At 42.2% G+C, this 70,533-nt stretch overlaps 2 protein-coding genes across 3 annotated transcripts; both read left to right on the top strand.

Annotated features, from left to right (window-relative positions):
* The first annotated feature begins 17,361 nt into the window (after nt 1–17,361).
* Nucleotides 17,362–42,750, top strand: Ifngr1 (interferon gamma receptor 1). 2 transcript variants are annotated; one of them, XM_023712224.1, is made up of 8 exons: nt 17,362–17,520; nt 27,847–27,961; nt 30,408–30,571; nt 32,444–32,616; nt 36,316–36,496; nt 38,481–38,540; nt 40,045–40,166; nt 41,588–42,750. In XM_023712224.1, exons 1-8 carry the CDS (start codon nt 17,436–17,438, stop codon nt 42,143–42,145), a joined length of 1,458 nt encoding a protein of 485 aa, XP_023567992.1. In that variant the 5' UTR covers nt 17,362–17,435; the 3' UTR covers nt 42,146–42,750. The 2 variants fall into 2 exon arrangements, with proteins under 2 accessions (XP_023567992.1, XP_004628633.1); XM_004628576.2 differs by lacking the exon at nt 38,481–38,540.
* A 10,284-nt stretch (nt 42,751–53,034) lies between these two features.
* On the top strand, nt 53,035–65,268 carry Il22ra2 (interleukin 22 receptor subunit alpha 2). Its single transcript, XM_004628575.2, has 5 exons — nt 53,035–53,095; nt 56,375–56,510; nt 58,913–59,079; nt 63,742–63,911; nt 64,951–65,268. The coding sequence occupies exons 1-5, from the start codon at nt 53,035–53,037 to the stop codon at nt 65,098–65,100; spliced, it is 684 nt and encodes a 227-aa protein (XP_004628632.1). The 3' UTR covers nt 65,101–65,268.
* The last annotated feature ends 5,265 nt before the right edge of the window (nt 65,269–70,533 follow it).

Below are 70,533 nucleotides of genomic sequence, written 5' to 3'. Positions count from 1 at the left end.
AGAGAGAGAGAGAATGGTTTTTGGAGAACCCTCTGATCGGCACAATCATGCTTGATACATCCCATGTTTAGTTGGTGGACTGTGCTGCTTACATCTGACCATATCTAGGAGTGTTTGAGGACCCTCTGAACACTTTGGCAGGTTCTGACTCCATCCATCCACCACATAGCCCTCATGAAGTTTGAGCAGAGAAACCCCACCTTCACACTAAGCGGGGTCATGATGGTCATTCAGGCCTAAGCTGTTTCTTCCCTTTATCCTCAGTCCACAGAAACTAGTTGGAGACAACCTGCTTAAATTTTTGGAAAATATCCTCTCTTCAGCTAGGTGGGAAAGGGGAGTCACGTGACTGGTGCTTCTGCAATCCATCTTGTGACCATGAGGGAAGTCAGCCCTGGGAACAGGAAGGACCAGACGGAGACAAACACGGAAAATTAGGGTTGTGTGAACCAGGCCTCAAGCCAGTGTCGCTTTCAGAATGTGTATTCCTGTGAGCCGGTGGACCCTCACTCCTAGAGGACAGGGCCTGGTCGCATCCGAGGTCTTGGAGGCCCGCTCCCCCTGCTGGTGGGTCCAAGCATGGACTCGATACCTCCATGTGCCCTCTGATTTGCCTCCTAGCACTGCTGTGCTCTCACAGCCACAGTCTTCCAACAATTCTCCACACTGCGCATGCCTAGTCCTTAAAACAATCTCCTCTAGCTCAGGTGCCTCTTGTTATGGTGTGTGTCTAGTTGCTCCACCAACGTCTCAGGCAGTCATGGGTCAGGGACTTCTAGAGTTTGAAATTAACTCATAATCCACTGGGATTATGGGTGTGACTGCTGATGGGATTATACATATGAGTGCTACTCCCAGCCTGGGGCAGAGAGCCTGAATGCAACTGAAGGAAGGCAGACTTCCGCGCTGCTGCCATTGGTGCTGCTGCTCCTTCCTTTTGCTCTCTTGCTCGTGGCCGCCTCCATGAAAGGTTATTCTCTGCCATACGCCACTGTGCCTTGGAGGCAGCTGAGTGTAGACTGAAACCTTCAGTAACTATGAGCTAAATAAACATTTCCTTCCCTCATTTTGAGGCATTTGGCCCAGCAACGAGAGAATAACTGAGCACCTCTTGTTTTTCAGCAGAACTGGAGCACTACCCAACACATCTGCCCCCTGATAGCACATCTCAGATCCTGTGTACTCTCTCTAAGCCTGTGTTCTCTGCTATTCATGGGAAAATAACATCTGACTTCCTGAACAAACATACCAAGCATGAGAGCAGCACCCTTCTCCTCGCTTCATCCAGTTCGTGCCACGGTCCTGTTGTGTACCTAGGAGTGTGTCTATTCCTGGACTAGAGATGCTGCTTAGTCAAACATTGTTTTCCCACCTTCTAAAAACATTCTTATCCGCCTCATAATCCCTGTTTGCAGTTCAATTCTCTTCAGCCACAACCCTTAACATGTTTATTTTTCCAGCTAAGGATACAACACATTCTGTTAGTTCTTACTTATCAAACTTGTGATACTACTGCCTCTGCCTCGAGACTAGATATGTTCTCCATCAGGTGATTAGAATCATAGCTCAGCTTTTCAGGTGGTAAGTTACTGGCATATAGGAGCCAGTGGGTCTCCCTTGGGGAGGGGTGAAGGTGGTGTTTGTAGAAAAGGAAGAATTCAACTCAGATTTGGCAATATTGGCCACCAATAAAATGGCAGCCTATGCCAGCTCCCTCCCAAATGAAGACTTCTTCATGTGTATTTGAAGAGACTTAATCACTTGCCAGTACCTTAGGGATCCTGGGAAATATAGTGCTTGTTCATTTAAATTCTATGTTATGCAAGTGAACCCTAAAGAAACATTACACTATGAGGGGGTATCAAAATGTATTGAAAGCAGGTTGTTAGGCCATGATTCTCTTTACAGCTGCTATTTAAGTGCACAGACACTTGGGGTGGGAAGGGAGGTGGATCAGCAGAAAGTTGAGCTCAGCTTCTCACTCTGCTATCATCACCTACTCATCCTCGTCTAGCCTTTCCATCAGCCCAGGTCACCCTGACAGACTGCTCTCACAGTGACTTCCTCTCACAGGCCAACTGGTCCTCCATCTTAAACCTCATATTGGTTTCTGTGTTCTGAAGTCTAAGGTCCAGGCAAGGTTCAAGGTCACTTCCAAAGGCAGCCAGTCCCACTTTAATCAAAAGACGTAGCTCAGAACCTGTGCAGGGTTCCTATCACATGAGTTCAGAAGAAGCCCTAGTAGCCCACAGCCATCACCATGGGTGTGTATTCTTGGCATTGTAAGGAATTCTACCAGGTGATTTTGTAGAAAACCACAAGTCAGAGTCTCAACTTCAACTTTATGAAACAGTCAGAGTTAAAGGCAAGTGTGACAGCACAGAGCGGGTGAGGACGGAGAGCTGGAGAAAAGAGAGGAGAGAGATGATGCCAAGTGGAGAGCAGCACTCCCAAGGGCTTATCCACCTCATCTGTCTCCCGGTTCCTACATGCCACTGCACACATTCACCCAATTCTTGCGTCTACTCAGGTGAAATGAGTAGGACTATGAGCTCTCGTTTACAGTTGAGAAGCATGGCTCGTGCAGAGGTTCAGTCCCATGCCTAAGACTACGAAGTTATTACCTGATGAGGCTGGGGTTGAACCCAGGCTGTTTGGTCTCCTCACCCTTACTGGCTTCCTCTGGCAAAGAGACTAGTTATGTCCTCCATTGGGAAATGACATCCTTTCCCTTGACCTCTGCTGATGATGTACTGAAAATTTTGCTTCCCCGATCTCTACATTTTGACTATAGTTTATATCCTATGCTTCGGATATAAATTAAAAATTTATTTATTCTTTGTCCTCACCTAAGTCCCAAATAAATTGTTCTTAACCTCTTTTGGCCTAAAAGAAGCATTGGATACTCTGGTTTTGCTTCAGATCATATAAATCTTTTGCCTTTTACTAAAATAAGCATTGGCTTAATTTTCTGTCTGTCTATCTGTCTGTCTGTTTGTGAAACAGGGTCTTGCAATGTTGCCTGTGTGGTCTCTAAGTCGTGAGCTCAAGCAATCTTCCTGCTTCATGCTTCTGAGTACCTGGGACTACAGGCATGCACTAGCACACCGAGATCATTGTGTCTTGACTTTTTAGTAACCAAGCTCTTTCCATAGACTTCTACCAGACTGTGGATATATTTAAATTAAAATGAACAACTAAGGAGTGGGATGGAGGCACAAGGTCCATTGTATAGGTGGGCACAGGAACCACAGCCACACAAGGAGCTCAAAGCCTGATGGAGACATTTGCCTTTCAAAAGTGCATACATTGATTACTCATCTATAGGGAATACAGATAGCTAAAAGTCTCTTTTCTCTAACATTATCTAGTGGTTGCTAGGAGCCCAAAATATGAATAGAAACTGATTTTAAGATTAAGTTCAAAGTCATTACAATGAATTTCTTCACCGCTTCCCACCCTCAGAGAAATACAATATTTTTCCACTGTACCAGACCTGCTACACCTTTCTACTACAAGATAAATAAAGTTATAAGGCTTTTCTCTATGTCTCTGTCTCTGTCTCTGTCTCTCTCTGTCTCTGTCTCTGTCTATCTCTCTGTCTCTCTGTCTCTCTCTCTCTCTGTCTCTCTCTCTCTCTCTCTCTCTCTCTCTCTCTCTCTCAAGTTCTCTTTACTTGGGAGAGGACAGGAGAGAAATCTAGCAAATAATGACCTATGGCTAGTGTTTATCTATGACTAGGCAACAGATTGAGTATTTTTTGTATTATCTCATTCAACCATCACAAGTATTCAGTGTGGCATCTGCTATCCTATCTCCACTTTACAAGACCCAGAGAGGTAGCAGAAGCCAGCTGTCCCACTGAGGGGAGAAACACCTGATCCACAATTGAAAGAAGAGGTGTACTTGATTTATAGCTTCAGCGGTTTCAGTGAATGGGTTTCATTCCAAAGCAGAAACATCAAGAGAGAACATGGTACAAGACTGCTACTCAATCCATGAGGGCCAGAAGCAGAGTATGGGGAGAAAAGCACAAAGTCAGTGGCCCTCATACATCCCAAGGCAGTCCTCCATAATCTACCTATACCTTCCCACAGAAATGTGTCTTATTAATCCCCTAGGCAGCTCCCAAGCCAATCAAATTGAAATAAGCTTAACTGTCCCATTAAGCGATGTGCTCAAGATTACATAACTAATCAACTGCTGAGGGGTACTGAGGCCCGGTGGTCCAGTTTCAGCTTGATCACAGCACACCACTGCCTCCCTCACAAAATGTCTAGCCAGCCAGAGAGAAGGCCTCCTCTGTCTCACTCCTAATCTGCAACTATTTCTGTGACAAACTTACATGTATTCCACATGATAAACTCCCATACATAGATAAAATTGTTCTCAACACAATTTTAAATAGAGATTACTTTTTCATTTTGATTTCACTTCTAGTCCAAAAATTCATATTATAAATTCTTTGTTCACACAGACTTAGTGTACCTTAATTCTCTTTGTAAGGTCTAGGTGTACAGAGTATACATACATACATTCCTTGATCAAAGTCCTGATTGCAGATTTTCTAATCTTCAAAGGATTTCCCACCTATTGTCAAGAAATAGATTAATAAAATAAAGGCACGCAAATTTATTTAATATGCCTCTTAAATGAAATGGTAGCCTTCATAAGAAAATAAAGACCCAAAGAAACAGAACCCTGTGCATTTTTATGGCAAGTTTGGTGGGGAACAGAAACAGGAGAAGTATCTAGGTAAGACAGAAGAAACATAGACCAGTAGAAAGGAGAGGGAAATTGTAGTTCTAAAATTGTAATTTTGAGATAAACAACAGCTTCAAGACATAATCAAAGTACCCCAGTTTACAAAGTGCTCACTACCCCAGGCCTGTTGTTTTGTTCTTGTTTCCTGTCCATACTCCTAAAATCTAAATACCTAAAAGTCTTACATATACAATATGTCCTTAAAATGGGCCTGTGTTTTTCTTCTGATACTTTACACCTGTAAATTCTAAAGATTCTCACCTTCAACTGGAACATCCCCATTAATTGGGAGTATCTCTAAGTCTCAACACACACAAACCCTAACCTAGTCAATAAGCTGTTTCTGGGCTAACCTATGACGGAGTCACCTCCAAACACTATATAAATGTTAAACAGCTCAAAGGACAAACATCCTGGATCTTCTGTCTTGAGGCTGCCACATAACATCAAGACCTCGTAAATACTCCCAACCTCAGACCACCTCCCCCATTCTCAACATGGCACTCTGCAGCTTTCTCCTCAAGGCAAAGTTCCTGAACTTTGCAATTCTGAAACTGCAAAGGGTGGAGACCTGCCACCTCCTCTGATACCCTCAGGCCATCCTGTCCATTTCCTTGTTCCTTCTGGATGATGGAGATCCTCTCAGCTCGGTCTTTGCAGTCCACAGCTTTATTGGAGCTTCCTTTCTGGCCAAACTCATATTTTAAATCACCCTCCTGGGCTCTTTGCTCCTGATTCTCAACATAAATCTGACTAAAAGCCCTCAACAATAGCCATGCCACAGCCTCAACATTCAACTGCTTTTAAGTTTCTTTTGCCAGATTAATCAGTCTACCATACTTAAACTCAGTCTCAGGCAAAGTCTCTAGAAATGGGCAAAATGCAGACAAGCTTTCTGCCAAGCCACATCACATGTCATCTGGAGTCCAACAATCAATGCAATTCTTCTTCCTAGCAAAAACCTCCCAAGCCTGGTCAATACAGGCAGAATTTCTATCAGCCTTCTGGGCTTCTGACCTCTGACTATAATCTCCATTACAGAACGGCCAAAGCCATTCCAGCACTTCACTGTCAGGCGACATCTCAGATCCCTCCTTATCTCTTCCCAGAAGCCATTCTCAAAAGCTTGTAATCCACATTGTCTTATAATCACAGCAATAACCCTACTCCTCTCATACCAAATTCTGTCTCAGTTAATCTTCTCTCATTGCTGAGACAAATACCCAACAGCCAAAGTGAAGGAAGGAAAGGTTTATTTAGTTCACAGTTAGTGGAGGTTTCAGTCTATACTCAGCTGGCTCCAAGGCAGAGTGGCATATGACAGAGCACAACCATTCATAGTGGCAGCAAAGAGCAAAGGAAGGGGCAGCAGCTCAGGCAGCCAGCTAGCCTCTCTCCCCTCCTCACATTGTAATGCAGATTGCCTGACCCAGGGCTGGCACAGCATCCACACCCACAATAATCAATCACAAACTCCAGAGTTGTGCCTATACACAAAAAATAACACTGAAAAACAATAGATTTCAGATCTCAGAGGATGTGAATATCTCTTTGTCAGATATAAATGCATAGATTTATTGAGGGGAATGTTCTTGCCTATAGCCAACACCAGCACATGTAGGATGAATTTGGTAGCTTAGTGCATGTCCTTTGGATAAGAACTGTGACAAAAGGGAGCAGGCACAATTTGTAAACAAATAATATTTGAAAGGCACCCTAAAGATCTTTTGTCCAAGGCAAAATATTTTATTCTCTACTTCCTATAAAGACGTCCAAAGACATCATTTGAAATTCATCATTTTGCTATTAGTTATTACTTATTAGATGACATTATTTAATAATTGTTTTTTCTACTTCAAAACTAATATACTCAAGTCAGCAACTTCTGACGTTGCCAGTCCTGTGGATAACCCACTACTATTATGGACTACTGGACTATATTGGATTACTTTGATGAATTCATGCACCTACAATATTTGGATGGCAATGGAATACCCATCTCTGACAAAAGTAAACAAAAAGGAGGATATAAATGAAGGACCATTTTGTAGTGAAAAAAATATATATATATGTATATACAAAATAGTTAGGATAGGGACAACCCACTCAAGGACCCCCCTTCTGTCTCTCCTTTGGACAGAAGCTTTATTTCCCCCAATAAATATATTCTGCTCATATAAAAAAATAGTTAGGATACATATACAGCTACTTTCTCTTAGTTCAATGAGAAGAAAGATTTGTATTAATAGTGTTTAGACAAGATCTCATGTCTGCATCTTCTACTCTGAATAACTACTATGAAGACAGCAATATGCAATGTATTAATTATTGTGACTGTCCTACTAATCTGTTTTGAAACTGTCTCAATGCTATTTCTTTCTCAATAAAATTAATTTAAAAAACCCTGATATAATGCCAAAAAATATATTTTGGAGTGTTGAGCCCAAAATGATTATCAAATACTGATCTCAAGTTAGTTTATCTATATTACCATAGCCATCTAAGAGCATCTGACTACAGATTATAGAATGATTTTACCTAAATGTTGATAAAAGATCAGAGTGAAGAGAGGTGTTAAGTTGAAACCTTATGAATCAAGACAGTTCTAGATATTCTCAAAGTACGCAGGCCCTGGGTGTCTCCCAGCAGTATGCAGGCCTGGAGCACTGGAATGCTGAGTTCCCTTTGCAGTACACAGACTGGAGGGGAAGAGACACTGAAAGAGGAAATGATGGGTACCAAGGACATACTGCATGCTTCTTTAGGTTGCTTAGTTCCTCTTAGTGACAGCTTTAGGAGCCCAGTGTGATGTTGAGAAATATCTTCTCAAAGAACAAGGCAGCAACACTATTTTGAGACTGACCCCGCCAGACTAGAGACTATATGTATTGGGCTCTTTTAGTTGCAAGAGATAAAGACATTCTGCCTTTAGTGACAAGGGGCATTGTACAGATGTGTAGGAGAGTCAGCAGAGGAAAGACTCAACAATGAGCTGGTCCCGGGGGAGCAGAGCTCAGGGGACTCAGCCCTCTTACTCAGCCCTGGCTGCTGCTGCAGCTATTAGACCTCCACATGTTTTCATTCTTCACTCGACAAGGAGTACTTTTGCTTACTGTCCTAATCCTACACACTCTGCACTTAACGTTGGTGGTTTCTTTTCTCATTTCCTCTTTTTCCTCAACCATTCTCTTCTCCATTATGCTATACATTCCAACTTGCTGAAAGAGAACTTGTTGAGTGAGAAAAAATTTCAGCACAATTAACAGAAAATCACATTGACGGTGGTCTAAATCAGTAGGGTTTTTTTTTTTTTTCTCCCATAACAAGAATCCATAACAAGAGCTATGGTTAGCCCAGCTGCTCAATATAAGCACTGATGATGCAGGCTTTCAATCTCATTTTGTCACTTCTAACTACTTACTTGTATTCTCAACTTCATCTTTGGTTGCAAGATGGTCATTGCAGAGCTAGATATCATTTTCTCTACATTCAAAGCAGGAAGACGGGCAAAGGGTCAAGGCAAACAAGGTCCCTTCTTACACCTCTCTTATGAGATAAAAGGTCTCGCCAGCATGCCCTCCAAACCTCCCCACTGCCAAATGGGGTGAGGGAGACATAGAGACAGAGACAAAAAGACAGAAATCTATGTATGTCTTGTTGACCAGAACTATGTCAGAAGACTATACCTTGCTGCCACATGGTTGGTAAGCAGAACTGAACATTCCTATAGTAGAAAGGCAGAGAGGCAAAAAGTTGGAAAAGTTGTTAGCAATAATCTAGTGAACTACATCTGCCATTGTGCCAGGCACTGTTTGTTGTACTCTGTTGGCAGCACTTGAAGACAAATCATCAGCAGTTCCCCAATCTTTTTGGCACAAGGGATTATTTTTCATGGTGGACAATTTATTTTTCCATAAATCTGGGAGTTGAGCGAGCATGATTTCAGAATGATGCAGAATAAGTATAATCCCTGAGCTTGTTTTCCTGTAAGTTTAGTTCTGTCTGGGAATGATGGAAGGCAGGGGCACTGGAAGTAGTTGCTTATGCCCAGGATACTCTGCAGTTTTGTTGTTTGTTGTCACTGTTGCAAAATAGGATGATGAAAATGGCAGCCAGCTTTTAAATGGCTTGTGACAATCTCAGGATATTCTACTTTGACTTTAATCCAGAATTATTAAAGCTGCCTCAAACATATTGTTAAGGCCATCATTTGTAATTTCATCATTTGTAATTTCAGTTGATTGTCCGCTGGCAGGGATAAAGGTAATTCAATGGCTTATTCCCTGGTGGGTCATGGGCCCATTCGGTCCCAGTTCAGGAATCTTTTTTGGCTGGAAAGTAATGCTTGAACTCTTTTGAAATCTGAAGTAGGTGAACATGCACCATATAAGTGACAGAAAAACCCTGATTAAGTCTCTTTCAAAGATCTCTGCTAATATTTGAAATATATCAAAAGTCCCAGTGTTCACTCGTCACCACCAGAGTTCCCATTTGGCTTTCAGTGCATCCACTTTATCTACTGAAATGAACACAGTAGTCATTCTGCCCTGGAGCAACAGATTGAATTCACTGAGCAGGTACAAGATCTCACACAAATAAGAAAATTTTGTGGCCCGCGATGCATCACTGCAGCGTACTACTGATGTCAACTGTTTTCCTAAAATAAATCTCTGGAGCATCTCTTGCAGCTCAAAACCTCTGCTAGCGATCTGCCTGTAGGAAGTGACCTCACTTCTGCGTATAACAGAAATGGCGTGTTCTCCAGTCCATCAGATATGAGTAAAGGGTGTATACTCTAATGTAGTCGGCAATTTTAATCACATCCTGCAAAACATTCTTAAACTGAGGTGGTATCTTTTGGCTAGCCAACATTCCTGGATTGGTGACACACTACGCAAACTTAGATTCAAAAGTGATCTCTTTGGAGCTGGTGAGATGGCTCAGTGGTCTAAAGCACCTACTTAGAACAAGCTTAGCAAAGCACAGGGACTGCGGTTCAATCCCCCAGCACCACATGCCAGCCAGCCCCGCCCCCTGTTGGGCTGAGCTGGCCACACACACCCACCCACACACACACACACACACACACACAAATAAATAAAATTTTTAAAAAAGTAACCTGTTTGATCTAGTAGTAAAATCAGAAAGCGGTCCCAACATGGCAGCCACTTCATCCATGTGTTCTCACACACACACACACTGACCAGCTCAGTTTTACTAATCTGCAATCATCCAAAGATTTAAACAGCTCTGCAGCTATGGTGCTGACAGCAGAAATGCACATTACATAACCTTATACACATTCTCTAGAAAGATGGACCACACAAAAACAAGCATTGTTCTGTCAACATTGGTAGACTCATTAACCTAGACTTATAGCGTGGTGACTCTTTAACCCTCTTTAACAAATGTGCCTGAATAGTCTCTGGAATTTCCACAATTCATACTATTATGATGCTAGCTGGAACAGGAACACATAGGGCCTTTTGAATTGCAGCCTCGCCTAAAAGTTCATGACATATGTGCTTAGCAGTGGGTGGGATCTACTCTTCACCAATAGTAAAGGGCTTCTTAGCTTTGGCACTGTGGTTGGCCACCATGAATGATACTGTCAGTGTAGACATATTTGATAAAATGATCACCTTCCATAATTGCTTCTGTTCTTTGTATTCATAATTTTTTTTCCTCTTGAAAAACTCCAAAAGCTTCTTTTACAATGCAGGGTCCCTGGTTGCCATGTAACAAAGCAGTTTTGAAAGTTCCCTGGCTTCCTTGGATAGTTGATGACACAAAGAAGGCAAGGGGAATAGAGTCACCTGTTGTTATGAACCTGTGATTGAAGTAGAGCTCTTGGTGTTTTTCTTTCCAATGCAACTTTGTTGTTGTTGCTGTTAGCACTCTTACGATCTTCTACTGTCTCATCACTGAATGATTTGCCTTTTTCAAAGGGTCCTTTCCAGTGATGTTTGTTTGGCTTTCACTCATTTTGGCTGGAGAAGCTCTGTGAGCTTTACTAAAACTGAGACTAGGGCAAAGAGCAGAAAAGAGACACAGCTAAAAGTGGTAAATCAAATAATGAGTAGATCAAACACAGACTAGTATTAGTGTTGAACCTGAAGTACATCAACTCATTTGCCACTGTAAAGTCTGCCACCAGATGCAGATTGTCACTTGCCACTTACTGATGAGGTTTTGATATGAGTTTGCAAGCCATGGATTTATTATGGTTTCTGCAGTCAAACCTGTCCGCTAATCCTGATCAGTATTTGTAGCCACTCCACTGCACAGAGAGCAAAGCCTCCACTCTGCCTCAGATCATCAGGCATTAGATTTTCAAAAGGATCAGGCAACCTAGAACCTCAAACGTGCAATTTACAGTAGGGGTCACACTCCTATGAGAATCTAATGCCACCACTCATGTGGTAGGAGGTGGCACTCAGGTGGTAGCTCCCCTGATGGAGAATACCTGCAAACACAGAGGACACTTGCTTGCTGGCCTGCCCACCACTCAGCCCTTGCTGTGCAACCTTGTTCCTAACAGGACACAGTAGTCTGGGGCCACAAGGCTGAGGACACATTTACTAGAGGATTCCTGTCTGTGAATGATGGCCATTGAGTAAGGGTTGGTCTGATATGACCAGATGATGGCATGAAAACTAAGAAAAATGCACAGGACAAGAACAGTTAATGCTTTATGTAGTACAAGAATGGTATCCAAACATCTCTAAATTTGCATCAGTAATCCAGTAATAAGTTAACTCACACAAATGTGACTATATCTGCTTTAATCTCAGATTTCTTTATAAGCTTTTTCTCTTTCTGTATTTATGCAATAAATGTTATAGAACGAAAGGCACTTGTCTGGGTTCAGGGAATATGACAGTTTGAAGAAAATAAGAAGTTTATCTTTTAGGGCCAGCCAGATAGCTCAGCAGACTAAAACGCCTGCTTTGGCAGAGCGCAGCGGCCGGGGTTAGATCCCCAGTGTGCCATGCTGGTCCCACCCCTGGGGCACGCTGAGACAGCAACTGAGACTGGGTGTGGTGGTGCGCGCCTGTAATCCCCGAGTTTGAGAGGCTGAAAGCAGGAGAATCGCTATGAGTCCAATCTAGTAGTGAGACCCTGAACACCCTGTAGACTCTTCTCTCCCCCCTACAAAAAAAGTTTATCTTTTAATAAAAGAGAAGTAAATGAAAAAAATTATGTGACTATATATTATTTACACACAAATAAACATACGAAGTTCTTAAATTAAGTACAATCATGTAACCTACAAAATATAATTTATAATTATATATTTAATTAATTATTTTATATTCCTGATGTGTTTGATGACGATTACCATAATTTCATAATTATTTGTGGAGAATATAAATTAGATATACATATTTGGGCATATGTATGTGTGTATATATATACAAATATGTTATTTCCAGATGGCAATGCTGTAACAAAAACAAAGTTAAGTATGCGACAGTACAGAGGACAAGGGTAAATGCAGGAAGCAAGAATACTGGGCTATAATTTATAAAATAATCAGAAGAATCCAGAATTGTATGCTTCAGACAAAAATTTTTGTATTATCTCCTTTAAACAGAAACAGGAGAGGCTGTGCCCTGGACAAAGAGGAAGGAAATACGCAGCACCAGAGCGCAAACACACAGTGTATATTCCCTACCCAGCATCTGATCTCATCGGACCGCACTGTATTTTTATTTATTTTATTTGTCCTGTTAGCTTCCTCTAAGTCACTTTGAACTTGGCCTTCCAAATGTAGCTCTGCTGCTGAGCAGGACTGCAGTGGGCAGTTGGTTTGGGAACAATCTACTCCTCATCCTATATTTGATTCCATGGCTTTAAAAACTTGCTACAGGTTATAACAGGACCAACATATACTAGCATATTCTTTGGTCAGCCAACATTGCAAATTTACCAAGGAAGGTAGCACATGACTCATTTTCTTCTGTTTTGGCTTCACAAGATTTGTAAATTGGGTTTTGAGATATTTATTATTTTATCGATCTTCATCCTACCACTGTGACTCTTATTTTCTTACTTTTATCAGGCCATGACATAACTATAGCTCCCTTTAGGAATGATTCATTTAAAACTTTCACTAAGTCAAGTCAATGTTTATATTCTTTGCGTCTTGTTGCTCTCTTTGCCGACCATCACCACCACAATTTCTGCACTTAGAGATGAAGTACCTATGTGATACCTGTTATGGTTATATCTAGATGTTCCTCCAAAGTCCCAATTACTCATAAGTGGGGTATTCAAAAGATGATTCTATTATAGGAGTGGTGTAGTCCAATTGCTGTTAGGCAGGATCTGGTTGGCAGAGGTAGGTCTCTGGTAGCATGGCCTGGAATAGTTTATCTAAGCCCCCAGTCCTTCCCTTCATAATCTCTACTTTCCCAAAGCCACAGCATGAGCAGCAATTGATCTGCTATGCCATCCTGCTAGGAGGTCATCAGACTATGGAGTGAAACTCGTACAAACCATGAGCCAAAACAAACGTTTCCTCCTTATAGGTGTTAGGTATTATATTCCAATGGTGGGAAAACTGACTATGAGACATTTTGATACTAGAGAAGTGGGTTTGTTGCTGCCCTGCCACCTGCCCCCCTATATTTCAGAAGCTTTTGAATGGTTCAAAGAGGAGTTTTGAAAGGTTTGAAGATGTCAGCTAAAGGAGCCTTAGAATGCTATAAACTGAGCTTATGGAGATTCTCGTTGGAGCTTAGACTTAAAGGCTGATAGAAATGCAGCTGGTAAAGAACAAACTCAAGATGTTTGCTAGGAAGAAGGACTCTATTGACACTTGAAATCCAGACCATGCGTGTTATCTTCTGGTAGAAAGTTTGTCTACATTTTGCTCATGTCCTGAGGCTTTGTACAAAACTAAGACTGAGCCTAGCAGACTAATCTGGGAAAGAAATATCAAGGCAGCCTAATGTTGGGGCTGAGATGGGGATACTGGGAGCTTTTAACCAGGTTTATACTGAAACTCAGAAGCAAATGTTCATGTTTAAAGTTGTCAGTTTTGGCAGAAAGAAAGTACCTACAAAGATAGAGCAGAAGAGAACTTGGTTGCTGAAACAATTATCATTAAAAAGAAGCCCCATACAGAACAATAAGAAAAGTGTCTTAAGGGCACGAGAGGACCAGCCAGGCCCTACCCTTCACAAAGTCAAAGTTGCAAAACCGCTTTGAAAAAGAGAACCCTGGGACACTCTGTTGAAGGAGGACTGCCTAGGAAATTGATTTCCCCAGATTCAATTCACCATGCTCAGCCATCCAGGCACTCAGTGCCTGATGTAGCCATAATTACAGGGACATAGCTACTAGTCAAGCTGTTGGAAGACCTTAGAGGCATCCATGTGAAGCCTGTTTCATAGCCAACCAGAATGCAAGAGTTGTAGGGTCATGGAAGCTTCTGCCCAGATTTCAGAAAATTCCCTGGGAGGCCAGGCAATGTGCCTCAAGGAGGGCAGTGTGTGATATTGTACATGTGAAGCCAAAAGTGCTGAAGACATCCCAGAAAGTGGAAGAAGCCAGGAACACAGAAAATCTGCTCAGGAAATTTGCAGGCAGTGAGGATCAGAGCCAGCCCAAGAAAGAAGCCATGTGGGTGACAGCCACCAGCAACACCACCAGGCTGAAGCCATATAAGCTATTTGAAGCTCACATCTCACCCAAGTTTGCCCCACATGCTAGATGCAGAGCTTCAGGATTTAATGTCAGCCTTACTGGGCTTCAGTCTTGCTTTGGTACCATTGTTTTCTACCCCTCTCTTTTGGAATGGAAATATTTACCCTGTGCCACTGTATGTCAGCAGTGTTTAATCCTTTTTTACTTTTATAGGAGCTGACAGCTAAGAATATTCCTTAAATCTTAGAGAAGAGTTTAGACTTGGACTTTGCTGCAATTCTGGAACTGGAAAGACACTGGCAACTCTTAGAGACAGACTTTAAAATTTTGTTTTGCATTAAGGGGGTCTTTGGAGGGCTAAGGGCAGAATGTTATAGTTTATATCTAGCAGTCCTCCCCAAGGTATTAGGCACTCGTAAGTGGAGTTTTTGAAAGGTGACTGGATTATGGGGCTATATCACCCACTTGCTGTTAGGGTATGGCTGCAAGGAGTGGGTCACTGGGGGCTCAGTCTAGCAGTTTATCTCCTTCCCCAGGTTCTCTCCTCATGTTTTCTGCTTCCTTCAGCCATGCAGCCCTACTGGGAGCCAACAGACTATGCACTGTAAACTCTGCAAACTGTGAGCCAAAATAAACCTCACTTCCCTTGAGATGCATGGGTCAGGTACTACGCTCTAGTGATGAGAAAAGTGACTAAGACAATGCCTTCCTCCTTCAGTGGACTGTAAACTCCTTGAGGTCAAGGCCCACATCTGTCTCACTTCACTCATATCTGTACCTCAATACTGAGCCATAACACACACACACACACACACACACACACACACACACTTTTAGTGATTTGGTAAACACCTCTAGGACTCAAGAGACTAGCACAGTGACATGACTGTGATATTTGCTCAAATCCACCTTCAAGAATAGAAAACTTAGGGCTAGGGAGATGGCTCAGTGGAATAAGCGCTTCCCTGGCAAGCGCAAGGGCCTGAGTTCAATCCCCGGTTCCGCAAAAAAAAAAAAAAAGAATAGAAAACTTAGTTCCATCCCCTCCTTGCCACTTGGAGTGCTGCTAGTAGACACCCTCAGCTGTCAGCTCTCCTTGGGGAATGCCTCCTGCTAAAAAAAGTGTCAAATCATGCCCTCTTCCAGGGCTAGTTTGCATTCAGTGCCTAATCAGTGCTGGGTTTAAGGTCTAGACCCTCATATCAACTTAGCACATTCGCTTCACGGACATCCCAGCTTCAAAGTTCTGTAGTTCTCCTGAAGACTGTTGGGATGATGCTGTGGATTAACCTCTTCTTCTCTCCTTCTTTCATGTCCTTTTCCCAAGAGTATTTATCCCAACAGTACCCTTAACAAATGCCTTGCACCTTAATCCTTATCTCAAAGTCCTGGGTAATGAAGTCCATGATGGATACTACACAAATGTTTACAAACTGAGTATTATGATCCATAGTAATCCATACACTCCTCCCCGAAAGTGATGCTATATAACCTTCTGTCTGAAAAGATTAGAAGTTGCTTTTCAGGTAGCAGACATCACAAGCACATCAAAGGAATTATTACCCCCTAATGTGGTCTAGATTCAGCTACATTCTTCTTGTTCAAAGTACAGTCCTGTAGTCAAGGGCACTGCCATTTCCTGGGTACTTTTTCAACAATGCAAAACCATATTTCCCAACCTGAATCAGACCTGCTCAGTCTTGATCTACATTTCCTCCGAAACCCTGATGTTTGCATGTGCATTACCAGTTCGAGAAGGACTGAGATCATCTAGCTGAGAGTTCCTCTCTAGTTTAAGCAAGTTCTTCGTGTGTTTTTGCTAAAATTCTGCTTAAACCTAGTGCAATTGTGCATTCCTTCATTCCACAAATACTACTTGAGTTTTAAGCAAACATTTCATCCTTGTAGAGCTGCATATTAAGGGAGAGATAGTAAAATAAAAACGTGTATGTTAGTGTGTGCGAAGATAAAAGGTGGGATCAAAAAAAAATAGAGCAGAGTTAAAAAGAGAACAGGGAATTTAAAATATTTTCAAAAGACTGTGTTAAACATGGAAGTAGACGAGGTAGCTAGACACGAGCACGTTTGAGCACAGGCTTGGTAACTGCAGTAGACCCAAGGAGACCAATGCGGCTGGAGGGAAGGGGACACGCCAAACATCAGAAAAGCAAGAGGGCCAGTGAGAGCTGCTTAATGACTTGCTATTTGACCTTTCGCTCCTAAACAGGTAATGCAGGTTATTTTCTCCTCGAGAATAAAGATATCTTTGGCCAAGTCCAACAGAGGTGGGTGAAGGGAGCGTGCACAAACCATTTCACTAGCGCACTCTTAGGCTCCTCAAACAAAAATGCTGAGATTGGAGAAGGCCTTTAAGGATTCCTTCTGTTCCAGACTCACTCTGAAAGACGCCTCGCTGAGACGCCTACTAGAGTGAAAGAAAAATACTCTCCAGGGCGTGAACCAGGGCAGAGTTTTGCAGCCCCAGGACAACACAAACGGGAAGAGGAATTGCGGAAGGTGATGCCAGGAAGGTGCTACCAGGCGGTTCATACTCGAGTTTCTCACGTAGGCAAGCAAATCTTAACCACAGACTACGCACCCTCCCTTTCCGAGCTCTGCTGAAAGCCACTCCTTTCAAAATAAGCTCTACCCTCCTCGCCCAATCTCTGTCCGGCCGTCCACGCCCCGGCCGCGCCCCGCCTACTCGGGTGCTCTGCCTCTCACGCCCAGCCATAAGCACTTAGGGGTTTTCGCCCCACCCCCACCCCCGGCCCGCCTCCCCGCGTCCGGCCCACTCTGGGTCTCCCGGTCCACCCAGGCCTTCAAAGCGGAGGGTTAGTCCTGCTTCCTCTCCGACCCCGCCTCCCGGCCCCGCCTCCTCCCGGCCCCGCCTCCTCCCGGCCCCGCCTCCTGCCTGCACAGTAATCTAGGGCGGAAGTGACATAAGACCTAGCGGGAGGCAGCTCCTGCGGCTCCTGCAGCGGGTCTGAGCTGGGCTCGAGGTTCCGAGTGGCAGCATGGCTGTCCCGGTCCTCCTGCTCCTTCTTGTGCGTTCCGGGATCCTGGCTGAGATGAGCACCACGGAACCAGAGCCGTCCTCCGGTACTGTCGCTGGCGGCTGAGTCGCGGCCGTGCGGGGGCGGGCGGGCGCGGGAGGGGAAGCGCGGGCCGCCACAGCTGGGAAGCCCCGCCTGGGCGGCCGCCCTGGCTTCTCCGGGTCCGGGCTCCGCCGGGGCTGCGGCGACGCGGCGTCGCTGCCAGCGCAGTTAAGCACACCGCTGAGTTACTTCAGACTGCAGTCTGCTCTTACTGATTGCTTTTCAATAAATGAGTTTCCAGGTCATCATTGGGCATCATTTAAGCCAGGCTGCTCCTGGCTTAAAAATACCTCAGTGTCAGGGTGCGTTCGCAGTCCTTAGGACAAGGGAGCAGTTTTTTGTCGGCTGTCGAGAGGTATTAAGAAGGTATTAAAATGTTGGTCTTTTGTCTAACTCTGCAAGCGGTGGGATGCGCACGCTCAGTAGCCAGGATATGCTCAGGACTCTTCGCATAGTTAAGTGTTCGGAGCGTTTTATTGCCTCCTGTGTCTGACATTTCCCAGGAAGCGAAGACTGGAGCTAGCTTTAATGAAGTTCAGAGTAATCGTGATTAGGAGGTGCAGTGAAATCGTTATGCCTGTTGAGTTCTTGTTAGATCTTCTCTATTCATATCCGTCCCTCCTCCGGCTTGATCTTCAAAAGTCAAGCCAACAATGTACTCATTCCCTTGGGGCAGACGTGTTCCCAAATTCTGCAGAGACAAAAATCGTAGTTATTCAGTTTCTGCTTTCCAGGATTATGATAAGATCCGTGATAAAAGTTACTAAGAGCTGCCCACCGTCGTAAGTGCCAAACAGCTTGTTTTTGTAACATCCCTGCAAGGAAGCTCTATTGCTATTTCTGTTTATGGGCGAGAGATTGATGAGGCAAAGAGGTCACTTAGCTTGTAGAAAGGTCACTACTACTCTGGGGAGCTGGGTGCTTTGGCTCCAGAGTCCAAATTCTTAATCATTCTGCTAACTGCCATTATGTAGGGCAAGGGCAAACTATTGCAGTTTGCTGTGTAATGGGCTGCTCCGCCCCAAAGTAAGATTTGGGTGCGGGCTCCATCCTGTGACATCAAGAAAGACTTCAGGAGATTACCCTAGCCTCAGAACTGGAGATGCACAGGCAGAGATGGGAAGTGGTGTGTTGAATTCGAGGACTACAGTGTTTTGTCCAGACTGTGATTGAGCGTACAAGGGGAAATAGAATAGGTGGAGAGGTAAGAACCAAGTAATGAAATGCCATGCCATTCGGAATGCAAGGGATTAGAAGCAAAGCTTTGGATAACTTTAGCAAAAAGGAAATTATTAGCTCAGAATATCCGAGCAACAGTTAAACAGAAATTAGTCAGGAAGCTAGAACCAAAAGCTCAGACTGTTCAAATATGTCTTTTCTTAATTCTTTTTGGACGTTGGCAGCTTCCCCACTAGAGCAGAAATCATGGATGCTGATAACATTTGAGTGTTAAAACCATGCACCTTCTCCAGGCACGGAGGCACCCTACCCTGTACTCTCAACTCCTTGGGAAGTTGAGGCAGTAGGCTCATGAGTTCAAGGCCGGCCTTTGCAATTTAGCCATGTCTCAAAACTTAAAAATAAAGGGTTTATTGCCATTCAAATATTATAGGTGCATGAATTCAGCTAAATAATCCAATATAATCCAGTAGACCATAATAGTAGTGGGTTATCTGCAAAACTGGCAATGTCAGAAGTTCTTGACTCGAGCCTTTTACAGCTCAGCATATTAATATGGCTTTATGGTTTATACTTTTCTGCTGGATGGTTAAGACCAAGATGAAACAAGACCTATATAACAAGAAATGTAACTTTTGTATCTGACAAGGTCAGTCAGATCCCCTCAGGATTCACCCTGAAACCCTGTAGAGCAGTTTAATGTTTGAATGGCATTGGAACACTCATCTCTGACAAAACTAAACAAAAAATAGAGATATAAATGACGGTTCATTTTGTAGTAAATATATATATATATATATGTATATGTATATACAAAAAAGTATAGATATACAGCTACTTTCTCTTAGTTCAATGAGAAGAAAGATTTATACTAATAGTGTTTAGACAAGATATCATGTCTACATCTTGTATTCTGAATAACTACAAAGGCAGCAATATGAAATGTATTAATTATTGTAAATGCCATACTAACCTGTTTTGAAACTCTCTCATTGTTATTTTTTTCTCAATAAAATTAATTTAAAAAATAAAAATAAAGGGTTTAGAATGTGGCTCATTGGCAGACGGAGGGCTTGCCTAGCACACTTAAGGTTCTGCGTTCACTCCTGGGTACTACACCCTCTACCCAATCTTGCAGCTTCTTCTAGCCTAATGAAATCTCTGGGGAAGGCTCTGATTTGCCCTGCTTGGTTGGCTGCCAGCACCTATGGGAAAGCCATGGTCAAAGGGAATGGGGTGGGGGCATTCCCAGGAGAAGTAGTGTGGGGTTCCTGAAAGCCAACAAAACTATATCTAGGATAATATCTAGAGCTCAGACTGTTAAAATGTGTCTTTTCTTAATTCTTCTTGGACTGTGACAGCTTTCCCACCTTAGCAGGAATCAGGGATGCTGGTAACCTTTGAGTGTTAAAATCATGCTAAAATATATCAAGCTAAATATATATAGCAAGCTGTATCCCTGGCTGAGGTCACTGGGCAGCCACTAGTTCATATTACAAAGGGAAATGATTTTATGCAGGGCGAACTATGCAACTTAGAAAGGCCAGTCTTATAAAAGAGTTTGAGCAAAGAGATCCCTTAGCAGTCTGCTTCTTGAATCTGAGGAATGGGAGATGAGAATTGGTAATGCATTGGAAGGGAGTGGACCACATGAAGGAATATTTGGGAGGCCGTGTGTAGGACCCCGAAGGTGGAGAAGAGAATGGTTCAGTGTCCTGGCTGGACCAGAGCACCAAACCAAGTGCCAGCCCTTTCCTTGTACATTGAAGTTCCTCTTGGGATCCCTTGGGGCTACGCAATCGCACATCCTCCCAAGCCTGCCCTGGGAGTGGGGCTTCCTGCCTGCACCCTTTGCAGCCTTTTTGTACTCTGGCACTTTGTCAGCCCAGAGGTCAATGAGACCCACCCTCTTATGTCAAAGTTAATTGAAAAGGCAAGGTCCTTCGTGTAGGAGGAAACCCACAGTGATACCTGTGTCTGGCTCTTGGTTAGCTTCCCGTTCTCACCAGTACCTCGCTGTGTTTACTCTTCTGGCCAGCTTGGCAGCAGAGTGGGAAGATCATCTTGGCCAAAGGCATCTGGCAGGAACAGACGAGCAGGGAAGAGAATGTAGTGAAGTGACACAGTCACTCTGGAAAATCCCAAGTGTTGGTGGGTGTATTGTGGTACAGTCGTGGGCTTTCATATTTCTCAGTGAAAACAAAAACAGTGTGCCCCTAATAACCAGTGCCATTTCATCCCTATGGGCTTTCACATATGAAAGTAGTGTGTTTGTTTTTAAGTGAATTGAAGTCACCTACTGGCTGTCTCCTTCCAGCGTGCTGTTCTGGTCTAGTAGCATCTAAAGACATGCCCTGAGGATGAGCCCTTCACCTAATATTTTATCAGTCCTATTGCTACTCATTCTCTGACTTTAGGAAAATGGGTGGTGTTTAAAATTGTCGCTATTTTGTTCAGATTCTATTTACTTATTTCAGAAATTCAAAATACCACATTTTAGATAGCACTGTATAAGACAAAAGAGCAAACTGTAACAGTACACTCTGGAAAGAGTAGGTTCTTGTCATTTTCTTATGAAGGAGTGTCTTTATGTTAGGTTATTCCAGTGCATAATAATCAGAATCCTGAATATCTGTTTCATTCTTTTCTCCTGTCTGTCACTAATGATTTATTGGAGTCTGTTGTTCAGCTTTTGCACTGGCTGCCCTCTAATTGTGGTAGAGTCGTAAAAGGAGCCAACACTGCTTGAAGCAGATGCTTGTGAAGTCATCAGAAAACAATCTCACTTGGGAAGGGCAGGCAGGGAAGGGAGGAAGGGGAAGTAAAAATATCAAGATGTGTTATGTGCGTGATACTGCCCACCGTGAATGTACTCATTCAATATCGCAAGCATGTACTAATGAAAGAAGAAAATAACCATTATCCCTCACTGAAGGATGTTTCCTTACAATGAACAAAACTTATTGTCAGGTGCTTTCATGATGTCTCTAGGCCCTTGTTTTCGTACTGGGAAATCATGTATAATAATCTTATGCCCATCATAAGATCATTTGAGGGATTATCTGAGAATAAATAAAAAGGTTGAGCACTGTGTATTTTATGTAGTAGATGTTTAATATATATGATTACTACTCCGTATTGCATGTCATTTTTAATGGATACACTTTAAATATTAAATTGTTTTTGCTTATATATAAGAAATTGTATTGGCTTTTAAAAATCAAGTTATTCAAATCACTATGAGAAATTTAAGATATATTCAGCAGCTAAGTCATTCTTCCACCTTTTTTTCTTTATAAGCTGAAAAGGCCTGCTTTATTTATTTATTTATTTTCCAGACTCCTCTCAACTTAGAATAAATGAGTCCAAAATGGCTAATACTCAGAAGTTACTGTTCTCAAGGACTAGATTGGTCTAGCCCAGTCAGAATTCCTGCTAGCCCAGGCCCAGTTAGATGGAACTGGATCAACAGGAACAAGAATAAGCCACACCCTGGCCCTTAAGCCATGCCTATGCTGAGGCAGAAGGATCTCTTGAGCGTAAGAGTTCAGAACCGGCCTGAGCAACATAGTAAGACACTATCTGTTTTTTTAAAAAAAAGAATAAAGTCCTAGCTTTTAGGCCAGAAAGGTAGGTGAACAAGTATTATTAGCTAAGGTCTAGCTGGTGGTAGTTTGGGTGAGAAATATTTGGGAAGAGGAGAGGACTAATTCATAGTAAAATACAGTCTGCATGTGTAGTGCTTTTTTTAAAGAGAGAGAAAGAAAAACTTGTTGACATCAATTGCATTAGTTCTGGGCTCCAGATTTTAAGAGAATGCATGAAAAACCAGAATAGGGCCTTAAAAGAACCCTTTAGGGACACTAGGGATCTTGATCTAGCTGAGGAACAAGTATATACAAGTAAAATACCATAGATAAGAAGATTTTAGGCCTGGTTGAACCCTTAGTTCTTAAATCTTTCTCTGAAGGTACATGATAGTAATCAAAGGAAGCAGAAAATGGACCTCTCCGCCGTTAGTTTCACATAGTGATTAATACATTTCTTTGAAAGCTATTGAAAAACGTTGAAATATTTCAGTTCCCAAAGTACATGTACACTTTCTTGAAACACCATGTACAGGAACTCTCAGCTCTCAAAATGTCCTTGTGTAGCCGAAGTCTAGAAGACAAGCATAGAGAAAAATAGCCATTTCGTGAAGCCATTGAGGAGATGGATTGTACACGTAAACTTATTCTGAATCAGTTCATTTTTTGTATCCAGTCTGAATTTCTGCAGACATTGCCCCATGTGCAGTAAAGATGAAACTTTTGTGAAAGTACCTGTGGCTCTGGATCCTCAACTTTGGAAGGGTGTTAGACTTTGTCCTTAGAGTTGCTTATACAGAAAAGAGTTCACATGCTTTTCTCTGGAGCATTTGGTTTTGAGCTGGGTATCCGATGACTTCTGAGTTCCCAAAACAATTGAACTCCTGGTCCCTTCATCTTGCTCTGTGTGTCTCAGTGTGTTCTTTCCTTAGAGAGTTAGTGAACAGATTGTCAGGGTGGCTGCAGAATCTGTAGCTAGTCCAGTGTCGCTGCCCATGTCTTTAGTACAGTCTTTGTGCACAGGCTAGTAGACTCCTTGGGCTGTCCTTCTTTCAAAAACAGCATTTGCTTTTAGCAGTTAGGGTTGGAGCATGGGTGACAGCTCTTCCTTTTTCTTGTCACCCGTCTGCACAGGGAATTTCTTGTGTCCTCAGATTGTCATCTGTAGGATCTGGATTTTGCCTCCACCACCACCCTGTATTTACCAGTGATTGTCGCATAGTTCTTCTGCCTGCTGTTTTGCCTCTTGGTGACATTCATATTGCCCTATTAGTGACACAACCATCGCTGCCTATTTTTAGCTGTCTTAATCTGCCGTCTGTGTTGCTCTTTTGGTGTCATGACTCTTCTGCCTGATCATCTGAGAAAACAGTTGGCTCTAGGAGGGTTCTCCTTTTCTTCTGCATTGTGTTAGAGTGTAGTGAAAAGCGAGCATTTCTCTCTCGTGCTCAGGGTTTGGTCTGGTTTTGTGTTGCGTTGTTTTCTTTTGCTTCGCCTTCCACTCTTGCCTCCTGACTCCCTCCTGTGTTTAGTTTTGTTTAACCCACAGTTTAAGTCCTTCTGCAGAAGTTTTGGGAATTAGATCTTTATAAAGCTAAAGTTTATTCTAGGCAATGTTTAGACAAAATACACATAGTAATTCTAAGCCCATGTATGAAGCCAGTGGAGAAATCTGAGCATTGTAAAGAGATGGAAAACAGTCTGTAAGATTATTTTAAATCATTCTAATACAATCGCTCTTTAAGCTCTGTAGATAACACTATTTTACTAGCTTTCTGCATCTCTTTTACTTGTACAATATAAATGTGTTATGGCTAGAAGCTTGTTGTAAGCCTTAATTATTTTTTCTGAATAGATAGTAGTTGACACTGCAGGTTATAACAATCCAGAACTATGGGAAAGTGGGACATGTCTGTTTATTATGTGATTTTTGTCAAAGACAACAAAGGCAGATACATAATAACTACATGAGTTCTCTTCAGGTAGCATTGAAATTAAAGGTTGTGTTTGGTATAAATATTCAAAAATTTCTCCTTTAGGAGCCAGCCAGATAGCTCAGTGGACTAAAGTCCACAGAGACTGGGGTTCCATCCCCAGCATGCTGTGCCGGCCCTGCCTCCCCGGGGCAAGCTGAGACAGTGACTGAGACTGGGCGTGGTGGCATGCACCTGCAATCCCAGTGCTTGGGAGGCTGAAAACAGGAGGATCACTATGAGTCCAATCTGTACAGTGAGACCCTGTGCTAAATACATTTAATTTTTTTTTTCTTTTAGCAATAACTTTGTCTGCTAGAATCCATTGGGACTTCTTTCTGTTAGTCACCTGATTGACTTGATTGCTTTGAAAGCTGTGATTTAAGTTCTTGTCCTAGTCTAACCATGGTAGATGTCTACTTAAATTATCAGACACATAGTCTAATTCATACTAGTATCCCATGAGTCTACTGTTACTTGTTATTCTCTAATGTGTGATTTAGTAATTTCTTCCTAAGTACAAAATTTCTATCCTATTTAGATTGATTTCTGTGTGGCTTTTTCTGAAAACAAAAATTTCAGATGGAGTGCATATAATTATAAAATCATTTATATTGAGACTAATTAAAAAGAAGGACTTAAAAGGAAGTAAAAGACTTACCGGAAACTGGAGGAAGAAGAAGAGGGAGGAGGAGGGAGAAGGGAAGAGAGGGGAGAAGAAGAAAAATCTTATGTAGCAGTAGAAGCCTAGCAGGAAATGTTCCCGGTGATGTAGCTCGCGAGATTTCCTGTCCAAGTATGGAAACCTGATTTTGTGTTTCTTGTCTTAAGTGTGACATTACACAGTTTCATCCTGGGAGGACTATTAAAAGGAAACCAGGACATGATGGTTTGAAAATTGTTATCCTTTCCAGAGGCAAAAAATGCTAAAATTAACAAATGAGTTCTGAAGGAAGCTTGGATTCATTATACATTTTCTAACACTAAATACCTCTCTTACATGGTTGCAAAATTAAGATTATTGGTATGATTGTTATTTGATAGTAAAGTTGAATTGATCCTGAAGGAGAAAGCTGAGGAATGGCTTTTATTTCTGTGGAAACCATGGGTTTTCACTTGAAACTAGATTGTTTCAGAAAACTGAGGTACAAATCCACCATAGAAAGAAAAACACTCTTAGCAAGCATCAGGATTCCCACTGCGCGGCCACAGCACTCTACCAGGACTAAAAGAGAAGAGCCAGAGCCAAATCTGGCCAGACCAGCACTTCGGAGCTAGAGGAAGTTGCCTAGAGAACCAAAGATGATATAGCACCAATATCCATCAGTAGTATACAAAATTTGTAATTTTGTTATAAACTACTGAACATTTAGTAGCTGGGAGTATTTGAACCTTTCACTCTCCCTTTCACCTCAGATTTATAATCTCAAGTTTTGCTCACATTTTAACACTACTTTGGTAAATGTAGAAGTTAGATATTTTGGCAGGAACTAAATCTTTCCTATCAAGGGGGTAGCATAAAATGTATTGGTTCAGGATAAAGCATTTTTTTCCAAGTAGGTTTTTTTTTCCTCCTAAATAAAGAAATCAGCTATGGTAGCATATAGCTTTATTGCAAACTACTTGAGAAGCCAAAGCAGAAGGATCACAAATTCATGAATAGGGCCAGCCTGATAGCTCAGTGGACTAAAGTGCCTGTTTAGGCAGAGCACAGTGGTCAGGGTTCGATCCCCTGCGCATGGTGGTGGGCACCTGTAATCCTAGAGTTCGTGAGGCTGAAAACAGGAGAATCACTAAGAATCCGATCAACATAGTAAGACCCTGTAGACCCTGTCTTAAATACAGAAAAAAATAAAGTTAATTAATTAATTAATTAATTCCCGGGTAACCTGGGCAACTAGGACCTTGTCACAAACTGAAATATTTTAAATGGGGCAGGGAGAGCTTAGTATTTGCACATGTGGGGGCCCTGGGTTCAATGAACAGTACAGAGAATAAATAATAAACCCTTAAATTACAAACAAAGTTTCTCACTTTGGGGACTGCTGGTCTTCGGGGCTGGATTGTTTTCTGTGGAGAAAACCCTGCACATGGTGGGCTGCTCACTAGCATATCTGCTTGCCTTGGACCCCCTAGATGCCAGCGGTAACCACCACCTTCTATTATCTCTGGGTCGTGAGAACCAAAAATGTTTGTAAACATTGCCTACTGTCTCCTGGGGGATAAAATCATGACCTGCTGAGAACTAAAGGGAAGAAAATGATCAGAAAAAGAAAAAGCCAACACAAAAATTTAATTATCCATAATTGCTTATTATTCACTTAAATAACTTGATCTTTGTTATGCTTTGAAAAGACAGTATAGGACATGTATTAAATAATTAATTGAAAATTAAAATAATGTACCAGTTTGGACTTCTGGGGGAATTTTTATTGCATGCAAGACTGGAGTCTTGAAATTTTCTTTTTAGAAAAAGATATAGTAGGCATTTCCTTTAACAGTGAGCAAATATTTTGTGTATATTAGTTACTGTCTTGCTTGATAGATAAGAAATCTAAAGTAACTATTTAACAATATAATCAGGAAATGACCCAGATTTCTTCAAGTCTGCCCCTATGAGGTTTTTTATTTTGTTTGCGTTTTTTTTTTTTTTTTTTTTTTCCTGTTTTCAGTACAGGGAATCAAACTCATAACCTTGCACTTGCCAGGCAGGCACTTGTGCCACTGAGCTATCTTCCTGGCCCCCTTGTCTTATGTTTTAAGTGGTCCAAGTGTCATTACCTTCCAGGGTGTTGCGAAAAAATAAAACTTGGCCTTGGACACTCTCAGAATTTTGGAAAACAATGATGTTATGTTTAGAAACCATGGCACCTGGCCGTATTTGCCATTCATTTATTTATTTTGGTTTTATTAATGGATCATAGTTAGTGGAGTTTCCTAGGCAGGACGGATTAACTCAGATTGAGTCATGTCATTAACAGTGTCTGTACCTTCATGCCCATCCTCCTGTTTGCTCATGTGACTCTTAACCAACTGATGTTTTCTAAAATGCTTTCTATAAATGAAGACAGAAAGAATTAAGAAAATTAGAACTCATTATTACAATAAGCATTGCATTTATTTTTCAAAAACTCCCAAAACATTATGGGAATTCATTGCCTCCTGTTATATTTGTGTTTCTTTTGTACATAAGGTGTACAGCATTTAAATCAAAACCCTTTTGTACCCTCTGAAATTATTTCACTATCTATATAGAGATTTTAACTTTTCAAATGTATTTGACTAACATGACATCTTAATATAAGATTTTATATTTATCAATAAAACTTTGAAAAGAAAAAAAAAAGAATAAATTATCTAGTGGGGTGTGGTGGCACACCTCTGTAAGCCCAGCAATGGGGAGGCTGAGGCAGGAGGAGTTCAAGACCAGCTGGGGCCACAAAGTAAGCTGAAGATCAGCCTGAATTGCATAGTGAGAACTTGTCTCAAAGACAAAACAAATAAATAATTTGTGTTAAAAAAAAAAAAGATTTTATAATGTAAATTTTAGTTCCTTACTGTTGTCCATTTTACTTTTTGAATCTCTTACAGTGCCATTGCCAACCAATGTTCGAATTCAGTCCTATAACATGAACCCAGTCCTGTACTGGGACTACCAGAACATGCCCCAGAATGTTGTTTTTGCTGTGGAGGTATTGCGCTACGGGTAGGTGTTGTTCTCAGTCCTCAAACATTCCATAACTCTGTTTTCCTTCCTTCCCATATGGCAAAACTTCCTGAACTGCTGGTAGTCATTCAGAGATGCTTCAAATACAAATTAATTCTTTGTAAAATACCTGCTACTTTTCCTATCAGTATCAAAGTAAAGAGCATCATTAACTTGTAAGATTTTTTTTCCCCCTTTTGGGACTAGGTCTTGCTCTGTAGCCCAGGCTATCATCAAACTCACTGGATAGCCCAGGAAAGTTCAGCATTGTTTTGATGATCTTACACCAGGTAGCTGACCTTAGGAGACACTACAATACAGTTCGAAGCTATTACCTAGCCAGGTGTGAAGGTGGGCATGGGAAATCCCAGCTCTCTGGGGGCTTGACACAGGGGATCTAAAGTTAGAACCCTCCTTAGGCAACTAAGGTACTCAATGAGGCTTTGTCTCAGAATTAAAAAATCATAAAGTGACAGGAGATGTAGCTCACTGTGAAGGTCCTGGGCTCACCTCCCATTAAGAAAAAATGAACAAGGGAAAAAGGTACTACGTAGTGGTCTGTGGCTGTTGCTCACAGAACATTTGCCTACCATGCACAGGCCCTAGGTTTTTTGTGGGGTTTTGTTGTTGTTGTTGTTGTTTTGTTTGTTTGTTTGTTTGTTTGTTTTGCCTGCTCAGCCCATCCTGAGGGCAGGGCTTACACAGCATGTGGTTCCAGGGATTGAACCACTGTCCCCTGCGCCTAAGCTTGCCTAAGCTGGTGCTTTAGACCGCTGAGCTATTTTACCAGCCCCAAAGTTCAGAAGAATTTTTTTTTGGGGGGGTGCTGGCTCAGACTGCCAATATTACAAAATCTGAAAAAAAATCAAAAATGTGAAACACTTCCAGTCCTGAGCATTTCAGGAAGCTTTTTTTTTTTTTTTTTTTTCTGGTACCTGCGTTTGAATTCAGGACCCTGTGCCTGCCAGGCAAACACTTATTCTACTGAGCTATCTCCCCAGACCTCAGGGTGCCTTAAAGGTGAGTCTGGTAGGGCATGGGGAGCTGGGGATCGAACCACACAGTCCCCTGTGCCTGACTGGGTTTGCCCCAGCAGGGGCTTAAACAACTGAGCTAACCCACAAGCCCTAGGTTTGATCCCCAGCAACTCTAAAAATTAAAAAGATATTACCCACAAGCAAAGAAAACAATTTTTATGAACGTAAATGTAATGAGCTCTTAAGATATACTATTAAATGAAAAACACAAGTTCAATTATATAATGTGTTAGGGAATAAGAAAGAATATGAAGAAATAGTAACAAGGGATTGCCCAGATTGCGAAAACAGAAACAAGATACAAAAGCCTGAAGCCAGCGAAATTGACTACCTGCCGGGGTAGACAGTGGGGAGAGCTGAACTGTCTTCACTTAGTCCCAGATACCAAGGGCATGTCAGAAACGTCCAGGAGCCACCTAGAAAAGGTTTTTCCTGGCCAAAGGTGTGACCACAAAGCAGAACACAATACAGTGAAATAAGAAAGAAACTCCATTTCTGTATTATTATTAATTAATAATGAAGTGAAGAAAATGAAAAGCTTTTCTAAGGACAGATGGCCTTGAACATTTTAAGGTGTGACAAATCAATCTAGTAAAGATAGCCTCCCTTTATAGTATTTTTTTACTAGAAAGACAAATTTCAAACTATTTTGAAAGATAAATTCAAAGAGAAATTGACAACTATTCTCAAGAGTCTGTTATGTGTTTGATTCTATAATTAAATCACATTTACATTAAAGGAATCTAGAGTTGTTTAAAAGATTTTAAGACTTAGATGTGGAGTGTGGTTTGTACAAGTCTTAAGAGCTTGCACTGAGCCTGTTTCTCATGAAGAGACATGTAGTATAGTTTTAGTATCCCTCATCTGAAATGCTTGGGAGGGCCAGGGAGATAGCTCAGTAGGATAAGCGCTTGTATGGCAAGTGCAGGGTCTTGAGTTCAATCCCTGGTACTGCAAAAAACCAAAACAAACAAAAAACAAAGCTTCCTGAAATGCTTTGGACCAGAAGTGTTTCTTATTAATGATTTTTTTCAGATTTTGTGATGTTGGCATGTGCATAATTAAGTATCTTGGGGATGGACCCCAACTCTAAACATAAAATTCATTTGCATTTCATATACATCTTATTTCATACACTATAATTTTATGCAACTAAGTTTCATGATGTAGGATTTTTCTGTTTTGGCATTCAAAGTCAGTGTTCAAAAACTTTGGGATTTTGGAACGTCTTGATTTCTGGTATTTTTGTTTTAAGGATGCTGGACCAAGTAGGGTTGTCTCTCCATCCTACTGTCGTTTAGCTCTTCATACAGGGTTTGTGCTGTAAATGAAAAAAAACACAGAGATGGTGCAAGATTGCGATAACAGTAAGTGTTACCTTTGTGTTTCTTTATTCTCTTTCATTTTAGGAAAACATGGACTATTGCCTGTAACAATACACATGATCATCATTGCGGCATTTCTGATGTTGAGGAACCAAATCTTCCTATCTGGGCCAAAGTGAAAGCTATAGTTGGACAGAGAGAATCTGCCTATGTAACAACCAAATCATGGTTTATCGTATGTGAACATGGTATGTATGGTGAATACGTGTCACTGTGAACATGTTCTCTGTTTGTTTTTGCTCTCATCAGCAGTTGTTAGAAATGATCATAATGCCTAGGCCACATTGGGAGGAATTCAGAGAGAGCTAGTGTCATTCCTTTTTGTCAAGCCCCCTAGAGACAGCCATCCTTGTGCCACTTTTACACTGACTTTCCACGCCCAGCAGTACTTGGCGTCACCCTTCCCCTCCCCGTGCCATCGGTAATTCCTTTCAGAGTACATTCACTCCAGGCTTTAGCTTCTGGGTGTCATTTTGCTGTCTACCTTCAATCCATGGTGTCTGTGGGGCTGTGAATACCAACTTAATACATTAAACACATTAAACATGTTTAGAACTCTTACCTTTCCACCCCTGTGACTTTCAGCTCTTCATTCTTCCCATGTCCCATTCCGGTAACATACTTCAAACTCCAGAATGTCCACGCCAGTTTGTATTTGCTGGCTCCTATGTCCTCCCTTGGTAATCATACCTCACTTCTGTGTAAAACAAACCTTGAAGGGGTTAGAGATACAGTCCAGCAGTGTGGTGCTTGCCCAGCAAGCACAAGGTCCGGAGTTTGATTCCTGGTACCAGAAAAACCCTTTAGTCACTTGACTGTGCTGTAGTCCAACAGTCCTTCAGTACCTATTCTTTCGCCTTCTCCTTTCTTTGCTCAGCCTCAGTGCTAGGTTACTTGAACTACAGCCTTTCCAGTGTGCCCTCGTGTTTGGACTCTCTTGCTTTTCAGATTGTGCTGTCTGTGTTCTTTCATAGGCCTTTTTCATACTTAGGCTTTGATCGAGCTAGCTTTCCCATAGTAGACGCAGTACCCAACCCACACAGCTCCAGGGAGCAGAGGTAAGATTTGGCTCAGTGTGTGGTCACCCAGCTCCAGGGAAGAAATGTGGTGGACAGGCCTGAGAAGCATAGCGGCTCAGTTCATGGTGGCTCGGAAGCAGAGGTGCCAACGAGAAAGGAGTAGAAGACCAAACTTCCACCCCAAGGCCGTGCCTCTGTAACCTTCTAGGACAACAGAAGTGTGGTCCACCAGTTCCTGGGTAGAATGCAAAGCCAATCAAGTTCACATTCCACCCTAGCCACCACACCCTTAAATGTTTTATTCCATACTTTAGTAGTCAGGTACATACTATCTGTGTTGTCAGATTTTCCCCTACTGATTTTTCAAGGGCCAGCAGTATGCTAGAAGGTATGCCAGGCCCTGAAGTGCATTGAACCTATCTTCTTGGCGCACAGTAGGTGCACTGTAGAGATGAGGCACACTGAAAGGTTTACCAGGAAAGCGTCAAACATCCGCCCTGAATAGCCGCTGACTCGTTGGCGGTCTCGGTCTGATTTTCACAGTAAAAACTGAATTATTAGCAAACATTTATAGAGCCTGCATACCAGGAACCCATGACTGTTGAAGACACAGAGCTTTACTGAGGAAAGATAACTAAATGCCTCTCACAATTTTTACAAATCTGCCTTTTTCTTCATCTATAAAAGCAAAGGTAAAAAGTACCTAATAGAGCTTATTTGACTTTTTAAAATCCAATCCATAACCAAGCATATTTCCCTTGAATGAGAAATGAAGTTAAACTGCTAAAGAGGAGTTTGGAAAAGAGTACTTCTTACGTGAGATTTGTGGAGTATTTATAAAGGGTATTTGGAATGTCCTCTAGATTTTTGTGGAATGATTTAAGTGTGGCGCTCCTTAGTCAAGGTATCCTCCTTTAGTTAAACTGTGGTCCTGCTTTAGTAAAAAACAAAGAGTGGTGTGGTTGGTTGATTGATTTTGATAATTTGATGGAATGGGCCGTGAGGTTCCGAGGTCAGTACTAACTGCGCTGCTCTCCCCAGGGACGGTTGGGCCACCTGAAGTGACTGCTGCCCCCGAAGAGGACCATATCATTATTGAAGTGACTCACCCTTTAATTCAGCCAAATGAAAACGAGTCAGAAACTGCAGATGATTTTGAAAACCCTTGTTATGACTTTGACTACAAAGTATACGTAAGAGTGAATGGAAGTGAGGTAGGTGCGGCAACCCACTCAGGTCGCCTTCTGTCCCTCTCTTGGACAGAAGCTTTCTTTCCCTCAGTAAATATATCCTGCTCTTAACCTCCATTGGTCCTAAAATTCACTCTCTGGTTTTAGAGAACAAGAACTCCCAGGTGTCTTTCACTCTGGGAGTTTCCTTCCACTGTACCATTCAGAGGTCGAGGGAGGGAAGCACAGCAAGCCACCAGCCCAGGCCAGGCAGGACAGTATGTCATTTTACTTTATTTATTTTGTGACACTGGGTAGGGACTGAAGCCAAGACCGTTCTCACTAAGCAACACGTCCCTCCCCCATTTTTCATTCTTTGTTTTATTTTTATTTGCCAAATCTTGGTATTTTCCAGGGTAGTGAAAAAAGGAAAAAGATCACAAGGCGTGGGAGGGAGTCGGGGGCCAGGACCTCGGGCTGCCCATCTAGAGGCAGAGAGGTGCACAGAGGAAGTCTGAGAAAAAGGCGCAGGCTTGGTCTGTGGAATCTCTTCCCTAACAAATGAGGAAACGAGGAAGCAGTCAGTCACAGGACGTTTCAGGACACGCGTGCAAAGGCAGCGTCCTGAGGAACCAAGGACAGGAGTGAGGCTTGAGAAGTGAGCGTCCTACAGGACAGGCTAGTGACGCAGCTCCGGAGGGCCTTATAGCTCAGGCTGGGAGGGCTTGCTTTTTTTTTGGGGGGGGGGTGCTGACTCCCACAGGCCTGGCCAGCACTGCTCAGCAGTGGGGGAGGATGAAAGAAACAAATGTTCCCTTCACCAAGAGGGGATGGCTGACTGCTGAGTTGGAGGACACCTGGGCTGTGGCCAGAAGGGAGGCAGCAGCCTCCTGCCTCGTGGAAAGACCAGACACGGGACCTGGCTGGTCACCTGGCACAAGCAACCCTGAGCTCCCTTCCATTTTTCTCTCAGTTTCCTTTAAACTGTAAGCTGCAAGCTGGGGAGATAGCTCAACAGTCTGAGTGCCTGCCTGGCAAGCACAAGGACCTGGGTTTGATCCCCAGTACCACATGCCATGCTGGCCCTGCCAGGTGGGCCACTGAAACCAGGTGTGGTGGTGCACACCTGTAATTCCAGCTGAAGGGAGGCTCAGACAGGAGGATCACTATGAGTCTGAGCTGCGTAGTGAGACCCTGTACCAAATAAATAATTAATTAAAAAAAATTAGCTGGGCATGGTAGCACACACCTGTAACCCCAGAACTCATGAGGCTGAGGATCCTTGTACGTTGCGCAGCAGCCGGGGCTACAAAGTGAGCTCAAGGCCAGCCTGAGCTGCATAGCGAGACCCTAGCTCAAAAATAAAATAAGTTTAAATTTAATTAGATTTTTTTAAAAAGCAAGTGAGGTAGGTGTTTCTGTTTCATATTTTTTATATATTTAGCATGAGCAGAGTTGATTTTTAGTTTCCTTTTTATTAGTATGTGTTTCTAATGCATAATGACTACATTCATCTTGGAGAAATTGATACATATAACTACCACATGGATTTTTCTGTAGCTAGTACAAGTTGTTTCTTGATGGTGTATGATGAAAGTGGCGTGCTTATGCTATTCAGGCAAAACCCCTTAGTCATAACCTTTAGGAAGAAAATGCAGATGAGTGCTGATAAAAGGAACTGGTATATAATCAATTACACCAGCTACATGAGTACTTTTTAAGGTTTCTCTTTCTTTGCCTTACCAAGATGGCCCTGTGTCTCCACTGGTAAGATAGGATAATATAATTTTTTTCTCTCCTTAGAGATGATGTAAAATAATATGCATTTATAATTTGAAGCATCAGTTTTGAAAAAAAAAAAAAAAAACTATAGAACTGTGGCGATGCAGTTATGGTATCCAGGCACTGGCGTGGGGTCCGTGCCCTGATTGGAGCTGTTCTCCGCTCTCCACAATGATGGCATTTCTTTACTTGATAAATATAGTAGCTATCTGTGAGGCATGCGGTGGTACAGCTAAGAGCAGCATGGCCATGTGGGTTAGCTGGTGGGCAGGGCACAGTGGGCAGGGCACAGTGGGCAGCAGGCAGTGACAGCTTCCTGGGCAGGTAGCGACTGCTGTGAGGTCAGGTTGGGGTGTGAGCCCCAAGGGTGGACGTGAGTGAGCATTTCAGAAGAAGACCCAGCAGAGCTCCAGCGGGCACATGAGGGAAGAAGCCGGCGGGCCAGTGGGGTTGGCAGGTGCAGAGGACGCTGGAAGGACTTGACCTTGGTGCTTTTGTTGCACCTTGGGGACATTAAAGCAGAAAAATGATGTGATTTAGATTTAAAAATATCTTCTTGGCTGTTGGCAGGGATGTCTTTATGAAATACAGATGCACTTGTGTTATTCCACTGCTTAGAACTCCTCAAATCCCCACTGGCTATAAAGCAACGAATTTCTTCCCGTGACATGGCCCCTGGACCCTGACGCCTCAGCCTTGTGGGTCCTTCCCACTCTCCTCGGCCTTCTTTCATTCGTGCTTCAGAGAATCGCTAGCTCCTTGATCCCTGAAACTGCCCTGTTCTTTCACAGAATGCCGTTCTCAAGCCTCCCACTTGGCAAATTTCTGCCCATTCTTTAGGAGCTGAGGTGTCATCTCCAGTTTAATTGTTTCCCGACACAGTAGACTATTTCCTTCTCTTTTATCTTGGTTCTGTATAGGATTCCTCAGGCAGTGCTCTTCAGTCCTTGTAACATTTCTTTCTTACCTCTCTTCTACTCTGAATCATTAGAGTAGAAGGTACCGTTGAACCCAGGTACCGCCGTCCTGCCTGTATTTGTCAGCATCATGTTACCACAGGGAAATCCCCAAGTCCACTGCCATATAAAGAAAAAAATTTCATCTCTGTGACCCCCTTTTGCTAGACTTAAACCCTGGACCTCACACATGCTAGACAAACCCTGAGTTATACCTCTGAGTTACACCCCTAGCCCAAGTGATTACATCTCAGACTAGACCAGAGAGAGGGGGAGAGATTATGGATACATAATCCCTCCCAAGGACACGCCCCCCAGAAACCTAAGGACCTCCCATTAGGCGCCACCTCTTAAAGGCTCACAGCACCTCACCATACCACCACCACCCTGGGGACCAGACCTATTTTATGAATTTTGGAGGACATATACTAAAACCACAGCACTACTTGTGTATTTTCAGGTCCTGACATAGTTGACCCACACACTGGCTGATAGAATGAATGATAGATTTTATATCATTCCTTTCTAGGTCCTACTTTTCAGAGATCCTGCTGCCTTTACACAATACTTTTATTATGTTTCCCATAAAACTTCACTAGCTAGGGCCCAGAGAGATAGCTCAGTAGAATAAGCACTTGCCTGGCAAACGCAAGGGCTTGAGATCAATCCCCGGTTCTAACAAACAAACAGACAAACCAAAAAAAAAAAAAAAAAAAAAAAACTTCACTAGCTAAATTTCAAACACTTTAGCAATAGGAGAAATTAACATTTAACAACTAACAATGAACATCCCGGCGGTCCAAGTCTTTGATGGATGCACGTCATCATGCTGTACTTAACAAATTGACCTGTTCGATATCGGAAGTTTCAGATATGTTTCATATTCATCATATATACACTATATGGTGTGTGTGTGTGTGTGTGTGTGTGTGTTCTTTGATTGACCAAGATAAGTATGAGGAATGTCTTTTATAGATTAAAGAAACAATGCCTTTTTTTCATGTAGGCCATAAAATACAACCTCATGGGAGATGAGTGCTCCGACGTTGCCTGCAGGTTAAGAGTTCCAGTTCCCTTGCTGAATTCTGAGTACTGTATTTCAGCTGAAGGAATCTCTGAACGGTGGGATCTTAAAACTGAAAAGTCAAAAGAAAGTTGTATTACCATTTACAGTCGCAGCTTAAGCGGTAAGTTCTTGCCATTCTTTCGTAAATACAGAGAAGGGTAACTAAAAGAGGTCATCTCTCTTAAAAACATTCAGCAGCTCCTTTCCTCACAGGCAGTTTCTCAACCAGTAATACATACCGAGTAACCAATTGGAGCCATTGATGACCCATGAAAATCTGTAACAAATATGTAAAATTATAGGTACAAATATCTGCATTCAAAAGTTTATCATACATTATTTGTAAGATACAAAAATCCAGAAGATAATAAAATTATCTATCGTCCTGTCGTCCCCCTAAAATGTACCATTATTCACAGTTCATTGTTTTCTTTTTGTCCTATTTTCTCTTTCGTTTTTTGGTGCTACTGTAGTGCATAGTGTATAGAATTTTGTGAATTAGAGAGCTTTCTTTTTCTTCACATACTCAATAGCATTTGTTTTGTGTTGTTGTTGTTTTGACAGCAGCCATTCTAACTAGGGTGAGATGGTGTCTCCTTGTAGGTTTTTTGTTTGTGTTTTAACACAGTATCTCACGGTGTGGTTCAAGCTTGTTCTGAACTCTTGGCCCTCCTGCCTCAGCCTCCCAAGTGCCAGCGTTTCAGTTATAACACCGCCTGAACCCACCTTTCACCTCTTATTCTACTTTTGATTTGTGTCTGCCTAATTGCTGATATATTGAGTGTTTCTTCAGCTATTTCTTGGCTACTTGGGTACCTTCTTTGGAGAAGTGTGTGTTCAGATTATTTCCCACTTTTTAACTGTCTTTAGTTTGTTTTTTGGATCTTTTATACATTAATGCAAGTAAATAGTTGATAGTTATTTTCTATTCTGTGGATTGTTTCTTCATTCGGTTTTCATTCTGTGTGTGTGTGTGTGTGTGTGTGTGTGTGTGTGTGTGTGTGTACATTCCATTTCTTTCATTAAAGTTTTATAATTTTCATGGTAGAGGTCTTTCATTTCCATGGTTCAGTTTATCCCTAAGTATTTTTATAGCTATCGTGAGGGGGATCTTTTTCATAAGTTCTCTTTTAGCCAATTTAATACTAGTAACAGTGAAAGTTATTGATTGGTTTACAGATTCTAATAGTTTTCTGGTTAGTCTTTAGAGCTGTCTACGTATAGAATTCTGTCTTTTAGAAATAGGGGTAATTCATCTTCCCGCTACTTATTTGTCTTTTATTTCTTCTCTTGCCTAGTTGTACAGGTTAACACATACAGTACTTGTAGAGTAAGAGCTGCAAGAATGGGCGCGTTTACTTGATCTCAGGAAGTACTGTCTGCGAGCCTCCCCCCTTGTGTATTGGCCGTGGGCTAGCCATGTGTGGCCTTTATTATGATGCATCCTAATCTTTCCGCACCTGATTTGTTTTGGACTTTTATCGAGAGGAGAAGTTGAATTTTATCATAAGCTTCTTCTGCATCTACTGAGATGGTTATTGACTTTTACCCTTGTCGCTGTTGAAGGCGCTCCATGGTGCTTACTGGTTTGTAGATGCTGAGCCATCTTTGCATCCTTAGAATGAAGCCGGTTACTTGTGGTCAGTGCTCTTAGTTGGTGCATTGCTGAATTCAATTTTCTAGTAATTTTTGAGAATGCTCATCAGACGTATTGGCCTCTAACTTTCCTTCTTTGTTGTGTCCTAAGCTGGCCTCACAAAATAAGTTTTTTGAAGGGCTTGCTTCCTGTTGGTTTTTTTTTTTTTTTTTTTTTTTTCAGTTCTTTGGAAATTGGCGTTCATTCTTTAAAAATTTCGCAAGCATTCCACAGTGAAGTGAGCCTGAAATTTTTTGTTTCAAGACTGATAGTGATTCAATTTCATTATTTGTTTTTGATCTATTTTGTTTTGTTTTGTTTTGTATTCCCTTAGATCCTCATGATTCAATTTTGGTAGGCCTGATACATCCAAAAATTTATCTATTTCTTCCAACTTTTGTAGTTTGCTAGTACAGTTTTTCATAATAATCCCTGTTGTTTCCCTTGCTTCCTCTGATTTTATTTATAGATCCTTTTTCTGGAAAACTGGAAATCAAGGCTGAAGTGTCAGACCTAGCTTTTAATGACAGTAAGTTCCAGGCTATTATATAAAAGTTTTAAGTAGGAGATTTAGAGTAACATAGTAGATTTATGCCAATTAACATTATGCTGTTTGAAAAATAAAATACAACTCTGCATGCACAATGTGAAATACTGTTATGTGCATGCTCTGGATCTATTTTCTCAGGAACACTGAATTATAGCCAGGTGGTACACACCTGGGGTCCTATCGTGGAAGGCTGAAGTAGAAGGATTGGTAGTTCAAGCTCCACTGGGGCAGTTTATCAACTTAGTGAGGCCCTAGATTAACATGAAAAAAAAAAAAAATTTTAAAGGGCTGCGGGTGTATTTCACTGTGAAGGCTCTGGTTTCAGTCTTCACAACAGAGCCCCTCAAAACCCCCAACACAAACAAAAAGGCCTGAAGGCTGTCACGGCCACACGGTGGCAGTACTGTGCTTGCGATCGGTGAACTCGCTGTGGGCATCCGCCCCCTCGCTCTGGACTTCTATCAATAAGCTCTAGAGTTTGCTTTGTGGTTCATTTGTCGTGTGTGTGTGTGTGTGTGTGTGTGTGTGTGTGTGTGTGTGTGTGTACCTTCTTTATTTTATTTTTTAAAGAGAATAGAAATTAGAATTAAAACAAAAAATTACAAGGGATACAGATTTTCACTTAACAAAGTAATAAGAATTTCGTAGTATTTGTTGAAGTAAATTAACTTGTCTTTTACTGTGTAATGGTTTCTTTTCTTTTCTTTTCTTTTCTTTTCTTTTTTTTACATCCTATATCGATCGAGCATAGTGTAAGCATTAAGCACTAACTTCGGCTGTTCTCTGTCCAAGGATTGACTTTGGAATAAGAATGAGAGAAAATGCCACGCACACGCGTGAAGTAGTTACTGTTTCTTTACAAGAGAAGACTGGGGAAGAAATGCTAGAGATTGTTACGAAAATTAAAGGCACAGAGTAAAATGCACAGTGGTAATAATGCGTGTGCTCTGACCCAAATCTTCTCCATCTTTTATGTTCTTTATATCTGGTTTACCATCATGAGGACTTTATTCCTGTGTGTGGGCATTTGTGTATTTTAGAAGTATTTACACTCTTGAAATAAGCCTAACAGAAGATTCTGAGGAAGAGAGCTAAATTTCTTTAAGAGTTACATGACCAAAGTTTATTTCTCAAGAAAGATATTTTGTAATTCTTCTTTCCCCTTCTTAACTGAAAGAAAAGCATAACCCTAAACACAGATTGTGTTGGAGGCTGCAGGGAAGTTGCAGTAAAAGAGCTATGTGGACTCTGCAGTACTAGGGCAGGACAGTCCCAGAAAGTTCTAGAATTACAGAATTGGGAACAATCGTTTTGCGTTCTAGGATAGATACCTATTTTCTGTTCAGATTGACTGTTCTTTAAAGCTCTTGTCATATTTGCTAACTAATGTATAGATCTATTAAATGATAATGTTAAAACTTTTTGCTATGTAATAGTAGAATTGCATCTTAATTCTAACTTACGATTTTTCTCTTTGGTTTAGATTCTGTTTGGATTGCAGTTGGTGCTACCACCCTACTCTTTCTAATAGTTATCCTCGTACTTGTGTATTATTTTAAGAAGAACCCCTGTAAGAAAAACAACATAACGTTACCTAAATCTTTGGTAATTTGTTTATATATTTTCTTCAGTTATTAGTGCTAAAATGTGAACGGTAACTTTTTCTGACAGTTTCTTCCATTTGTTCTTTAAATGGGGCGATGTTGAGCCGCACTCCGCGGAATGCCATGCCATGCTAGCGTCGTCGTGTTACTAATTTTCCTTTAGGAGCACTGACCACCCAGTCCCTCACACGTTCAGAACCACAAGGGTCTTTAGGGTGCACCAGCAGTTTTTATACTCAGTCCAAATCCTGCAAGGAGTTTCGAGTCTGATGGAAAGCAAAGACGAGTATGTAATGGGCAGGTAGTCACCGTGATTGGTTCAAAAGTAGAAGTTTGTACCCAGCCAGTGAGGACTCTGCCTAGCACATAGGCTGGAGGGAGATGGCGCTGTCCCACAGCCCGTGATGTCTGAGCATTCTTGAGAGACAGTAGTTTATCCAGCTGCTAAGAGGTAGAATGTACTAGGCCAAGAAACTAGAAAGCCTGGTTTTTGAAGATCTGCAAAAATGGAAATGCTTTATTATGGCAGGAGTATGACAGGAAAGATGGCCAAAAGTGAAATAGAAACTTAACATTTAATATCTAGCATTTCAAAATCTTTAAAATGATGAAAAATATTTAAAGTTAATAGAATGGTAACTCTTTGAATTGAATATAACAAGAATAGTACCTGTGACATTCAAAGGGTATGTTGACATTTGCTCTAAAACTACAATTTTTGAAGCAGATAAGAACTAGCACCAGTCAGTGGCCTGTTCATATGTGAACTATAACAGGCATCTTCCCTCCTCTCCAAGCCCCCATCCAGTGCACCCTCTTGTGCTTGCTACGGGACAGCTAAACCTGCCTGAGCAGTAGTACAGCTGGAACCGAGAGAGCCTGGCCGGAGCAAGTGTGCTTGGGAGTGCGGCGAGGTGTGCTGTAACCGTGCCCTGGCCTTCGATACCGCCGTGCTACTCTTTCATTCTAAGAAACTCCTTTCATAGATCAAAAGATATGTGAAATAGTCAACACATTTTGTAGCTAGTAAAAATTGGGACTCCAGCTTGTATTAAAGAGTGATAAGGACCAGGGAGATAGCTCAGTAGAATAAGTGCTTACCTGGCAAGGGCAAGGCCCTGAGTTCAATCCCCGGTTCCACCAAAAATAAAGAAAGAAAGAAAGAAAGAAAGAAAGAAAGAGAGAGAGAGAGAGAGAGAAAGGAAGGTAGGTAGGTAGGTAGGTAGGTTATCTGACCCCACAAGTTTGTTGTCAATCTCATGAGAGTATTGTTATGAAAAAGAAAAGCAGAACCAACTACTCATTAAGTTACCTTGCCCCACGTGTGTCCTCGGTCTTCTGTCACTGTTTGGCCTTTGCTTGTTTGAGAAGAAATATTGAAGCTTCGTAGTTCACTGCCGTCACCATTTTCTCTTTTTTCAGCTCTCGGTGGTAAGAAGTGCCACTTCAGACACAAAACCTGAGTCGAAATACCTGTCCTTGAACTCCTCGTACCAGCCAATTACCGAAAACGCGGTGGTGGTCAGCGCAGAGGAGGTATCCCCCGTGACAGGGTCAGGCCCGTGCTACCCCGGAGACGAGGCGCAGAGGGAGGACCCTCCCACCATGCCCACCACGCACATGGCTGACCCTCTCCCCAGTGGCTCGGACCTGGCTTCCAGCAGCCTGCCAGCTGTGTCGGGGAGTTCTTTGCACTCAGGTAGTAGCCAGTCGGAACCCTGCGCTGTATTCTTAAACTCCTACCACTCCCGGAATGGTTCTAATAGCAGCCTCGTGGGTATACCTGAGTCAGAAACCCCCGCAAGTGATAAAAATGAAGCAAAGACAGAAGGACAAGAGCCCAAGGTGCTGAGAAGCGCCCCCACCTCTTTCGGCTACGATAAGCCACACGTGCTTGTGGAGCTGCTTGTCGGGGACGAGGGTGCCAAAGAGTCTTTGGTTGGTTATAGACTTACAACAGATTCCAAGGAATTCCCCTAAGGTGACAGGTGACAGTGACTTCCCTGCTTTGATTTTATGAAGAGATCGAGAACTCTAAAATGGAGTCTTGGTTGCCATCAACCAACTGGAGTCGCTTGGTATAGGCGTGGAAAGAAGCTGTTGATCCTGTCACGTTCAGCCTGAGAACTACAGATTCTTTTCTTGAGAACAAACCTTGAGCCACTGTGGCTTCCATGCCTAGCCACCAGGTAGGTGGGTGAGTGGTTGCCGTGAGCTCCTTCCGGTTAGCACTGCTTCTGCCCTTCTCATTCTGGCGAGAGGTGCAAGGGGACTTCGGCCTTTCTACTCCTCAATATGCTGTCTTTCAGTGGTTTTATTTTGTAACATGGTCTAGCTGTTTTGCCCAGCAAGAGGACCTTGAGCTCCGATTCTTCTTGCCTGGGGCTCCTCGGTGGCTGGGATTACTGCACCTGTGGTTTATGATGCTTTTGGTATCTTGTTTGAAAGAAACTCCAAAAAGTATTCAAAATCGAATTTAAAACCGAAGTGTATACTAATAGCACTAATGGAATGTATAAATGGAAGCGTGTAGGTTTTTTTATGTACTCTTTGGTTATTTTGCAATAAAATACTTTCAAACCTTACTTGATACTCATTTATGCCAGCACTGAAGTACTCTTTCAGAAGTAACTGGAACACTTTTTTCATTTGTTGCTATGCATTAATGGCTACAGAATTATTTTCTAATTCTGGCTAAATTTTTAAACAATCCTAAAAATGTCTTCCAAATGGTCCTTTATCTTGATCTTTCAGTAGTTATCACCCAGTGTACAATCCCTATTCCAAGCAGGGCTGGGCTGGAGGTGTCTGGGAGGGGCTTGGCTGCCCTGCGCACCAGGGTGTGTTGGGGAAGAGAAGCCCCAGCAGTGGCAGGCCGGGTACAGATGCAGTTGTATCACGGGAGCGGGAGCGCTTGGATGGCAAAGGGAGAGAAATCCTAAGACTCACGTGAGTTAGTGGGTCAGCACACAGTGAGGTGCAATTCACCTGAGGAAATTAGTGAAATTAGCGAATGAACCATGGGAAAACATTTCTCAGTTAAAGTGCAGATTAAAATGAGACTATTTTATTCTGTAGGGGCAGGGTGGTAGTTTTCACCCTGCTGGTATGCTCTCTGATTTGGGGATGCTTCTCTTGTGAATGGCTTTTCAAACCATATCAGTATGTACCACACTCTATGAACATATCCTTTAATAAACTTCATTTGTTCTAATGGAAAAATTGTTTTATAAGTTCTTTTTTTTTTTAATGTATTTAGTACAGGGTCTATAGGGTTGCACTACATAGATCAGACTTGAGTGATTCTCCTGATTTCAGCCTCCAAAGTCCTGGGATGACAGATGCATGCCACCATGCCCAGTCTCAATCGCCATCTCAGAGCACAGCATGCCGGGGATTGAACCCCAGTCCCTACATCTGCCTAAACAGGCACTTTAATCCACTGAGCTATCTAGCCAGCCCATACAAACAAATTCTTATGCATAGTTGTACGTGTCTAAAATCCCAGCCACTTGAGAGGTTGAAGCAGGAAGCTCTCAGATTTGAGTCCCATTGAGAACTATAACAAGACCTTGATTTGATATAAAATGGACTGAGGATATATTTTCTTTTCCTTATTTTTTTGGTACTGGGGATTGAACTCAGGACCTTGCGCTTGTCAGGCAAGCACTTCTGCTGCTGAGCTATCTCCCCAGCCCCTTATTTCTATTTTGTTTTGTTTTGATGGCTGAGGATGTATTTTAATATAAAGCCCTTGGGTTCAATCCCAGTACTACTGCCCCCAGGAAAAAAAAAAAAAAAAAACCTAAGTGAAAAATACATTTCAATGGAGAAGAGCAAAAACATGAAAAGAATTGAAATAGCATAAGAGAAGTTAATTACTAACTGCAAAAAAAAAAAAAAAAAAGGTATCAGTATGTACTCCCTCCAAATGTGGAGCAAGGACCTGTTTTAATCCACAGACTGGTTCTGACCCAGAGGCAGAGTCAGCTGTGAGCTGCTGCCACATTGGAGTCTAAGGCCCAGACTGGCCCTGGGTTTGGCTGCTGGAGGGACCAGGGACAGGGACAGGGAGGGGCCCTCTACATTGTGAAGGCAAATCCTTATTTCAGAGGGTTCAACTATAACCTACAGAAAGCCTGGAATCGGGTGGACTTGAACCCTCTGATTGGTGTGGGCACTTACAGGGGATGAAAAATGTCTAGGGATGGGGTGCAGTAATAGGTAAGGACCCCTTGGCCAGGAGGTGAAACGCAGAGATGTGATTTAAGGGGTTTGACTCAGGTTTCACCTTCCTTCAAAGCCTATGTTCTTACTATGGTCTGATGTCTCTAATTTTCTGTATTAAAAAGAAAAACAAGGACCATTGTCATTAATCATGCATATATGTCACACCTTGTTTAACTTTGGCCACATGGAAGCCACATCCAAAAATAACCATAGGAGCATCTGGAAATAGAATCTCATAAGTGATGATGATTTCATAGTGCTGCACTAAAAAAAGATTTTAGTCACTATTTTAAAAGGCAAAAGGTATTTTCTGTACTAAAAAGAGGTTCGTGAAAATTTTTAATTTTTGTTTGGAAACTGAATCTTGTTGAACATCTGATACTTTATCTTTTGCTTTTTTGGTTTTAGGTCTGCTGTCTTGTTTTCCATTATCTTTGTCCTTGAATTGTCAGTTAACCAGCAAATCTTATACTAAATGCTGATCTGTCTGTCTTCTATTCCCAGAAATCAAAGCAATAAGATGGGATTTCCAAGTTACGCATAGTTGTATAAATCAGCCTTTTTGCTTCTCTAGAAATTATGAAAAAAACCAATGAGGATTAAAACTAATAGTTCTTTCACTTGGAAATTTGTTTTTTAATTCTCTACTTAAAACCCTTGAGTCAGAAAAAGAAATCCAAACTATAGAACTGACAGGCAAAAATTAGTGAAAATACATTTCAGAGCCAATGGAGAAGGCTGTGGAATATATTTCAGACTAAATTCCAGGTGTAAATACTTACGTTGGACAAAAACAAGTGAAGTAAACATCTGATGGAAGTTTCCCTTAAACAAATTGGAAGGACTCTTAAAAGTTAAAAGGGGGCCGGCCAAATAGCTTAGTGGATTAAAGCACCTGCTAGGTAGACCCAGGGCTGGTGGTTTGATTCCCAGCATGCCATGCGAGCCCTGCCCCCAGGGTACAATGAGATAGCAATTGAGACTGGATGTGGTGGTGTGCGCCTGTAATCCCAGTACTCGGGAGGCTGAAAACAGGAGGATCACTACAAGTTTGATCCATGTAGTAAGACACTGTAGACCCTGTACTAAGTACATTAAAAAAGAAAAAGTTAAAAGGTAAGAATGATACATATATTTTAAAAATTAGAAAAATAAATAAATAATAAAAATTAGAACCCATTATAAGACCTAGTTCCTTGAAAACATTTTTAAAGATAACTTCTAAAATAATGAAACAGTATTATTACTCAAAATAGGAATCTAAAAGGAAAATCACAGAAATGAGAAATAGAACAAATAAGGACTAATTTCTAAATTCTGTGCACATTAGGGGAGAACCCGCTTGGGCCCCCCTTCTTTCCCTCTCTTGGACAGGAGCTTTCTTTCCTTCAATAAATATATTCTGCTCATAGAGAAATAAAAAAATAAAAAATTCTATGCACAAGTCCCAGGTGGTTGCAGTGGTCGAAGTGACAACTGATCAGACACTGGTTCTTCTCTGAAGGTCTCCCCAGAGCTACAAGATGCGTGGCCTCTGGACTGATGACATCTAGTAGGGTCAGGGAAAGACCTTGGTCAGGAACAATCCAACTTGTAGTCTTCTTCATTCGAAAAAAATAGGAGCAAAGATCACAAAAGTTTAGCTTGGTGAAGCTCTAGGCCTTGCAAATGGAGCTTTTAAATATAAGCTGATTATTCCTTTTCTGAAGTGCTTGGGAGAAGGAGTGTTTCAGATGTTAAAACATTTTCGTATGCATAATGAGATATCTTTGAGTTAGGATTCGAGTCTAAACATGAAATCCACTACGTTTCCTCTATACCTTATGTACATGGCCTGGAGGTGTACTTTTATCAAAGCATGTTTAGTGCGCCTGTGCGAACCATTACATGACGTCGGGTGTGGAAATTTCTACTTGTGGCATCATGTCAGTGCTAAAGAAGAATCAGATTTTGAAACATTTCATGTTTCACATTTGTGGATCAGAGATACAAACAACAACAGAGATCAGAGAACAACTAATAGTGTTCATGGTCCACAAATTTAGCACGCTAAATGAGTAGCTATTATGCATATTGCCCATGTTTGAATAACAAACTTCCTTCTTTCTGAATTCCAGTCCACAAACTATTTTGCACTTTTTTTTTCAGTACCAGGGAGCGAACTCATGACCTTGTATTTGCCAGGCAGGTGCTTATGGCACTGAACTATCTCCCCGGCACGCAAACTATTTTGAATTGCAAACCAATTATTTCCCAAATGTAGAACTGCTGAAAGATCACAGGAACTTCTTCCTAAGAGTAAAGAGGGCCTCACCAACAGGAAAGGCAAATTGTGCCCCAGTTGTTGGGACTACAGTCCCATCCATACAGGAATATGGTTTTCTGTAGGTCTGGAGTTCAAGATGAAATGTTTGAAGATGCCCAGTAGCTTTCCAAGTCACAGAAAGAGAGAGAGGGCTGGGGGGAGGAATAAGAAACACAATCAGGCTGTTCTCACTGGAGGGACACCATGAAAGTCACCCTGAACACCAGTTTTAAAACACTTTTCTGAAGGAGGATGAGGAATGTATAACCTTTGTTCAGACTGAAGAAAATGAGGCTGACTTGGCCATGTTGCTCACCCCTGTCTCCCTGTGCAAGGCACAGTATCCAGCAGATTCTCCATAAACATCTGCATGATTAAACTGGGCATGGTGGCACACACCTATAATCCAGCTCTTGGGAGGCTGTAAGCAGGTGGATCACTATGAGTCTGATCTAGTAGTAAGACCCTGAACACCCTGTAGACCCTTCCCAAAAAAAAAAAAAAAAAAAATCTACTTGACTGAATAATTAAATTTCTAGTCAGTGAATGAGTAGAGAGACACATCTTCTTTGACATCATTCTGTTCCTTTATGGGCTGAATATCCCAACTGCAGAAGAGCACAGTACAGTGCTTTTCCAATACTCCTCACGCCTGAGGTACACTGTGCCTGATTTCACCCTTCACTTGGGAACTGTTTTCTCTAGAGCCTTGGTCAGCTTCTCTTATTCCATGATATTAGGATAATAATACAAACCTTCCAGGATTGCTAAGAAGATTAACTAAACAAATACATGGAATAAACTCAATACACTGTTTCATAATTTATCACATCTTCATATGATCCCAAAATGGCACTAAAATTATGAAAGAGATTTTTATGAAGATTGCAACTTACAGATAAAAGATTTGCCCTTTGTTATGAAAAATAATATACAAAAGTTGAGAATACTGTGGGCCTCTTTGTACATCATTCCGAGTGTTAATAATTACTGAGTTGTAGCCATCCACCCTGTTGGGAGCCACAGAAGCTGGAAGTTGTAGGTGGGAATAGACATCAATGGCTAAAGCAAACAAGCTGCCTTAGTTCTGAAATAAACATCCTGCCTGGTTAAGGTCGGCTATTAGTTGCTAGGCAACCTTGTGTCATGTGTTACTAACTTTGCAAAGGTGGTTTCATCTTGCCAACCAGGAAGACCAGCCACCACCTAGCTCAGCTTTTGTCTTGTCTATCTTTTCCTCATTCCTGCCGCCGTTTCTCCCAATCATACCAAGACCCACAGATCCCTACATCACTGTCTTCTCCAACCCCCAGGTATTTTGAATCTAAGGGCAGACACAATGGGATTCCATGTGTAACATTCCAGTGTGTATCTCTAAAAGAATAAAAGTAATAACCCAAGAGCACAGAAAGGACTGCATGCCTGACCTAGATGGGTCTTTGGTCTGCTGGAAGCAACAAGGATGAAGCGTAGAGAGCATCCATCCCCTGCCCCAGGCAGGGACTGGGCTTCACCCCATCCAAACCTAACCCAGTGTAGGCCTCCACTGTCACTGTCGAGTGAGCTCCCTTCCTGAGGGGTGAGGGTTGGGGCTAGCATTTAATACTGGAAGTGAGGCTCAATATGGATCCCCCACTAGTTATCCTTTTCTTTGACACCAAGTGATGTTTCATTTGAAAAACTTCTATACATATAGTTCTGTTTCGAAATTACGGGGAAAACAGAATGTAATCTTGTTATCTACCTTGAGGCATCATTGGCAATGCTGGCTCTTACACGTTAGGCTATGACATACCTGAAGAGCTCCTTGGATGGTGACGGGACTTGCTTGTTCTCTAAAATTTAACACAGCAAGGAACACCCCACCTCTGGCAGCACTCAATTCTTAAAGGTTCTCCACTCTTCCTCCTTTTTCCTAATTTCTTCTTATTCTACAAAGTCAGTAACTCAGGAGGAACTCCAACTTCATTTTCTGTTGTTCCACATATAACACCTTGAATTAAATTAGTTCCCTTTTCTTTGTAACTGGAAGTTGGAACATTATGACTGTTTTAAAATTAGATCCATTGCTGTGAGTGATACTGAACATCAACATTGCAAGCCCAAGTTATAACACACACCTGCACTTAAAAAGCAAGATCAGGGCTGGGAAGATAGCTCAGTGGAATAAGTGCTTGCCTGGCAAACACAAGGTCCTGAGTTCGATCCCTGGTAGTACCAAAAAAAAAAAAAAAAAAAAAAGCAAGATCAGTGTTCAGTCTAAAACTCAGTAGGGAGCACTGAGGAGCAAAGGGTGATGCTAAGAAGGCTGGGAGATGGGGTGCACCAAGGTGGTGAAAAGAAGAAAGAAGTGTGCTGCACGTCTCTTCTTGTAAGCCTGTGGTGCATTGACTACTGGTGGTCAACTTGTAACACCCAGCTGAACTGAACCAGCATGGATCTGGGTCTGGAGAGCCCCGCTGAGGATTGCTGCTGGCAGCATAAGGACAGAACTGGAGAAGAGAGAGTGAAGGAAGCTGTTAGCTCTCTTGAGGAGCTTGTCGTGCTCACTTTTCTGATGAACCCAGCTTTTGTCATTGTCAAAGGAGCTCAGGATCTTACTATTACTGAGGATGACTAGGGTTCACTCTGGGGGAGCTCTGGTCCTCACTGTGCGCACTGCTTTGTGGCTCTGGAGGGTAAGATGGTGCACAGCTCAGTCTTCTAGAGAAGCTTGACTGTTGGCTTTCCTGAGAGGAACTCAGCTGCCCTTGTTGTCCTAGGAGCTCACGACCTCACTGTTGAGGAGGACGCCTGTGGTACTTGTGGAGGGAGCTCTGGTCCTTACTTTGAGCCTCACTTCCTGGCTCCAGTGCAGATCCCTCAGCCTGCTGGCACAGATCCTTCATCCCACTGGCACAGAATTTCTAGTTTCTACCATTGACCTTTGGGCCTTCCCAGGACAGAGCCATAAAGTGGGCCGACATGAGACATTGCTGTGGGCTCTAGGCCTCCAGTTAGTCTTGTGGGAAACATTGTTATGAGCTCAAGGTCTTCAGCTGGATTCCTGTAGGACATTGCCATGGGATCCAGGCCCTCAGCTACATTCTTTGGTCTTTAGTGTGCGGACAGATTTTCTGCATTCTTCATGTATGATTCTTGGGTTATTCATTATAAAATAATCTTCTAAAATATGCATCCTGAATTGTATTTTTTTTGTTCATAAACCCCAAACTACAACACATCCAAAGGTACCTTGTTAGGAGCTGGGAATGTAGCTCAGTGGAAGAGCACTTGCCTAAATTACCTTGTGAGCAATAATTGCCTCCCTTGGAGAAGATAATAGACTCAGGTGGATGCAGTGTAAAGGTGCTGGAACCCCAGTATTATCTTCACAAACATTTCTATACACCTTTCATTTCAGAAAGCATGCAGCTGTCTTGGAATAACTCTGGAATTCACGATATGATCTCGGTGGTCTCACCTATAGTCTCTGAAGGAAGTCCCAACAGGTTCTGTTCCAAGACCAGAGATAAGATCAGGGTTAAGCCTTCCCTGTCCAGCCCTAGCTCCTCAGAAGGATTCAGGTAGCCAGCATTGCTATCCACAGATGCAGAGTCCTGCAGTCGGGCGATAGCACCCTGGGGGAGCAGCTTCCCTTCTGCTCCTTTCTGCCTGCAGAAGGCTCTCCTGCCCCGTCTGTGAGGACTGCCTGCCCTCCAGCACCAGCACTCACCCCACTGATGGTCCCTCGCACAACTGCAGTCCCTGTTGACCGTTATGGTGGAAGATGGGGGAGTGAAGTAGCTTTGTAACCATCTTCTGCAACTCTTTCTCCCATTTAAGAAGGGGAAGAAAGAGATGAGTGAAACTCACAACCCTGTCTTTGATTATTATTGTCTCCATCCCTGCCTTCTTCTAGGAGGAAGGTTCAGGAAAATGCAACACTTACTTTAATGTGAAGCAGCAAATATTTACTAAATGTGAATGAATGCACGAATGCATGAATGAATGAATGAATGAATGATGCTGCTCAACAGCCTTCACTCTTCCTCACTAATGGGACAACTCTACTAAGAACTTGACAAGGATGATTGCATAAGAGGAAAACCCCAGAACTCATTTCCTCTTCTGGCTTCAAGATTCTTTCTCATTAACAACAACAAAAAAATCAGTTTATGACTTTATTGTACTCCACTTTATAATTTTAGTGCCTCTAAAACCATGTGAAAAAAAATTTGTAAAATGCTAGGATGAATCATGGGCCAGGAAGAGATGACCTAGTTTGATCTGATTTAAAGGAGATATGAAAAGATGGAACGCAGCTCAAAATGCTTGTCTTCCTCATTCACACGGTGATGCACCATCCTCGTTAGGCTTAGTTATCTCTTGCCAGATTGCTCCTCACTGAGGGGAGAAAGGAAAAGGGAGAGGCATTAGTTGAATTCAGCATGAGCCCCCACGGAGAGGGGAAAACCAGAGACTGAGGCAGGCTGTGCTGTGGAGGGTAGAGGAGACCAGAGAGCCTGAGGCACTCCAAGGAGGTCCAATGGGGAGCCACCCAAAAGGGGGACCAGAAAGAATGTGAGAAACTCCACCTTTTTGAACAACGGCCAGTGTCCCTGTATGCGTAACTGCCGAGCACATTACTCAAAATCAGCCTAGTATGGTCCCTGGCAGCCTCTTTTTCCTTAAGGCAAGGTGAGTTGTTTTGCTGTTATGCAGGCTTCCTAGAGGAGATAGAGGACTTCAACTCCGTGGAGGAAGATTTTTAGCCATCATCACAGAAAAGCGTTTCAGGATGGACCAGTGAAAGACACAGACGGTTTATTAGGAAGAATAGGAAAGCGCACTCAGAAAAAGTGCAGGCTCTTGGGAAATGAGGTGCACTGTGTCTTTGTGTTAGGAGTGTTTGTGTGGCCTTGGGGTACCCTGGAGACAGGTGAGCTGGGATATTTATTTCTTTGAGTTGTTTGTCATTTACCTAGTGTCTGTTTGTTTAACATCAGGTTACTCAGTAGTGGACTGAACAAAAACTGGCTTTAGGAGAATCCAGGAAAAAAGGTGGAAAAGCCATTGCAACTTTAAAATTGCATTCTCCTTGCCTCTTGTCTACATATTTCTCCCATCCTGTGTTGGTTTCAGCCACTCACCTTTGTGCTGTTTCCATCGCATCTGCCTTCCCCTGCCTTCTGGGTCTGCCAGCTGACCTCTGAGGACACAAGCTTTATGCACACACTGACTTATGGCAACTGTTTTTTTTTAAGTGATTACACTTTTATATGAATGATAAAATAATACAGCAAAATTAATTTGTAGTTGTTTGTCAAGGAAACATTTGCTATTAGTCAAGCAAGAAGGGGTAATCAGCTTGAGTATTTTCTTTCTTTCTTTCATTTTTTTTTCTTGTACTGGGAATTGAACTCAGGACCTTCTGCTTGCCAGGCAAGTGCTTGTGCCACTGAGCTATATTCCCAGTCTGTATTTCTTTATTTTTGACTATGTGCCTACTTTGACTTATGAACCATATGCTTATAAGGTGAAAACCCCTTCATAACCTCATTATACAGTATGAGAACACTCTTGGGCATCTTTTGAGTGAATCTTTCTATGGTGAAGATTTAAAATTCTTAGAGTCAATGAAAACATTAATTTTCATTAGCATTAATGAAAACAAAACGGCTGCTATTCATATACCCTGCAAAACTTTGGCTCTTTTAAACTGTTTTTATTTTAAGAATTCTACATAGGTGCCAACCTATACAAAGAACAGACTGTAACTGTCAAGCACTAGAAGAAAAAAATAACTTACTCAACTTCCTAAGTTTCAATACCAAAAAAGATTAAACTTGGCTTAAAGTCCCAAAACAGCTAAGACATCAAACCAGGAAGTTGTGATTGATATTCAAATGTTGATACACCATTAAAAGCTATTATAGTTGTGCTAAAAGAAGATTTCAAGCCCAATTCCCCTGTAATTCATGAAAATGAGTATATCAATACTATTATACTTTTATATGCACCAATACCTCTCTTTAATAGGTAAAGCCCTACATTACAGATACTTCTAGTTATTTTACAATTAAATTAAAATACACCTGTAATTCTTCTATACTACTTTGGTCTCAATCATTTTAAAAACATCAGTGAATTTTGAAAATATACAGCTTAAGGATCCCCTAAATAGGAAGAACATTTTGCAGTGAACTAAACGCACAGCCAGGCATCCATCATTGAAAAAGCATTCAGCACCTAAACGATAAAGACCAGTGCTGACCTTGCATCTTTCCCAGTTCCCTCTTCTCAGAAGAGCTTGAAAGGAGCTCCTGTTGCCTGGCCAGTTGCACTTGTGACCATGGTACTTGAGCATTGCTTTCTGGGCTTCCTCCTCGGCCTCCTTCCGACTGGCGGAGTAGGTAAGTGCCTTGTTTCTTTTTAACAACCACAGCTTTGTCTTGGAGTCTGATCAAGAGACTGCTAGAAATGACATTGATGCTTTGATGGGCTGGGTAAAATTCTAGCTTTTTGAGGTCATTAAATGCTAAGGCCAGACACAGAGTCAGTTCCCATCTATAGCCTGAATAACTCCACATGTATTTAGTGAACACCTGCTAGAGAGGAGACAGACTTTGGGGTGCAAGAATAAGTGTGCGCTGTCTCTCTCACTTTAGAATTTCTTCTGCTTTGCAGAGATTCTGCCATAGAAATTATAAGCATGGGCCCCTACACCCCTACTCAGTCTAGATCTCAACTCAGTCACTTACTAACTTGGAAAATTTGTGCAGTTTCTTGAACAACCTGTGTCTCAATTTCCTCATCTGTAGAATGGAGATTGTGGGTCACTGAAGATTCAGTGGATGACAGTTTATGCCCAGGGCCTAGAACAGTGTCTTGTGTACAACAGGGATGTGCCCAAGCTGTGGGAATTTGCTCTTGGTGTCTGCAGAGAGCTCTTCAGGGGCACAGAGTGTCTTGTCATGACACTGCTCTGAGCACAGCCGATGGGATCTCAAGTTGACAGGCTTAACTAAATTCCCACAACCACAGAGCATGCCAGTGACTGATGCACAAAAGTCTTTCCAGCCCCTAACTTCTAGAAATCTGTGAAAAGAGGTTATGTGCCTGATCCTCTGTAGTAATGACACATTTAACAAAACATGCCAGGATCTTGCTTGGCCTGTCACCTTGGGCAACACAAGCAATTTCTTTGGGGCTAACTAACACACAATTTCTCAGCTTCCCCAACCCAAAAATACAGCAATGAAGCGGTCTACCTTACCTGTTGGTGGTGGAAGCTAAATACTTTGACAAGAATGATCGAAGTGCCTGTCATATGTTGAATATTCATATTTGTTCACTGTTCAGCAAATGCCAGCCAGAAGAGGGAAGAGAGGTGGAGGGGGAGGAGGAGAAAGGATAATCTCAGCTTCTGATAGCTCTGCCTCTTCCATTAGCTCCGCTCTCTGAGACTTTGCTCTTGATTTTCTACATTTGATAAGAGGCAGTTTTGGTGTCAGTCAGTCTCAGCTTTAAAAAAATCTGCTTCACTATTTGCTGCTGGGCAAGTTCCTTCACTGCTCCAAGGCTTAGGATTTAGTCTGTAGGAGGAAGCTGTGAGCACACCTTTCCCACACATGAGCTCAACAAATCCAGTCAGTGAATAAAAATGTCCCTCAGAGAGTACATTGGTGAGAGTAGCAATGAAATTGTTACAAAAATGAGACAAGAAATCCAAAGGCAGACAGATAAAGAGCCTACAGGCGTCTATCTTCAGGTTAGCCAATCAGCTAACCTGAAGGTCCTCAGGAAATTGCCTGTCATCTCCTGAGGAGCTTGGAAATTTTTATGTCCTAAATATAATTACTTGGGTAGCGATGGGCGGGGGTTGGAAAAGTCAACTGTGGCAGTAGATTCTTTCTAACTACACCCCACCATTTGGCTCACCACAGGAGGCCCCCAAATGCAAACAAACAAACAAACAAAACAGCAGTGATAACACAGTTTGGCAGGTAAGGACAGCTACCTGAGGAAACTGCCCCATTATTATAAAAAAACCTTTCTTTTTCTGTATTTTAGGGAAAGGTCTACAGAGTGTTCAGGGTCTCACTACTAGATCAGACTTGTAGTGATGCTCCTGTTTACAGCCTCCCAGATGCTGGGATTACACGTACTTGCCACCATGAGCAGTCTCAATTGCCCTCTCAGCGAGCCCCAGGGGCGGGGCCGGCACAGTAGGTCCCAGGATCTTACCCCGCCCCCCATTCCTGTCCCCTGTGCCCACTTGCAGGTGCTTTAATCCACTAGCTGTTTGGCCAGCCCTAATTATGAAAGTTACTGAGATAGTGAGCACAGAAGTATTCCCTTTCTCTCAGTTGCATTGTATTTGAGCAAAGATGTAAAGAGGTAAGGGAAATGGGCCCTGTGCAAATCCAGAGTGAAAAATCTAGGGGAAGATTAGCTCAGGGAAATGGTGAGGGTGATGCAGAGCACCTAAGCCTGGGTCACTGGTGCCACAGGAGAGCAAGAAAGGAGACAGCTCTGGAGGAGAAAGGAGCGAGGCACCAGAAGAGGAAGGGGAGAAAACGGAGATGCTTCTTGTTTCCTTCTCCTTCCAATAAAATATTGTTACAAGTTTCTTGGTGCCCTAACAGTCAACACAGGTGGGGGCCCCTGTGTCACATGATTTGAGGAAGAAGTCACAACCATTCCAGTGGAAAGCCTTCCCCCTGCTGCCAGGACCACTGTCCAGAGCTCTGGGCCCCAGAGAGGTCTTGGACAGTTGCTGCATCCCTTTGGGCCGATTCATCTGAGCAATCCTGCTAGGGTACTGGGCCAGGAGGCAAGGAGTGGGCTCGGTCAGTACGGAGGGGACTGAGAAGCCAGAATGCCCTGAAGCCAGAACTAGAGATCAACAAGAGCCAGATAATGAAGGAACAGAGTCTTGGGGCCAAATCGATCCCAGGCAAGTTTTTCCTCAGACTGGTGGCCTCATAGCCTCCTAGATAGGAGGACAGGGGATCTTGGTGTGGCTCTTTCATCTGGGTCATTGTATCCCGTCCCTATCTGGGAAAGAACTAAGGGCAATATTCTTCCAATCAGATTTATTTCCTTAGGGCATGGGTTGAGAGGACATCACATGTGTTTTTGTCATCTGGAACTCTTCACTCTAAAACTTCACCCTGGGCTGGAGATGTAACTCCAAGGTACAGCAAGACTTGCCTAGCACACGCAAGGGCCTTGGTTCCACTCCCAGTACCACAAAATCAATCAGTCAATCAGAATGAAACTGATGTCCTTGAAAATCATCATCACATGGAAGAGTCAAAAATGTTTGCTTCCTGGGCTTCCCTTCCACTTCCTACACTTAGAGCAAGTGCTTCCAGAAATCTTTTTTTTTTTTTTTTTGCGGGGGATGGGGGGCAGAACTGGGGATTGAACTCAAGCCCTTGCGCTTGCCAGGGAAGCACTTATTCCAGTAGCCATCTCCCCAGCCCCTCAAGAAATCTTGGTGCAAGTACTGCATTGAAAACTACTGCTGGGCTGGGGACCTAGCTCAGTAGAATAAGCACTTACCTGGCAAGCGCAAGGACCTGAGTTCAATCCTTGGCTCCAAAAAAAGAAAAGAAAAGAAAACTACTGCCAATATCAGTGGTGCATGTTGTCATGTTCCATGTCCTTCCTTCTCACTGTTCTAGGAACTCAGCCAACTCACAACTCTCTGAAGCCCCAGAGGGTGCGATTTCAGTCGCAAAACTTTCATAATGTTTTGCTCTGGCAGCCTGGGCAAGCACTTGCCACCAACAGGAGCATCTATTTTGTGCAGTACAAAGTGTAAGTAAATTGAGCTTTCTCCTGGTGACCAGAAAGGCTGCAGGATGACAACTTCTGGAACACAATAGAGTACTAGTAGCTGAGCTTTCCTCAGAGGTGTTTTAGAAGAATGGAGAAAGAGTAGAGACAGAGACAGATGTGATTTGATTTCCCAAAATGTTGGCTCTTGAAACACTCAAGGATACAGTCTTGAGTACATTGACATGCTTGAGGACCAAACCCTTCAGTCATAGGAAAGCAGAGACCTTTGGCTCTGGCACCTTTTGTGCCTGGCACATGGTGAGTTCTCAGGACACATTTGCCAAACGAATGGTGGAAGTGCCTTGCTTGACACACACCAATACTATTCACAGCTGAAGTGAACTTATACCAACCCTGAGTATACCAAATGTGCTTCTAACCTGACAATCATTTTCAGAATAGCATTCCTGTTTATATAATGCTTTCTAAATGTTAATGACTCTGGGAGACATGAACGCACACTGGGATGTGTTTCTGCGTGCTGCCTGTGGGGATCCTCACGCTACCCCTGCAGGACTGATGCCAATACTCAGCTATACCTGCCTCTCCCTGGACTGAAGCTTGGAAATGCACTCTGCTGATTGGAAAGCAGTAGGCTTTTCTACGTTGCCTTCCCTGGGTTCTGAGAGGATCTGCCTACCTTGATTTCATTTGATGTGTTGGTTGAACACAACACAGGAAGTATTGCCACTTAGTTTTTATACTTTTTTATTAGAAATTTTAAACCCAGAGATATACATGAGGCAAAGTAGTGATTTTTGTCTTGTGCCCCTCCAACATGAAGTAGATCTTAGTTCAGATTTTCTTATTAATCCAGGAAGATTAGCCCCAGAAGTTTCTTGGCCTTTAATTATCCTTACTTTTCTCTGCACATTTTGTTTAGCAAATGTAAAACTCACACATCTTTATAATAAAGGGTTCTTCATTAGAAAAAAAATAGATTTGTGCTTAGCTAGAAATCCCTCAGTATAGAGGAAGTGGACGTCAATACTCTTTATACATCCCCTCTGGCAGCCTGATGGGTCCAAAATACCTATTTGTGGGCAAAGTGATGAGGGGAATAGAGGCTGTTTTATGATAAAGATTAAACTTCAGGACCCCACTGAAACATTTTAAATTTATAATTTGTTTCCTTTAAAAAGGATCCCAATAGCTATCTAGTTTTCAGATCTCAATACCTGGAGCCATTGCTTTCTATGGTATTTTGAGTCCAACCAGCTCTATAATTATGAAAACTTTCACTCTGGTTATTCCTGGTTCTTATCAGTATAAAGTTAACAGGTTGGATAGGACCAAAACCTGAGGTAGCGTATTAAAAGGGAAGTCAGTGATGACAGCGCAAATTCAGTTCACAAAGGCAGTCATCACTAAATAATTGAAAGTCACCCAGTGGTGTCCAGTATGCTGTTGGCTCTGCTTTAGCCCTGATATAATGTCACTGCTGGCATGGTACAGATCATGGACAATGAGGCCAGACCTATTCCTCATGGTACGGTTCCAAGACTAGATTTCAAGTCCTTCAACAGCAGAAAGAGCCATTCTCCCAGCCTCCAGATCCTGTGCTGCTCCCTGTTCTCACCTTATTGCTTTTGCTTGGATTTGTGGCTGAAAAGTGAAGTCTGAGTCTTCTCTTTGGCTCTTGCCCCGTCCTGTGGCCTCAGCAGCACGCTGCCTGCTTCTTTGCCACATCACTTACTGCACAACGTTGCCCCCTCTCTCCCAGGCCCTAAAGGACAGGGCTCCCTACGGCACCTGCACCACGACTTTCCACTTAATTTTCCATAAAGAGATGAGTCATGTGGATTCAGTAATCATCACCTAGGAGGACAAAGAGTAGCAACTTCTCAGAATCAATCACATTGCTCAATAGGAAGCTGATGAGAACTGGAGGAAAACCACAGAGTCAAAACCTCAGAAGCATTAAGGATGAATATTTTAAAATGGAAGTCAGACCATGTACCAGAAGGATCACATCAACAAGTGTGAACAAAATCAAAGGCCTGGGGCTGGCAAGATAGCTCAGGGATCCAAAGCACCTGTTTAGGTGAGCTTAGGCAGGCACAGCAAACCAAGGTTTGATCCCCAGCACCACATGCCGCACCAGCCCCACCTCCAGGGCAGGCTGACCTGGCCAAAAACAAACAAACAAACAAATACATTAATGATACAGAAGGTGTCAGGGTTGGATTGATCTTTTAGTTAGCTAGCACTTTGGTTAATGAGCCAGAAATCTTCAAACTTTTTGAATATTGAAGATTGTAATAGGTGGCACTGATATGACTGTGTAGATTTCAACTTGTCTAAAGAATGAACACATTGAAAAATCTGAAAATTCTCTCAGCACAGAAAAGAAACAGACTTTGTGTTTTTGCTTTCTTTAGGTATGGTGAGAGTGAGTGGAAAAGTAAAGAGGAGTGTTGGGGCACTCAGGAACTCTTTTGTGACCTCACAAATGAAACCTCGGAGCTGCAGGAGCCCTATTATGGGAGGGTGAGGACGAGCCACTCGGGCTGGAGCACGACTTCCCGCTTCATCCCCTGGTGGGAAAGTGCGTGAGTTCCATGGGGTCCTTTGTCTTTTCTCTTCCTACTGTTGAGCTGCCTCACAGAGCCAGACTGTGGGCCTTGCTGGTTTAAAAATGTTTTACTGATATAAATCACACTTCTGGGCCAGTGAGATAGCTCAGCAGGCTAAGTGCCTACTTAGGCAAGCTCAGGGACAGGGTTTGATTCCTAGCACCACATGCTGAGCCAGCCTCACCCTGGGCACGCTGAGCCGGCCACAGAGACCTGACATGGTGGTGCATGTCTGTAACCCCAGGCTGGGGAGGCTGAAAACAGGAGGATCACTATGAATCCAAAATGTGTAGTGAGACCCTGTACCAAATACATATGTACCAAATACATAAATAAATCACACTTCTTACAATGTACTCATACGACTTGTAAAGTTCAACAGTGAACTTATAAGTCATGTGAGCATCACCCACAGTCAACTTTAGAACACTTTTGTCACCTTGAAAAGATACTGCATACCCTGTGGTTGTCATTTTCCACTCCCAACTGCCCCTGCATCCCCAGATCTCCCTGTGTGCACAGCTCCCTGTTCTCGATGGAATCGTATGTGGTCTTTGGAGCCTGGCATCTTTTATTAGCCTAGTGTTTTCAAGGTTTGTCTGTGGTTGTAGCCCATGCCAATACTTCCTTCTCTTACATGGCCAAGTGATCTCCCATTATGTGGGTGTTCTACCCATCAAGTCAGAACAGTCAGAGATTTTGGCTCAGGTGAGGGGCAGCGTTGGTTCAATCCTCCTATGATAATTGGGACAGCATTAAGAGTCAGCATGTTTTTACATCACCGTCCCCTCTATAAGACAGAAAAAGCCTTAGGCAGTGTTCTATAAGAAGGCTTCTGTTTGCCAGTGCCTCATGAGTATGAGATTTAGAAATAAAGTTCAGGGCTTGGGAGCTAGCTCAGTGGTCTAAGTGCCTGCCTGGCAATCACAAGGACCCAGGTTCAATTCCTGGTACCACATGCTGTGCCAGCCATTGGAACTCTGGGTGTACCTCGACAGCCTCTGAAACTGGGCATGGTGGTACATGCCTGTAATCCCAGTGCTGGGGAGGCTGAGACAGGAGGATCACTGTGAGTATGAACTGCATAGCAAGACTCTCTACCAAATAAATAAATAAATAAATAATTTAGTTCATAAACCAGTTGAAATTGGAGCTCCTCCTATAGGAGCTGTTGTGAGGACGCTCCGTGAGGACGCTCCCCACTCCGCTGTCCCAGTACCCTCCGGGGTAGTGCCCTTTTCCAATAACTTCTGAGGTGGTTTTATTTTTTAAACAGGGTCTTGCTATGTAGTGCAGGCTTTTTTTGAACTCCCTTATGAAGTGCAGGCTCAACTTGAACTCAAGACCCTCTTGCTTCATCCTCCCAAGTGCTAGGACTACAGACATCCACCAGAATGCCCAATTTCTTGAGGCTTTTTAAAATGTTTTTAGTACAGGGTCTACAGGGTCTCACTATACAGATAAGACTTGTAGTGATCCTCCTGTTTTCAGCCTCCCAAGCCCTGAAATTGTAGGCGTGCACCACCATGCCCAATTTCAATCGCCATCTCAGCAAGCCCTGGGGGTAGAGCCAACAGGGTTTGTCGTGCTGGGGATCAAACCCTAGTCCCTGCGCTCTGCCTAAGCAGGAACCTAAGTCTGCTGAGCTATCTGGCCAACCCAGCCTGAGGTTTTTTTGAAAAACCTGTTTGAAAAATAGGCTTCTAGGATCTCAGGACAGCATGATCCTAGAGTCTGCCATATGAACTAGTGAGCTAATGAACCACCTATCTGCTTGGGCTCACTGGAAATTCATTGCTCAGAACAGGATCTTATTTTACACAAAGAAGTTCTGGTTCCTGGTGTCTATGTAGAGATGAAGCAAGATTTCAAATAACAAAAAAATCTTAAGTGCAAGGCAGAATTGGATTCTTTGTAATTTCAACATTATCTGAACCTAGACTTTCCTATATTAAATATAGATATGGACGTTTAGAATAAGACCAAAATTCTAATGGAGTGGGCTATATAGTCAAATTAAAGAATCACCTTGCCTCTATTCATTCGGCAATTATTTCTGAGGCAGTTACTATGTTCCTGGCATTTTGTGAGGTCTTAGAGAAAACAGAGCAAGTATAGCAGACCTAAAGAAGTCTCTTTCTTCCTTAGGCTTTCTTTTTAATAGGGAAGACATATCAATGAAAGAATCACACGTGCATAAAATGATATTTGTGATAATTGGTGGAAAAGAGAGTGGCAGTGCCACAAGAGCCTGGCCACATAGGGAGGTGGCTAGTGCTATGAGGAAAAGCATCCTTGTGAAAGTGACATTTGAGAGAATAGCTGTAGATAAAAAGGGGCTAATTGGACAGAGAGTAGAGCAGAGCATTCCAAGAGAAGGAAATGGCACCTGCAAAGATGCAGGACTGGAGGGAGCATAGTGAGTCAAGGACTAGACACAGCTGGTACGGTGAGATATAGCCCGCAAGGAGGTAGGACAGAGGGAGGGGAGACTGGAAAGGTAGGCTGAGGTGAGGATTTTCTGTGCAGGAATTATGATTTCCTCTAAGAAATAAGTAACTTTGGGAAGTTAGGCAGTTAGGGAAATTGAACTCTGAGTCTTGCTCATGCTAGCCAAGAAGTCTACTGTGAGCAATACCCCATCCCCCAAAACGCAATTCGAATTGGGGACCACATGATCAGACTTATGTATTAAAAAGGTCACATTGTTTATATTTGGGGAGACAGGATGTAAGCTGGATGCAAGGTTTGTGTCTAGATGTCCCTTAAGGCCTCATGCGATCATAGAGGTTTTCTCAGAAGTAGCTGAATCTAGCGTATGTGATAGATTTATGGTTCAATGCTAGGATTAAAGGTGCTGTGATGAAGGGTGAGTGCCCTGAGTCAATCCACTGACTGGATGGGCACTGCCCTAGTCCCAGTAGCCTGGATATGATAAAGGAGAAGAAATAGACTTGCCTCCCACTTCTGTCTCTTGTTGCTTTTGCTGTCTTCTGCTTGCCATGAATTACTATCTTCTGGAAAGCCACCCTGCCTTGGAGCCAGACAATTATGGCCAGAAACCTCTACAGACTGGGAGCTAAGCAAACCTTTTCCCCTTTAACTTGGGGTGTTGGGTATTTTGTCTCAGCTATAAGTAACTAAGAAACAAGCAAGTGATATTGTTAAGTGTCCACAGAATACAGACCAGCTTCAGCTAGGAAAATGAAAAGCACTATGGAAAGTTTAGCATTGGAGGGCTATTTTATAAATAAAAAATGCAGGACTCAATAACAGTCTAGATATAAGGGAGAAGAACATGTCTAAGATGATCTTTAAATGTCTTTCTTACTTAACTAGAAAAAATATTGAGATGCTTTTGATGGAATTTCACACGAAAAAGACTAGTTTGGTGAAATAGAGGCTAATTAAGATTCTGAATTCAGTTCAGATGAGTTCAAATGTTGAGTTTGTGTTTTGAGAAGCAGGGTATGGAGATACATACCTTTAATCTTAGCACTCAGAAGGCTGAGGTAGAAGGACTGCCACAAATTCAAGACCAGCCCATACCACATGCTGAGTTCAAAGTCAGCATGAGCTACACATTGAGACCCTATATCTATCTAAATCAATCAATCAAAACAAAGATGTGCATCTATAACCTGAAAATCACAATGAATACGAAACAATACAATAATTTTAGAAAACCATATTTAGCAATGTTACCATAAATCTGGGATCAATGAGAGTTTCTTTTTTTTTTTTTGCATTCGACTTTATTTGTAGAATCCCACATAAATGCAACGTCATTGCATTTTTATCATGCAAACATCTTTAAAGAGAATAAAAATAGTAAAAAAAATATTAGGAATGATACAGAATTTCACTAAACAAAATAATTGCAATTCAATAATGGTTGTCATATTGCATAATGTCTTCAAATTAGTTTTTTAGATTACCAGATATAAACATATGACTTTGGTCAAAAAAGTTACAAGAAATTAAAAAGGAGAAGGAAAAAAAATTAAGCATTAATTCTACCTTTCAATAGGCCAGCAGAATCGGTACTACAATTATTCAAGGATAATCATACTTAGTAAAGATCTGGTTATTGGGAATAAAACGCATGAACCAGAATTCTCTCACTTTGTAATAATTTATCTTTTTTAATTTTTTTGGGGGGGGAGAAGGGTCTACAGGGTGTTCAGGATCTCACTACTAGATCAGATTCATAATGAGCCACCTGTTTACAGCCTCCCAAGAGCTAGGATTACAGGCATGCGCCACCATGCCCAGTCTCAATTGCCATGTCAGGGCACCCTGGGGGTGGGGCCGGCACGGCACACCGGGGGATCAAACCCCTGGCCCCTGCATCTGCTTATAGGACCTAAGCTGCTGAGCTATTTGGAATTTATTTTTATTTTTTATTTTTATTTTATTTTATTTTATTTTATTTTATTTTATTTTTTTTGCGGTACCGGGGATTAAACTCAGGACCCTGCACTTGCCAGGCAAGCTCTTTTTCTACTGAGCTATCTCCCTGACCTGCTGAGCTATTTGGCCAGCCCATAATAATTTATCATGATGCATCGTGCGTCCATGGGTCATATCTCATTTTTTGAATGGTTTGTCAAAATTTCCTATTCTTTCTCTAGCAAAAATAGAGCCTCCAGTCATCAATATCACCAGAGTTAATGGATCGCTGTCAGTGGTTATCCGTGCTCCAGATTTGCCATATAGACACCAAAAGGGAAAAATGACATCAGTGGAAAATTACTATGAACTAGAATACCGAGTTTTTATAATTAAAAATTCACTAAAAATGGTAAGTTCAGATAATTTTTTTCCTTTTGTTAAATGCCAAAATATTTTAATCATATTGTATATCCTCTCTTCTCCACTCTATCTCCTCTTATTTTATTCCCTCCATCTTGTTTTGTTGTTCTTTACTTTTCACCCTTGCTGATGAACAGTGGTGCTTGGATCACCATCTAAGCTTGTGTGTCCTTACGTGTGTGTTGTGTGTGTGTCAGTGTGCACATGTGTGTGCCTTTGCGTCCTTTTGATCACTCCACTTGCCTCCACCTGGTCTTCCCTGTATATCTAGAAACTGATAATAACAGTATCGCACTCCACTTGACTGCCACCAACATTCCTTCATGGGGTTTACACATCATTTCATTTAGTAGCTTTTGAATCACAGCACTATGTGTTTCTATTGTTTTGTGATGGAAATCGGTAATTTACTATTAGAAAATCCACCACCAGTGCCTTTGTCCAGGTCTAATGGTGACTTGACTGTTCTTTTCTGCTGCCCTTCTCAGACAGAGTTCCTTGGGCTGAAGGGAAGAGAAACATATTAACATTCCTTTCAAGTACAAAAGAGGAAAAGGGGGAAATTTTCATTTAGGTGCTAACAAGCAACCTCACAGACATCCAGAAACAGGAACCAGCAGCTTCTTGGCTTTATAAGCTTCAGAGGGTGAAGCAGGGAAGTGAGTTTCCTGGGTCGGTGGTATCTCTGTGGTCAAGCGTTGCACATCTAATTTATCTCTGCAAGTGTGCTCCTTCTTCTCACTGCACAGTGCAAGTTCTTGAAAAAGAAACACTCACCACGGGGTCATCATTCAACAGTGCTCATGGGGAAGCCGGGTAACCCTTACAGGGCCCTCAACCGTCCCTTTACTGGGTGTGGCCCAGGAGTGCAGAAGGAGGATGTGTCCAGAAGGGAACCTGACCACCCATCCACTCCCATGACCACCCGCTCTTTCTGACTTTAACAAAAATGGAGCCAGTCAGTGACCTCCTAGAAAAATGTACCATCTGATTTTTTTTTTTTTTTTTTTTTTTCCTTTTGTGCGCAGGAGAAGCAAGTCTACGAGGGGCCTCGCAGAGTTGTTGAAATTGAAGCTCTCATACCTCCCTCTGGCGCCTGCATCGTGGCCGAACTATACATGCCCAGGCTTTACCGAGGAAGCCCGAGAAGCGCAAAGAGATGCGTGGGAGGGGCATAAATTGGAACCCAGGTCTCCTGAGGATGAAAAGCCAAAGTTCTCCAGGAGGAGGAAAGCTTTATGTAGGAGGCTCTTACTGAAAGTCATTTTTCGATTTTCTTGAAGCAGTGATCACCCTTACCTTTGAGGGGCTTCTTTGTTTATCCGTTCTTTCTTCTTTTTCAAGTAACATGCCTGCTGATCTTTTTTTTTTAATTATTATTAGTGGTAGCACTTGAGTGTAGTGTATGATGTCAGTGTCCCTTGTGTGGGATCGGTCCCTGTATATAACGAATCCTATTCCTGCTTTCATCCCCTTTCCTTCTCTCTCCATCTTCTGATCCTTTCCCAGTCGAGAAAGATCTATCTCTGACTTCCTAGTATCTACCCTTTATCTTGCTCTTCATTTATATTTTGGATTTCTCATGTAAGAGGAAACCTGCAATAAGTTTGCGTGTTTGATTTATTTCACTTAAAACTATGGTTTCAAGGTGCATCCGATTTCCCATGAACAACTCAAGTTTATCCTTCTTATGGCAAGGTAGTGCATTGTGGGTAGATACTACGCATTTTCTTTACCTGTCCACCTGTCAGTGGGTATATAGGCTGCTTCCAATATTTAGCTACTATGGATTGTACTGCTTTAAACGTAGCGCTCTACTGTGACGTTATTCTTCATATTTCACTTGTAAACTAAATTTGAACAGTGTGCCTCAAAATTTAGAATTTTAGGAAGAGCCAGAGATTAAAACACTCTATGAAATAAGGAACTTTATTGCTGAATGTAATATCCTTAACAACATTCATTTTTCTAGGATAGCAAGATAAAAGTTAAGAACCGAAAACTAAGAGGAATTTAACTGAATGTTAAAATGATTTTTTAAAAGTATTAGTACAGTGGTACACGCCTACCCATGTTTACAGCAGGGGATGAGACATGGAAATTACAATGTGTTGTGTACATGTACCAACACCCCACAAAAATGTAATCGTTATGTATTACTAATGTGTACTAATAAAAATAAAGGCTGAAAAAATAAATCAAATATAGACTAAAAAATTGTCACACTAAGAAGAATATATGCAGTGTATTATTTGTTGAAACTATACTTTCGATTTGATTTGAAACTGTCTCATTGCTATATGTTTATCAATAAAACTTTGAAAAGAAAAAAAAATTGTCACAGACTGAATCATACAGCACTTATTTTTCACTCTGTTGAACCAGATATAATTATGCCAATTTAAAATCTAAAATAGGGGGCCAGAGAGATAGCTTGGCAGTCTAAGTGCCTACCTGGCAAGCATAAGGACCCAGATTCAATCCCCAGCACCTCATGCCATGCCAGCCCATGGAACCACAAGCCCACTGTGCAGACTACAGAAACTAGGTGTGTTAGTACACACCTATAATCCCAGCACTAGGGAGGCAGAGACAGGAGAATCACTAGGAGTCCAAGCTGCATAGCAAGACCCTGTACCAAATAAATAAATAAATAAATAGCTTTAAAATAAAACAAAATTTAAATATGAATGAATATTTTTCTGTGAATTTCTAATTTTTAATTTATATGAACATTTTTGTGTACTTACTTCCTACTATAAACTATTTCTACTTAAATTTTTTTAAAAAATTCAACCTTATATAAGTAAGAACACTGGGCCAGGGATATAGCTCAGAGGCACAGTACTTGCTGGCAAATGCAAGTTCCTGAGTTTGATTTCCAGTACCAAATATATAAATAAGAACATTAGTTGAGAAACAATTTTTCGTTATCTCTGGATTAATATCTTGATTAAGATTATCAACAATAACATGTAAGTATCAAATGAAGTCTAGTTAATATAATTTCCCTTCAGTTAGTACATACCCGTGTGAAGGTTTTCTTTTCTGCTTTTGCTTTTAATATCGCTTCATATGAATTTATCTGTAGTCTCCAAATGAGAGAAAAGGAGAAAAAAACCCTAAGTGCAAGTCTATACCCTACCAGTAATAATTACATGTAGACTGTAAATCTACACAAAGATTCAGATAATTTCTTCAATCTGAGTTAACACTGTCATAGAGGATGCCCTCCTGCTCTGGACTAAATCAGTCCTTGCATGTGCTTAAGGTTGGTGTCTTGAAAGAAGATGTAAAGCAGAACATTTTTCAAGTCCTTAGGAGAATTGCTCCAAAATGTGACCTAAAAGAATAGCTGGTGTTTCTGCTTATATACAATTATTACAATACATGGACTAAAAGTTACTCAGAAACACATGAGCTAGAGAATTATTTTCACAGCTTTCCATATAAATAAGACACTAAGTGGAAACAAGCCCTAAGATGGAAAAGTTAATTTTGGCAATAGTCTTAAATGATTCGTTTTCATTTTTTACTTTTGGCTTATACCTTTTGCCTTCTGTCCTTTGGGGTTGGGTGGGTGGTGAATTAGGAACAGCAGTGTGGGTGGTGAACGGGGATGTTGTGTGTCTGGCAACATCTGGTCTAGGAAGTCCAATGGCTCCAACGCCTGATTTAAAGAACAATTGGGTGTGCCGGGTAAAAGTTATTAGACAGCATTAAAATTTGGTTTTATTTGATTGGCTTTGCTTTCTTTCATGCTTAAACACTATTTCATACTGCATGAAAAGTGCTGATTGTCATATTTTTCGTCATGTTAGGATTATACTGTCACACTATCTTAATAAGCCTTCCTTGTTTTGTTGTCTTTCTGAGACAGGGTTCCACTATGCACTTTAGGCTGATCTTGAGCTCACTTTGTAGCCCAAGATGACCTTGAACTTCCAGCAATCCTCCTGACTCGGGTACTGGGATTATAAGTAGGAGCCCCTGACTCGGCCCGCGAGTCGAGACGTGGGGTAATGACCTGGAGGAGGAACGGGGATGAAAAAGACAGGGCAAGAGACACGAGAGACGGAGACAAGACAGGCTTTCTGATCAAGTCTCGTTTATTGAGGAAGTGAACAGGGTCTAAATAGCTATATAGTGGAAGCAGTTGGGTGGGACTAGTTGTGGATTGGTAGTGAAGATCCAGGACCAGAGGAAGATGTCGAGGCAAGCAGGGATTGGTGCTGCAGCACTTCTTGCCCAAATAAGGGAAAATATAACAGGAGCATTCTATCGCCCCCCACAAGCCCCCATACCCAGCTCAATACATTTTTTAGTTTTAAAATTTTGCTTTGTATTTTGAAATATTTGCTATTTGATCTCCTACGCAGCATACAATGTCCCTTAAGTCTTATCAGGTGAAATCCTACCTGGACATCTAAAGGCCACACTAAGTTACAGCCAAGAAGGGGCAAACGAGTGTTGAGCAGGATGCCAGGTACACATGCAGGGTGTCTGGTGACCAAATGACAGTGCCACTCTTATAGCTGCTTGGCCCAAAAGCTCTGGGACCACCTTTGCCTCCTTTCTCTGACATTGAGTTCAATGAGTCAATAAATTCTATCAGATCTTTGTCAAAGTATGAGCCTTCTCACAACCCTTGTGTTCTACACACCAGCATTTCCCACCTGAACAATGATCCCAGCCACCCTGATCTCCTGCTCCTCCCCCTCACTAGTTAAGTCTCAATATGGTAGCCAGGATGAGCCTTCAGGGCCACATCAGATTCTGTCACTTTGCCAAAGGCTTTCTGCCTCATAATGGTGAAAAGCAAAGGCCTCATAATGGCCTCCCTCCTCAGAACCCTGTAGTGTCCGTTTCCCATTCTCAGCTTCTTTCAGTCTTCGTGCTGTAATTCTCGCCTTCCTCACTGTGCACTGACACCATGGCTGGGCCTTCACACCAGCTGGTATCTGGAAGGCTGTATCCCCAGCACTGATACTTCAGTCATCCTTTGACTGAAAAGCACAACCTGCATCCTGTCCTCTCTGTATTCATTTTTCTCCAGAGTACTTTAGCTACCTCACATAACTGTGGTTTATCAATCGTGTTTATTGTTTGCCAAACTCCTGATCCTCCTGCCTCAGCCTCCCAAAAGCTGACAGGTGTGTGCCACCACCACAGTTGACAGTTATCCATTGATTTCAAACAAATTCAGAAATGCAGTTATTTCTTCATTTAAGGAAAAAAATAAAACATCATGAGAAAATGTCTTTTTTTGACGTGATCTCTAGACAAGCTCTTTAAGACCCTTTAAAACTTTTTTAAACTCTTACATCAAAAACTTGGCTCCCTTAACTAATATGGTGGAGAAATAAGTAAACTGGGAAAACAGAATTTGTGTTGTTGTTTTGGAAAACTTTCTTGGTTTGATTAGGGAAAGACAAGAAGGAGGTCTTTGAACAATGGCAGAGCTTTCTCCATGGCCAATGCTGAGCATCGTCGTGGCTGAACCATGTAGATCTATCTCAGCAAAATTCGGGGTGACTTGGTAGAGCCCCTGTTCTCAGTGTTCCAAAAACGTAGTATTTGCTTTGTGTGGCTGCGGCCTCGATCCTCCCAGCACATCTTCAGCAATCCCTGATCCCTTTCTTCCCAAGGCTGGTGGACTAGCACAAGCAGGAGCTGCCCCACTGGGACCTCTTTCTCTGCTCAGAAGCCCCATACCCACCGCTTCTCTGATCCCCAATTAAATACAGAAAGGAACCAGTAAGTTTATCTGACACTTAGAAACAAGTGAGTTCTGCCAGATATCTGCATTTGGAGATTTTCATCTGTAAAAGATTAATTTAGAACAAAATGCTTTGCCTCGAGTGAAACAGTTCAGATCATACCAACAACCAGAATTTCATGTCTGAGGCAGAAAGGCCCCTTACGTGGTCCTGAAATCATACTGTTCCCAAGGTTGATGCCACTGGATATGGGTCCACTTAATCTTTCTAGAGGCTAGAAAGGAGGGGGCTGTTGTGGCACCCTGTAAGACCTACACTTTCCCTCCCCATTTCATCCACTGACACTGAGACTCCCACCTGACGTCCCCATAACCCTGCCTTCTTGTTCCTGTCCCTGCCTATCACCCCATCAAATGGGTCTTCTCTCTTCCACACACACATTCAATCAGAGGCCATGAGGGTCAGCAGAGTACTTTTCAAATACTAGCATCTCCAAGAGTGGAGATGCCTGCAGCCTCCTCAGGAACTGTGTGATGTGAGGCTTGGCTAAGCCTGGAGCTGTGGATGGCAATCTTCCTGCGACTGAAGAAAGCCCAAGGGAGAACGGGTGGAAAGTAGAGCAGAGTGGGAAGAGACAGATGCCTGATGATATCTAAGTGCGTCCAGCTGTGCTGAAAGCAGCCCAGCTTCCGCACTGTTATTCTCAATAACAAATAAATTCCTCTTTTCCCTCTTTAGTTTGACTTGAATTTCTATTACTTTCAAACAAAAGATCTTTGGCAGGCTAGGGCCAAAATGTTGGCTTTCCTTGCAGCCCTCCTTTGCATCTAATTTTGGTCTGCAAACTTAGGTTGTTAACCATCCAGAAGACAAGCTTATTGTTATTACCAT

The sequence above is a fragment of the Octodon degus genome, unplaced genomic scaffold (genome assembly GCF_000260255.1).
Source record: "Octodon degus isolate 3935 unplaced genomic scaffold, OctDeg1.0 scaffold00024, whole genome shotgun sequence".
Lineage (NCBI taxonomy): Eukaryota > Metazoa > Chordata > Mammalia > Rodentia > Octodontidae > Octodon > Octodon degus.
This window is presented reverse-complemented; position numbering and strand designations above follow the sequence as displayed.

Bases quoted from the DNA above. Each gene is read 5' to 3' on its own strand.
- Ifngr1 (XM_023712224.1), top strand. From the start codon at position 17,436: ATGGCTGTCCCGGTCCTCCTGCTCCTTCTTGTGCGTTCCGGGATCCTG. The intron at 17,521-27,846 runs GTACTGTCGCTG...AATCTCTTACAG, and splicing joins GGAACCAGAGCCGTCCTCCG to TGCCATTGCCAACCAATGTT. The intron at 38,541-40,044 runs GTAAGTTCCAGG...TCTTTGGTTTAG, and splicing joins AGACCTAGCTTTTAATGACA to ATTCTGTTTGGATTGCAGTT.
- Il22ra2 (XM_004628575.2), top strand. From the start codon at position 53,035: ATGGTACTTGAGCATTGCTTTCTGGGCTTCCTCCTCGGCCTCCTTCCG. The intron at 56,511-58,912 runs GTAAGTAAATTG...TGCTTTCTTTAG, and splicing joins TATTTTGTGCAGTACAAAGT to GTATGGTGAGAGTGAGTGGA. The intron at 59,080-63,741 runs GTGCGTGAGTTC...TTCTTTCTCTAG, and splicing joins CTTCATCCCCTGGTGGGAAA to CAAAAATAGAGCCTCCAGTC.